General features: G+C 38.7%; 1 long non-coding RNA gene across 13 annotated transcripts; it reads left to right on the top strand.

The window, feature by feature from the left end:
• The first annotated feature begins 26,246 nt into the window (after positions 1-26,246).
• On the top strand, positions 26,247-66,433 carry LOC107821597 (uncharacterized). Of its 13 annotated transcripts, XR_012704950.1 has the most exons (8): positions 27,462-28,495; positions 32,697-39,413; positions 41,504-41,602; positions 43,852-59,327; positions 60,031-60,806; positions 61,229-61,340; positions 62,412-62,493; positions 62,574-63,045. It is a non-coding gene; the product is annotated as an uncharacterized LOC107821597 (long non-coding RNA). The 13 variants fall into 13 exon arrangements; XR_012704956.1 differs by having other exon boundaries at positions 60,682-61,340; XR_012704946.1 differs by having other exon boundaries at positions 60,031-61,340.
• Positions 66,434-72,089: the final 5,656 nt, after the last annotated feature.

The raw sequence follows: 72,089 nt of genomic DNA, 5'->3' as shown, positions 1-72,089 counted from the left end.
CAGTCTTCTCGGCGTCTTCTTCATCCATCAATACCTGATGATACCCAGCATAACAATCTACGAAAGACTGGATCTCATGTTTGGCGCAATTATCAACAAGGATGTGGATGTTGGGCAACGGGAAATTATCTTTGGGACTCGCTCTATTCAAATCTTGGTAATCTACACATACCCGAGTCTTCCCATCTTTTTCGGCACTGGAACTATATTTGCTAACCATGTGGTATACTGGACTACCCGAATCACTCCCGTTTTCAGCTGCTTGGTGATCTCCTCTTTAATTTTGTCACTGACCTCAGTTTTGAACTTTCTTTGCTTTTGTTGAACTGGAGGACAATCAGGGTGAATTGGCAATTTATGAACCACTAGATCAACACCTAGTCCTGGCATGTCATCGTATGACCAAGCAAACACATCTTTAAATTCAAAAAAGAGTTGAATTATCGCGTCTCGCATTTTCTCGTCCGTGTGAATGCTTATTTTGGTCTCTCAGATTTCTTCAGGAGTCCTTAAATTAACTGGTTCGGTGTTATTCAGATTTGGCTTAGGTTTATTCTCAAAGTGTTCCAATTCTCGGTTTATTTCCCTAAAAGCCTCTTCTTCATCATATTCTGGTTCTGGGTTCATTATTTCACAATTAAATAGCTCGTTGTGATCTGGGCGTGAAGTTCGCAAGCATGTCATATTTAAAGCCGTATTATTATAACTGAAAGAAAAGATAAAGGAAAAATAACAAAAATCAGATAAAAGGAAAAAAATGAGAAAACAATGATGATGATTTTTTTTTCTTTTTCTCAGAATTTGGAAGACAACAATGTTTACAACTCAGGAATTCAAAACAACAATTGAAGGAAAGAAAACATCCAAGTTATATCCTGGAGATAACTCGTGATGCAGGAAAGGTGGCAGGACAGGTCTACCCGGACTTCTGCCTAGTCGGGAATGGCGTGGCCTCCCAGTTTCGAAGTTTGGCGTTTGGACCCATATATAGCATCTCGGCGGTGCTGGTGCCTTCTCCTGGTTGAACCATGTGAGCCTCGTAGAGCATTTCTCTCATTGCCCCACATATCTCCTCGATTTCCTCAACCGTGAAAACCTCATCGTCTTCTTCTTCAGTGTATCTTGGTCCGACGAAAGTTTCATATAAATCCGGCAGTGGCCGAGGCAGTTTCCACCCCCATTCTTCCTCTTCTTTGCCCATTCCTCATCTTCTGGAGTGGGTTGAAAACCTATCCCAAAAAGTTTCTTGGCGGAAGGCAAGGTGATGGGTTCCGTTATTCCTTGCAATGTTCATCCGAGCCCTTTCCCTGGCCTGAATCCGTGCCGGATCATCTCTTTAGCCACCATAATCGAGGCGTTAGACAGGAAAGGTTGGGGGCAAGGTCTTCCCTCTTCATGCTGCTCTGCTAACACAATTTCGAAAGCCTGATAGACCGTGTGCTCGCTCCCTTCCCTTGGTTCAAGATATGGGATGGATGAGTCCCGATAAATAGACTGCTCATCTTCTCCGTGGACCACAATTTCCCGGTCTTCGTACTCAAACTTCACCATTTGGTGAAGAGTGGAAGGCACAGCTCCTGCCGCATGAATCCAAGGTCTGCCGAGGAGAAAATTGTAGGACGTATCCATGTCAAGCACTTGGAAAGTTATTTCAAACTCCACTGGCCCTATGGTAAACACCAAGTCTATTTCCCCAAGGGTGTCTCTCTTGATGCCGTCAAAAGCCCTTACGCAGACATTATTGGGGCGGATTCTTCCGGTCCTAATTTCCATTCTCTGTAGCGTGGAGAGCGGACAAATGTCAACACCTGAACCTCCATCTAACATTACCCGCTTGACATAGTAGTCTTCGTATTTAACTATCAGATGCAAGGCTTTGTTGTGAGCCGCTCCCTCTGGGGGTAGGTCGTTCTTGCTAAAAGAGACCTGGTTAACGGCGAAGAACCTCTCCGTCATCCGTTCCAGTTGTTCAACTGAGGTTTCAACCAGTACGTATGCTTCATTTAGGGTCTTGAGTAAGATCTTTTGGTGCTCGTCCGACCTTATCAGTAGTGATAGCATGGACACTTGCTCGGGGCAGTTGCGTAGTTGATCCACCACTTCGTAGTCTGGCATTTTCATTTGTTGGAAGAAAACTTCCGCTTCTTCAATGCTTACAGGCTTCTTCGGTGGGAAGCGTCTCCGTGTGGCATTGTTTAGCTCTTGAGTGTTCGAATAATTTCCAATGAGAGTATTTTCCGGAAGTTCTCCCGTGACTTCTTTACTTTTGTACGTAACCAACGTTCTTTGATAGTTCCACGGCACTGTGGACGGGTTGGTCATCGGCTTCTGTGGCACGCGTCCGATAACCACTGGCTCATTCAGCCGAGGTGGTTGAATCGTTCCCCGGACCACATAGGCCCCTTTTGGTACGTACATTGGTTTTGCCCTTTTGACTTCGAAACTCTGTGGTTTCTCTGCTCGACCTCGTGGGACGTAAAGAATTTCATTCCTTACGGGCACCATCGTTACCGTCTTTTTCTCCACCTTCTCTTTGGTGTCGCTCTTGACAGTACTGACCTTTTTTTCCCCTTTCTCTAGCTTCGGGGCTGTCTCAGGCTTTCTCCCTGCGTCGACGATGGCGATTATAGCTTTCAAAGCAGGGTCGAATTTTTGTCTTCGCAAATCATTCCAATCAGCGGCCCGTTATTGTGAGCTGGCAATGGATTATTAGTCACGTTTGGGACCTCCTCGTCCCTTAGCACTATTTTCCCCTGCTCTATTAAATTCTCGACCACTCTTCTCAGAGCCCAGCAGTCGTTTGTATCGTGCCCTTCTGCTCCTGAATGATAGGCGCACCTGACACCGGCTTTGTAAGAAGGTGATGCCAGATTGTGCCTTGTCTGAGGGACCGGCTGCAGGAAACCCAATTGGACTAGCTTCGGGAACAAAGTAGAGTATGGTTCACCGATGGGTGTGAAAGTCCGCCTTCTAGGTGGTTCCTGAGGGCGAAAGTTATTTTGAGGAGGCTGTGGGTTGTAGTGGTTGCGGTATGGAGGTTGATTTCTAAGAGGTGGAGCTTGGCCTCGATTGGGTTGCTGCGGAGGATGGACATAAGGCTGGGTGTTCATGACCATGTAGGGTTGAGGAGCATATGCCACATTTTGGTGGGGGTAGTAGTGTTGTGGGGTCCTTTCTGGAAAGTGGGGCCTGGGATTACGATATTCCCTTGCTTCTGAGGCTGCCATGGCCGTTTCTTCCTTTTTCTTCCCTCTTGTCATTCCTCCGGACCCGCTGTGGAAGGCTTGGGAGGTTGCTCTTATGGCTGCCTGACTCAAAATTCTACCCGTTTTCAGACCGTTCTCCACCATCTCCCCGATTTTGATTGCTTCCGCAAAAGGCTTTCCCATGGCTGACATCATGTTTTGGAAATAATCGGACTCTTGAGCTTGGAGAAAAGTAGTGACCATTTCTATCTCGTCCATGGGAGGCTTCACCCTCGACGTCTGCTCGCGCCACTTAATAGCATATTCTCTGAAGCTTTCTGAAGGTTTCTTCTTCAAGTTTGAAAGAGAGTTTCGATCTGGTGCAATGTCGATGTTATACTGGAATTGTCTCACAAAATCTCTAGCGAGATCATCCCATATATGCCATTGGGATATGTCCTGGTCCATATACCATTCCGAGGCTATTCCTACCAGACTCTCCCCGAAATATGCCATTAGCAACTCCTCTTTTCCGCCAGCTCCCCGCAATTGGTTGCAATATTTCTTGAGATGAGCAATGGGGTCACCGTGCCCGTCGTACTTCTCAAACTTTGGGGTCTTGAAACCCACTGGTAGGTGCACGTGAGGGAACATGCATAGATCGGTATAGGAGATGCTCTTCTGTCCACTCAAACCTTGCATGTTCTTCAAACTTTACTCAAGGCTTCTCATTCTTTTGGCCATCTCATCTTGTTCAACAATTTTGGGGTTCTGATCCCGCCCAGGTGCGAACTCGCACTGAGGCTGTGGAGGATGAGTGCTGGTGACGAATCGAGTTGGCTCCATTGACAAAGATGGTTCTTGGAATGTAAACGAGGATGAGTCAAAATTTGGCTTGTATGTAGCAGGTTGTGCCGTGATCGGGCAGGGTGGTGCAGTAAAGATATTTGTGTTTACATCCGTTGTTGACACTCGGGGATAAGAATCAGAGGGCGATTCAGCAGAGAAGGCCGAAATGGCTGGATACCCGAATGGGGTAGCAGGATAGCTTATGGGGACATTAGAAGTCTCGCTTGTCCTGGAGAACAACTCAGGGAATCCAGGGACGACACTTGGCGGCCCTTTTCCATTATTCCAGTCATCCAGCATTTCTAACATGCGGAGCCGTAGGATTCTATTCTCCTCCGTGGTTGCGGACTCGGGCGTGAGGACGGCCGAGATCGAACTCTCCTCGGAAATAGGAATTGTCGGCAAAGGAATTTCTGAAGACATTTCTATGCTTCCTTTCGACCTTGTGAAGTAAGTGTGAGCACCGCCTCCTGACTTAAAATAGGTAATTGAACACTCCCTTTCGACCTCGTGAAGTATGAGTGTGAGGCCAGACTTTCACCAAACCAACCGCCTTTTCCAAAACCTGGGAGGAACTCAACGACAAATGAACGGTTAGTTCGAAACAAATAACAGATAGGCAATCTCACGTTGGGGCATGATGCACCTATACAGTTAAGTGAATTCCTACATGTTTGCGACGAAAGCATGCGTCATTCCGGCTTCCTTTTAGGCTTCCTTTTTATTTTATTTTTTTTTGTTATGTTTTTTTTTTCTTCTCTTTTTGTTACTGTTTTCAATTTTTGTAGTTAAAATGTGACCGGATCCGATGAGGATTGCCTACGTATCACGATGCCACGTGAATCATATCATTACGTAGTTCAAAAATAGATGAATGTAAAAGAAACGCACATTTTATTACTGAAACGATCTATTACAAGCAACACTTTCGAAAAGGAAAAACAAAACTTGAGAATAAACATAGACTCAAACAGACTAATGCACCCTGATGCGAGAAGACGGACAGAAGATGCTAAGATACAAACTCGACCTATGAATACATTAAGGCTTCGAAAATTGGTGTCTGCGGGGCATCGTTCGGCCTTGCCGCGGTCCTAGGTGTGAGATCCCTTTCAAGTTGTTCCAACTCATGCATGGTCTGCTTGACATAACCCATCACTGCCGAGAGAACGGTAACGCTGGTCATGTTCTCACACCGTAGACATCGTCTGATGATGGCATGGGCAATGGTGCTGATCCTATCTCTGGTTTGTTTCTTCTCTATGAGTAGGCGTTTTATCTGATCACTGCACGTTTTTACAACCTGAGAATCTTGTATATGCTGATTCTTCAATTGCCGCACTTCTGCCTTCATTTGGGCCAACAGGTCGTAACAGTATCTGCTCTCAGATTGGAAATCCTCGGCCCGCTCAACTGCTTTATCCTCAAGTGTAGCCATTTCTCTCTTCATTTTAGCAACAGTTTTCTCGTGGTCGCGTTTCAATTGGTTCAAGTATCGCCGATGCTTATCTGCTTTTGTACCCCACTGTTCTTTGAGCTCTGCCATGACATTTTCAGACTCTTCTAAACCATCTCGCCATTCCCTGACTTCGCTTTTCAGCCCTTTTATCAATTGCTCGTCTGATCGACTCCTTAGCTGTTCATCAAAAGCCGACCTCAATTTCTAAATTTGGGACATAAGTTCTTCATTTTCTTGAGCCAATCTATTCTTTTCACATTGATCCACAGCGATTTGCATACTATTATTGAATTTCAGACTGGCAACCTGTTGCTTCAAATCACCGATTTCTGCCCGATACCCCTTTTCTTTTGCTAACCAGTTCCATTGCTCTTGGGATGACTCAACGAAATTTTTGAGATGAGGCCTTTTTGCCGGTCTGTCGCAGGATATGTCACCTCTAAACCAAGCGTGATACCCCGGGGCAACTTCCCCTTTTGCCGTATCCATCACACAAGTGTTTGTTGTCAGATGTTGGCACTCACTCCAGATTTGGCGAACTTCTTCTTCGGGGAAACGACCGTCCGGACTGATTTCAATCACTTGGGTACTCAGATCTTCATCTTTCGGCACCACTTGATACCTCCCAAGTTGCCTCAAAACCCGATACGGTGCATAGGGTTGGATGTTTTTAAGTCCCATTAACAGAAAGTGGGGCCTGGTCGCCGGCATGTATATGATTTCCTCAACGGGCAACCATCCGAGCGTCCACTGGATTTGGTTGGCAGTGAGAGTTCGGAAATATGAGGTCCATGCTGTGACTCCCTCGGGTAGACTGAACCCTTTGATTCTTGTGTAGAATTCTCCAATACAAGTTTTCTCAGGCGAACCGTAACCCAAGAGCGAGGAGCGGTGGCATAAATGATCGGTCATCCACATTTGCAATAGTAGGTTACATCCTTCGAAAAAGTCGCCCCTGGCTCGGCAAGCAGTGAGAGCCCGGAAAATGTCAGCCATAATCATAGGCGCCAGAGTACTTTTATCTTGGGTGAGCAAAGTACTGACGACCCCGGTTAGTTTTAGATCGATGTTTCCGTCTTTCCTTGGGAACACTATAAGACCCAAAAAGGCTGTCATAAAAGCTACCAGCCTGTGTTCGTCCCACTTTTGTCGGTTGCCTCTACTACATAGTTTGAAATCCGGCTTATTGAACCCGCTCACGTGGCCGTATCTAGCATATATGAGGTGGAGACTGCAGAAACCTTTGGCAAGATCTGAATGGTGAAATGTTCGGGGTATTTTTAGGAAATCCAGAAACTGGTGTACCGTGACGGCCCTAGGTGCAATCAAGTATTTGAACCTTAACGGATCTTCATCACCTCCGATGTATCCCGCTATTTCTTCCAATGTCGGGGTGAGCTCAAAGTCTGAGAAATGAAATACATTGTGTGTTGAATCCCAGCAAGTGACCAATGATCTGATAATATCACCCCGAGGCTGAACGTCTAGTAAATCCGGGAGGTCTTTCATATATATCCTTACTTTGTCTTGCCCCTCCTTGCCTCAGTCGTTCCACCATAATCGTAACTTAAAAGGGATCTTGGTCATTATTGAAAAGGGTTCGTTTTGTATCGTGCTCATCCTGCACATTTATTAGGGTGACTATGCTAATGAAAAGACTTTTATTAGACTCGAAATAAAACTATCTAGATTTTTTTCAAGATTTTTTTTATTATTTTTTTTATTTTATTTTATTTTTTCAAAACGACGAAATCGATTTTCCAATGCAGCCTTTTAGCACTTCGAGAATGAAGATTTTAAAGCTGCGAGGATCAACCGAAAGATGATGACCGAAGATGGCCGTTTATGCAATGTCAGCCTTCTGGCGTCCCGCTTGGGAACATTCGGCTGTTTTTTACAAAAAACGACATTACCCGACTCTTTTATAAAAGTGGCGACATTTTGTCATTTTTTTTTGGTTGTTTTTCTTTGTTTTTTTTTTTTGCAAAATGGGAGGTTGGACCCGATGAGAGTTGCCTACGTATCTCACACCCTGTGAGAATCAAACCGGCGTAGTTCGGTCGGATCAAAAATAGGGAAACAAACAAAATCTTTTAAGAAAAAGAGGAATAACTATTTTTCTGGAATTTTATATTTTTTTTATTTTTTTTTTTTGAAAAGAGACTAAGGGAATATTTAGAAATTTTAAACTTCTTTTTCACTCTTTTTTTTTGAAAATCTTTTAAAAAGATACTACAAATGAAACAATAAATTTTGAATTTTGAATTTTCTCCTCTTTTTTTTTTTTACTTATATATAAATTTTTGATTTTGAAAGTGATTAAAAGGAATAAATCGAACTAAAAGACAAACTTTGTTTTCATTTTCTTTTTTCTTTTTTTTTTTAAGAAAATTCCGGCGAGGTTTCAACATTACTTGGACATTGGTTTTATTTTTGCAAAAATAAGTAATTATCTCCCTACGATGCTATTTTTTTTTCTGAAACTTTTGGAAACCAGTCAGCATGCAGATCCGAAGCAAATAGATGCGCAAAACAAACGGGATGCAGCAGGATGGTCTTTTCATTTCAGGTTGTCTGTCCTAAACGGACCCAACCCCTTGTGTTGAGTCCCCTAGGTCAAATGCAACATGATGCAAATAAACGTTCCTACTAGGGATCCGGCATGAGGTTTCGTTATACTAGGTTTATAACCTGGGTATATGTTCTAGACTGTGTACCCGAGCGGACAACTCGAGTCGAGGAGGGGGCAACTTACCGGAAACCAAAAGGCCATCCGGCTTCGTAACTTGTCCGGCCTCTTTCTTATTTCAGGTATTGACACTAACAGAATAGGGAGTCTCAACCAGTAAGCACATCCCCGGAGGTGAAGAGAGAAGGGTTCGGCACAGTTTATGTATATTTCAGGTAATATCAAAGCGGTAAAAGACAACATTTAGCACGTTATGTCAAAACATGTAATAAATATCAGATAATAAAGCCAAATATAACAATCATTCTAAGCTCGAATTCTTGAACCCTGAACCAGTGGTTCTGGGTTATTTCCCCAACATAATCGCCAGAGCTGTCACACCTCCTTTTTGCGCGCCCTGCCCCGAAGGGTTAAATGGGCGAGGGGAGTTTTTCCAATTTAAGTGGCAATATTCGAAATGGGATTATTTATTTAATTCAGAGCCGCCACTTGGGAAAGGTTTGGCTTTTGGTGTCCCAAGTCACCGGTTTATCTTGAATCCCGAATCGAGGAAAATATTCGACTTTTCCAAATGAAGTCTGCGAACCAGAAATTCTAAGTAAGGAATTCTGTTGACCCGAGGGAAGGTGTTAGGCACCCTTGAATCCCGTGGTTCTAGCACGGTCGCTTAAATTGTTATAATGGCTAAATATCTGATTTAAATACATGTTGTGACTTATGTGCTTTTATTGAATTTAAAACCGCTTTTATATTATCGTTTATTTTTTTATAGAATTGCAACGTCGTGAAAATGCATCTCGAACCACGTCACAATCAATGCACCCGTAGTTGTTAACACACTTCGACTTCGTTGAGATTTGGATTTGGGTCACATCAATGTGCACCCGAGTTTAAGAATGTAATTTGATTAATTCGCGCCTAAAGAGTCTAACGCGTTATTATCTTTGGGGGAAGACCGTGCAATTCACTAAACAGTCCCTCCCAAATTCTAAGTACTTATTATGATCAATTATTGAGGGCCCCGCAATGTGCATCTTTATTTGACGAGGCTCGTCTCATTATTTTTAAAAGAGATATCCTAAAGTGACTACATTTCTATTATGTTTGTCTCTAAAATAGAAGAAAGAAGATACGTGCTAATTCAATTGCATGCTTTTGGCCAACTCCGGATTCCTGTTAATCATCTGATTAGTTGTTTACGAGATGAAGAATGCTATACTTCATGGAACATGCTTTTAATTTGATAAAAATCACATACAAGCTGATGAAACGCTACACTTACTCCAAACATTTCTTGAGTTGAATTTAACTAAACTTATTTAGGCTAGATTAAGGGAATTAACTACTAGAAATTGTTACTGATGGGATTCGAACGTGATCCTACATACTGCCTAACGGGACCCAATAAAAGGACTTAAAATAAAACAGAACTGCGTCGTATTTAATAAGGTCGAAGCATTCTACCCTATGCATACAATTATAGCTCAAGAGGAATCTAGTCAATCACTATGTCAACTAATCATGCATTCTATGGATTGCACAATTACATCCTTCGTACCAACGAACAACTATAAACCATAACAAAAAAAACTAAAACTTAGTTAAGTATCAATTAACTATCCTTTCATGCTATTGAATTACAAACTAGCCAGTTATACGAGCCCATCAATATACCATGAGTATTACAACAAGTATTTAAACTTCTTCAACATCTTTCATTTCAATGCTTTCAACTGTTACAGTTACACCAATATGGGACTCGAAATGTGTACCTGGGATGCTGAAAATGTAAAGGAGAAGAGGAAGAAGATAGGGAAAGTCAGCAGCAGCAGGAACAAAATAGCAGCAACAAACAAAGCAACGCGGTAGAACAGGTTCCAGTGCAAGAATGCAACTATAGCCGATGGAAAAGTAGCAAAATGACAGCAGCACACAGTGGAGTAGAATCGAACTCCAGATAGACCAAATCCAGGACAAACCAATGAAACCAAACAACCAGTAAACTAAATTGGGGCTTAGAAAAATCAGTATTGATTAAACAGGTCGAAACAAGTGAAATCAAGACAACAATGAGAAGAACAGTTTCTGATTTTGTCTGTGTGTTTTCTATCTCTCCCCTTATATGTCTGTGTGTGTTCTCTTTGTGTATGTGTATTTCTGTATTTCTGTGTTATGCCTCTCTCAATGTGTATCTGATATCTCGCTTGTTTTTTTTCTCTCCTTTTTTTTCAGTCTTTCTCTTTTCTAATTTTCAGTCCCCCCCTTTTGATTTTCAGTCCTTTAACTAAATGGAAGCTCCTCTCTATTTATAGCCTAGCATCAGGCCATTTACAGCCTGTTAAACAAATCAGAACCCCCTCTTTTCTGCTGTTTTTTTTCCACTCAACTTTTAACAGTAGAAACCCTCCCGTGAGATTCCCTGACAGCCCTTTTATCACCTTATTAAATTAAAACAAGGGTATGGGCAGCCTGAAGATGGTGTGACAGCATATGCTGTCAAGTTATTTTAATTTCTAAAAAGGCCCTAATGCACATGTTGTCCACAAGTGAACATGCCATCAATTCAGACTGCAGCTAACAAACCAATCCTTAAATTTCTGATTCAAATAAATCAACTATAAGTAGCTATACTCAATTCCTAATTTGACTCAAACAAAGTTTCAGTAGGAAATAAATCAAATAGTTACCATTCAAACAGCTGAAACTATTCGACGACACGTATCGAATCGACTATACTAATTATAACATATACAATCAACAGCCAAGGATCGGAATCGAACAGTATTGAACAAGGGGTTCAGATTGCACTGTCAAAACAAAAATGACCCTGGGAACTAATTACTCAACCAATTTCAATTTCAGTCGATTGTACAGTTTACACATATACACATTATCAGTAAATGAAGAAAAACTTGACCAAATACAGAGGTCCGGCAAGGTGGACAGAAACAGTCGACAAACAATTCAAAAATAAAATCAACTAAACATTTGGGGCAATAAACAGACATTTAACTACAACAAAACACATGAACTGATAAAAAAAGGAAGCAAAAATACCTTAAAATCTTGAAAAATCAGCAAACCCTAGCTCGGATTTGAATCGACCTTTCTTGGGGTTGAACATACTTTAATCGAAGTGTTCTAAACTGAGAATACTTCGATTAAGGTCCATTAGACCCTAATCATTTGGTTCAAACAGACACAGATCAGACATCAGGACTCCTAGGGTTCCAAAAGGCAGATTTGGGATTTATGTTTCCCTGGTTAAATTCGGACCAAACCAAGCATGGTTTGGTCACGAGGGAGGTCAGGGGAGTGCCTGGTATGAACCTGGGGCGGTTTGGTGTAGATCGAGTTTTCGCTCGAATCTTCAAATGAAGATTCGAGAACCTAGGGGTTGATTCGAGGCAAAATGATAACAGATCCATGTTCAGGGCGGTGAGGCGGTCCTATGGTGTTAAGGTGGTGGTCACCGGCGTCCTTGCCGCCGTGTTTTTGGTGAGGGGAAAGGGGGGCGGCTCTAGGGTTCTGAGGGTTTGGGTCCGTGAAGGAGACGACTCGAGGGGGGGTGTTTGGATGGGGCGTGGGGTAAGGTTTTAGGTTTATATAGTTAGTGAGTGGATAGATCCTGGCCGTTGGATGAGGTGAGATGAAGGGCCAGGATCTTTCAGCTGGTGGGGAACGGTGTCGTTTCACATGCCAGGGGTTGGGTTGGTCCGGGGTTGAACGGGTCGGGTTTGTATGTGGGTATGGGGGATGTGATCTTGGCCGTTGATCGTCCTGAGATCAACGGTCCAGATTAAAAGCGGCTCAACTTGATCGGGCAAACAGGGATGCTGGGTTGGGTTGTTTTGGTTTGGGCCTGTTTGTTTTAATTTAGACTGGCCCAATCCGAAAATCCTTCCCCCTTTTTTTTTTCTTTTTAATCTCTTAAATTAAATTGCCAAATAATACTATAAAAACATTAAACAACAATTATCACACAATTAACATTTAATTACACTAACATCACTTAATGACAAAATAGAATGAAAGATGCATTTTTGTGATTTTCCTTTTAATAACCGGATTACGGTTCACACGACATATATTTATTATATTTTTGTTTGATAAAAAAAATAAAAATGGACAAGATCACAAATAACTACCAAAAATGCCACGTAGATTCCAAAAATTGTACAGCAGGACCATTCGCTATTATTTTTATTTCTTTTGGTGTGATTGTCGCGTAAAACAAAAATCACGTGCTCACAGTAGTCGACACAGACTCTGATCTTCCCATCCTTCTTTGGCACTGGCACGCTATTGGCTAACCATGTCGGGTATTCTACTACCCTGAGAACCTTAGTTGACTTGCTTAGTGACTTTTTCCTTGATTTTCAAACTCATATCAGGCTTGAACTTTCTAAGCTTTTGCTTTACCGGCGGACATGTCGGATAGGTTGGCAGTTTGTGAGCCACAATAGACGTACTTAGACCAGTCATGTCATCATACAACCAGGCGAATATGTCCTCGTATTCCCTTAGAAATTCTGTGTATTCCTTCTTTTTTGACGGCGATAAGTGAACACTGATTCGCATTTCTTTGACGTTCTCTGCATCTCCCAGGTTAACAATTTCTGTCTCGTCTAGGTTGGACTTAGGTCTATTTTCAAAGTTCTCAACTTCTTTGACAACCTCCTCTGGTATGTCATCTTCCTCTAAATCAATGTCCATTTGTTGCATTATCTCATTGCATGTTACAGTCATTGGTTCATCAAGATAAGTAATAGTAATGATGTATAAGTAAAGTAATGAGAGAAAAATAATAATGAGTGTTTATTTATAAGAAAAGTCAAAATGCTTTGATAAATTTCATAATCATTTTGAACATTAGAGATCTTATTGCGGGAATCAAAATGCGAAAGAAAAATCATTTAGTAAATAAAACAGTGCATGATGCTTGTTTTAGCCTTGCTACCCCGAGGCTCGTCGGGCTCTGGTTGTCCTGATGGTCCAGTTATTGAGGCGTGCCCTTCTACTTACGGCCTGTATGGAAGGGCCTTCCTCCTCTTCCTCCTCGAGAACAACATAACAATCCATGTCATTGTCTTCTAGGAACAACCGCGACCAGTGCTTCTTCTTCGTTTGACATATAAATAATGTCGACCAATTGGAAGGTCTGCTCCAGATGTGGTATTGGCTGCTCCAGTGGATAGTAAGGACCACGCCATAGTGGTGACCATTTGTTGAATTCTTCCCAATTGTACTCATATCCTAGACCGAAAGTAGTGCCATGGTTTTTCAGCTTTATGGGCTTAGCGATTCCTTGGAGGTTCTTGCCGAGCCCCTTGCCAGGTTCGTACCCACTCCAATTCTGTATACTCTCAATCTTGTTATCCCACCACTTGTCTTTGTCAACAACATTTACCCGTTTAATGTGATGGTAAGTCTCTTCGCCTAGCTTCCTTTTCCCTTCGATTGCCGGAATGGTCTGGCGACTGTATATATGGTTGCTCCGGTCACTGTGAATGATCACCTCTTGATGATTCCATTCAAATTTTACTGTCTGATGCAGTGTGATGCTACGGCCCCAGCGACATGGATCCATGGCCGATCCAACATCATATTGTAAGATGTTGGCACGTCTATCACCTGGAAATCAACGTCGAACCATGTTGGCCCCATTTGCAAGCATAGACTAATCTACCCAATGGTGGACCTTTGAGAACCATCGAAAGCTTTCACATTGATGGCTCCATCCTTTATCTCGTGCAGTCCCTTGCCCAACTTCTTGGGTGTTACCAGTAGACAAATGTTGAGACTGGAACCCCCATCGATCAGGATCCTGGTGATGAAGTAGTCCTCGTTTTGCACAGTGATGTGCAGTGCTTTGTTATGTCCCAACCCTTCAGGTGGTAGCTCGTCCTCATGAAAAGTGATCTTATGTCTCTCCAACACTTGTCCTACCATGTTAGCTATTTCTCTACTAGTGATGTTGCTTGGTATGTATGCCTCACTTAGTATCTTTAGCAGAGCATTTTTGTGTGCCTCAGAGTTTTGTAGTAAAGCAAGAATAGAGATTTGCGCCGGCGTTTTGTTCAACTGGTCGATGACTGAGTATTCCTTGGCTTGTATCTTTCTCCAAAGATCGTCTGAAACTGTCTCAATAATGGGTGGTCGGTTGGAGGCTTGCTTTCTTGACTCAGCTAGGTGTTTCGGGGTATAAACCCTACTAGTTCTTATCATACCCTGTGCGGCAACAGTCTTTTCGAACCTGACCTTGCCTTTTTTCCTTGCCTAGGCTGTATAGTCTCAGGGTACAACCTTTGTATAGAATGGTGTCATGGTCGACATCACTACTGGGATCGACATGGCTATCCTTACTCCGAACGGAGCATGTGCCTTGGGCAGCAAGACTGCAACTTCAAATGGTGTGGGTGCATTTGCTGGAGACACGAATTCAACCTCAATTGGTATTGGTGTCTTTATGGATGATGTTGCTTCAAATTCAAGCGGCATATACATATTTACCTCAGGGTCCCCAGATGGCTGAATTTGGACTATGATCGGATTAAGAGTAACTATTGGCTTCTTTGGGTCATCTCCTTCCGCGATCAACCCGATTGATCCCTCGGGATCCCAATCATCCTCTATTTTAATCATGTGAATGCCTCCACCCTTATGGTCTGACGGGGGTTATTGCGGTCAATCTGAGGGGGTTCTTTTACCACAATAATCTTGTTATCGATCAAAGACTGGATCTTATCTTTCAAAGAACGGCATTCATCGATGGTGTGCCCTTTATGCTGGAGTGGTAGGCACAGAATTTGTTTGGGTTAACCCACTGGGAAGTGTTCTCAGGGGTTGCAGCAGGGATAGGGGTAACATAACCAGCAGCTTTGAGTCTCTCATACAACTGGTTAATAGGTTCAGCAATGGCTGTATATTATTTTGGGGGTCTACGATCAAAATTTGGTGAAGGTTTAGGGAACTTTTGGCGTGTAGGAGGTGATTGATAGTGGGATGGTTGAGTATTGTAGGTTTGGTAGACATGTGCAGGTTGGGAATATCTAGGCGAAGTGGGCTGGTATGTGGGAGGCGGAGGTGATTGATAAGTGGGTGGTGGAGCTTGGTATGCGGGTGATGGTGCTTGGTAGTTCGGAGTTCGTTGATATGTGAGTGGAGGTATTGGGTAAGTTTGGTATTTGACAGGAGATTTGGTTCTCTTTGCAACCATTACGGCCCCCACGTCCCTTTTCTTGGATACACCACCAGACTATAAGGCCTTATTTGTAGCTTACAAGGCCTCGAAGTTTGTAACCATACCGCTTTTGATGCCCTCTTCAATCCTTTCACCCAGATTGATAATATCGAAAAATTTGTGGCTCTCAATCATCATTAATCTTTCATAATACTGCGGGTCCTAAGCCCGACCAAAGAATTTGTTTATGTATTCCTCTTCTAAGGCAGGTCTGACCTTAGCAGCTTCAGACCTCCAGCGAGTAGCATACTCGCGAAATATTTCTGTGGGCTTCTTCTTTAGATTCTAAGTATAGAACACATCCGGAGGATTCTCTGTGTTAAACCTGAACTTGTCCATAAAGTTAGATGCCATGCCTACCCAGTTTGACCACTTCTCTGGATCTTGGATAATGTACCAAGACAAAGCATCTCCCTTCAAACTCCTCATGAAAAGCTTCATGCGAATTCGCTCGTCTTTCCCTACTCCAACCAGCTTGTCACAGTATATTCTCAAATGGACCCTTGGATCCCCTGTACCATCAAACATTTCAAACTTCGGAGGTTTGTACCCTTCGGGCAGTTCGACGTCGGGCTGTATGAAAAGATCTTCATAGTTCAGCCCTTCAATTCCATTGCTTCCTTCGACACCTTGAATCCAGCTAGTCAATTTCTTAAGTTCTTCGGCCAGGTTCCTGATGAGCAAGTCCTTATCATCAGACTCGGGTGTACTTGAGATGGGTTGGGTGGAGTGTGGCATGGTCTTCACGTATATAGGGGTATTATGGTGGGTGTGAAAGTGGTCATTTGTGGAGTTTTGGAGTTCTGGGATGAGTAACGGGGTGTTGTTTAAGGTATGGCATGTGTTGCAGTGATGGTGAGGAGCTGGATAGTTCTGTTGCTTTGGGATATTCTGTGGAGGTACAAGGTTCTGAGCATTTGGGAAATTGATATCTGGAGTGGTGAGGGAAAATGATAGACTTGTCAGATTCCGAACCTGATCAAGTTCTTCTTGGAATTTCAACAGTTTTTGTTCAAGTTGGGATGCATTTTCCTTAGGAACCTGAGTACCATGGCCATTGGTGGCCTCTACCCATTCAGTTGAATTCTCCTTTCTGACGTTGTTCAAATCTTCCATTTTGCCTTTGTTCTTGTTTTTGACAGGACTAAGAGGAGGAGTGGGTGGAGGGCCCTTGGATCTCGTGGAATAGAATGATGTTGCCAGAGTGCACGAACTAACCTTTGGGGAGGGGAATAATAAAACAAAAGCAAAAATAGAAACAAAAGGTAATCAAGTTAGTGAGGAGTATAAAAAGTATTGCGATATTTAAACATATAGTGCGGGAATATAAATCGAGTCCTAATTTGGGAACCTCTTTGTGCCCGAGGTAGTCATAGAGACAAATTGACTTGGAGAACTTAGAATGTTAAATGCCTCATTTTATTGATAAAAATAGACGAATCCCAAATCGACACTAAATAAGCAAGAAATAAAAGTCACTAATGACCATTGGCCTTATTACATTTATAAAGTGAAAAAGATGAACTCCTATCTACTTGGTCCCAGAAGAACCTTCCTCAGGTTGAATGCTCTCGTTGATCAGATCCTCCATTTCGCATAGGTTCACTAGTAAAAATGCCTTTTGTTAGGTATTCTCCTTCGTTTCCCTCAGCATTTTAGCAGTCGGTGACTCTTTCCCTCACTTTTCCTTCCAATTCCAGCAAAGTGTATTTCAGATATTTCAACTTTTCACTAGCTTTGGCGGCCTTCTCTTTCCACTCATTGATTTGGTCATTTGATGGAAGACTCCTCCACCAGTCTAGCAAGAGTAAGGGTATGCTAACCATACCAAAGTTGGGAACCTCATTCTTCATTTTCTGCAAAACAAAAGGGTTAAGACCCTACCCCTACCAGACTCGACTATTTAACATCAACAATTAGCATGAAGCATTTAGTTCTCCAAATAAGTGCACAGAACGTGGTGGTGTCCATTTAGGTTCAGGGAAACCCAGTGGGCTTTGGACAAGGTTATCTTAAAGGATCATTATTTGGACAACATAACTGATCCGACTAGGTTTGACCATGATGCATGCACAATTTGAACAGAGTAATGGTTTCTATGAGTTTTAGACTGGTACCCTTGAGCGGACAACTCAAGGGGGAAGGCACGGAACTGTCGACTGCACTGCTGATCGACTGGTTTTACCGCAAATATGCCTTTCCAGATTTAGGGGGTAATGATATAGGAAGGGCGCAACCACTCATTATAAGCGTTGCTATGGTATTTGTTTGGCACGAGTGGAGTATGATGTTGAGCATGATTATGCAATAATTAAAACATGTTGTCACGTATTTGCACGTTAAGAAAGCGGTAAATACAACAGTTTCATAATTTAAAGCAACAATAAAGGAAAGAAACAAGAAGACATGTCAGTTTTGCAGTTGAAAAGTATATTAAATGCTTAAAGGAATTAAACAAGTAATTGTACATAAAGAGGTACAAATTCACAAGAACGATCTGAAGTGGTAAAAGCTTAAGATCCCCAGTAGAGTCGCTATGCTATCGCGCCCCCTTTTTCTGGGCGAAATCAGGTTTTTGACATTTGGTATGGGACAACTCGTTCCTTTTGGGAACTAGGTTTGCATTTGAAAAGTCTCCACCTAATGATTTAAGGTGAATTAGGACACCTATGGGTTCAATTCTAAGTTATTTGAACAACCAGAGATAGGGTAAGGCTTGAAATTATCCTAAGGGGAAGGTGTTAGGCACCCCTCAGGATCTACTAGTGTGGTTCCCGACCAGACAGTTGATTGTGAATTTGTGCAATTTAGCAAATAGACAAGTATGAGCTCAAATATTAGGTGATTTAAATTTAAACACATAAGAGAAAGAGCAATTAAAAGAAGAGTTTTTGAAAAGAAGTTTGCAAATAAAGGGAAAGGGGTCCTAGGTTTATATTTAATATGGATCACATCAATGCAATGCTCGGTATGACACTCCTCAAAAGAGGTGATACATGTGGTATTAGCACATCGGTTATCATATCCATATCTACCCTTCCTGCCCCGTTGAGGTATTAAAGCGCAGATTGGTCTCGATCATTATTGCATGTTATTACCCGTCCCATTCCTATCAGTCCCGGAGAAGTTTAGGACTACTATTCCTAAAGAGGAGGGATATTAGGTTGATTTTGGTTTCAAAAGGTAAAAATCTAAGGCGACATACAAAACATATAATACTGCATGTTGGGGGAAGCATGTAAACAGATAAAGGCTCATGCATACCTCCTCAAACAGAACACATATATAGCATGGCTTGGACATACTTTTAAGGTCTGATTAAAATACTAAAGACGAGGGGAGTTAATTATTAAAGTAGATTAGTTTATTACATAAGTCAGATAAGAAGTCCGAATCAGACCTGCTTGCAGGTTGTAGCAATTAACAAAAACGAAATTAATTTTTTATTGTTATCATCACCTAAGGCTTGCCTAAGCGTTTGGGTGAAATGATATCTATTACTGATTCAGAAAGTGAAAAAATAGTAACAGTTTTAAAACGAACGATTGAGATCATATACACATGCTTTCTAAACCTCGTTAGATAAAGAAGGAAGGTTGTTTAAAATTTGTTCAGAATAGACTGAATTTAAAATTGATTGCAGATCCTATAGGCAGGATGTCTAATATTGCTCATTTTATTTCTATAGACATGATTTCTGAAAGGGGTATTGATTCTTAACCTTATGAACACGATATCTGATTTTAACCATTTAGATCCTAGGAACATGGTATCTAAATGTCACCATAATATACAGAATTTAAGCAAGTCCTATAGGCATACTCTCTAGATGCAGAACATGCAAAAATTTAATGAAAGCAGGTCTTATAGGCATGGTATCTAGTGTGCAGAATTACAAATGCATAATTTAAACAAACGGATCCTATAGGCATGATTTCTAAAATGCAGAACTCAAAACATGTAGAATTTAAACAGCAGATCCTATAGGCATGATTTGTACCCTTAAGCATGCATAATTACCCAACCCTTTTCACTAGCCAAACCCCAATGTTTATTACAAATTATTACAGACTGGATAATGAATTACATCAGAAAAGTACAAAAGAAACGTTACAACCAGAAGAAGCCTGATTCTTGACTTCCTCTTTGAGTTATGGAATAAACCACCTCAAATGCCATTGATTCAAAGCCTTTCTCAGACCTGGGTGTGTCAGAGTTCCCTAAGGGTCTCAAAGGACCCCGGGCAGTGCTTACACCCAGGTTCATGGAACCAGATTGGGATGAGTGCAGTGTGGAATTGCCAGCCCTTATGTGTCCAAGTTCAGAGGGAGCTCATGGGTCCCAAGGCAAGGCTCACACAAGAGAGGCAGAACCTAAGTCTAAGAAGATAGTGAAAGTGCAGGAATAGAGTCTTAAAACTGAGGGGATAAAGGAGAGGGGTAGAGGGTGATAGGGAGATAGTAATTAGTAACACACAGAGTTAATAACTCCATACAAAGGGGGGTCATCGTTGGAAATATATTTCAAGGAGCCTATGTACTTAGGCATGGATCAGCTTTGGTCATGCACAACAATAGAACGTGATGACATGCCTATAAACTAATCGGAACACACAACATCTAGAGGAGACATGGAGGTTATGATCCCAGGGGGATCAGGTTTGGGTCATGCACAGCAATGTCCAATGTTGTCATGCCCCAAACCAACCACAAGTATTGAACATATTGGGGTGGGGATTTAGGATTCACAAGTCATGATAAGTAATGGCCAGAAGCATTAACTCAAAACAGGAAGGGGCAGATAACAACATGTTTAATAATGGAACTTGGTTAAATACAAATAGGAGACAAACAGGGATGGAAGAGACAGTAAAGAAACATGTTGTTATTGGTGCAAAAGCTTAATTAAAATATACCAATAAGATGCAAATGCAGAGAAAAATAAGCAAGCTTCCCATAGCCTAGCCTTGGCTTTCAACCGGCTAGGTAAGGCAGTAATACAAGTAGAACAGAGAAAAGAGAGAGATTTTAGTGGAGTGTGTGTTTAAACTCAAGTGTTTTATGCCTTGTGTTCGTGTGTTTGAAAGAACAGAAGGTGGGTATTTATAGTTTTGAAAGCATGTAAGAAATAAGGCAACAAATACACATATGGAAGTAATCAGCAATCTGAATCAATCAACCAAGTGATTCCCCTTTAATTGAGGAATCACTTTTTTAACGGGGCTAAAAGGTTTAAAAGAAGGAAAGAAAATTAGTTTGTAGGCCGACCGGTTATTACCATAAAAGGAAGTAGTAAAACATTGAGTACACAATAGAGTCCAAGTACAGAGATACACTTGTTTTGGGGAAAAGATTCAGCAAGGTAATAAGTACGTAAAAGGATCAATCAAATTAACAGGCAGGTAAATTTAGAGTTCACAAAAAGAGAAGTTTTGAAATCAGTCCCAAAATTGAGAATCAATCAAAGAAGGGGCCTCTGCATATAAATAGAAGTGCACAAACAATGGACATGTGAGGCCAAACTATTGGCAAAAGAAACAACATGCAGTAGTAGCACAAACTTAGTAGACAGTAAACATTCGAAGCATGATAGTCACGTAGGTCAAGTTTTATTGAATCAGTAGTGTAGAGAAAAGAAAAAAAGGATAGAGTATCAGAAGCATGCAAAGGGTCAAGTGCAAAAACCCTTCTGAAAAGCATAGTCGAGTTTCAAAGATAGTAAGAACTCAGAATCAAAGGAATCACATAAAGAAAAGATATGCTGAAACAAAGGAACTTCAAATCAAGTCAGGTATTCCAACAAGAAATTTCAAACCCAAAGACATAGGTTTTTCCTTAATAACATTCAAGCTTAGAAGATGATAAACAAATAAATCGCACAAGCAGTTTCAGAAACTCGAATAGACCCCAAAAGAAATTAGGGTTTTCAACATCGATCAAATTTAAAGATGATGAACAAATTCATCAGACAATATTTAGCAAATAGTCTTAGAAACTCGAATGAACCCAAAAAAATTAGAGTTTTTATCATCCATCGAGTCTAGAAATGATAAACAAGTAAATCAAACAAACACTTAACAAATAGTCTCAGAAACCCCAAAAGAAATTAGTGTTTTTATCATGCTAACCTCAGAAAAGATTTTGAAAAGAAGAACTTGAAGGAAAACCCTAATCGGAAAAAGATGAAGAGTCTTTTTTTCTGAAAGAAAAATTAAAGAAGCTTCGAGAAGGCATTTAAAAACTCATAGCAAGCATAGATCTAAAGTGAACCTGAAGAAGTCGAGAAGCTCTTAGAGATTAGGGTTTCAGAAGAACCCCAAGTGACGAGAAAGGCCTTGAAAGCCATCGATCTAAACAGGAGAGTCAGGGATCTGACTCGAATGGCCATGGCTGGATGGAGAAAGGTCAGAGACGACCGGAGAACAGTCATCGAGCAAAGACTGGACCAAGCCCCTTCATAATCAGGTCATGAGACCACAGAAACGAGCACATAGAAGTCATGAGAGGCTGATACAGGTCTTAGATGATCCTGGAGAGCCATGGATTAGGGTAGACTAAGGTGGCGGCGGCTAGGGTTTGATGTTGTTGTAGAGAGGATTGAGAGAGGATGGGGATTCAGAGGCGGCGTATTGTGAGAAATGGATTAGGGTGAAGGGGTCGTTTGGGTTAAAAAGGGAAGGGAGTAATGGGAGCCGTTGATCTACACGATCAACAGCTGGGATTAGGTGGGAGTCCGGGTGGATCATTTAAACGGGTAAAGGGTCGGATTTGAAGGGAATTGGGTCGGGATAAAATTGGGTTCCAATTGGGGTTCAAATTAGGCTATAATTGAAAGGTAATTGGGCTAGTTTTTAAATAGCCAATTTTCCTCATTTATTTTATAAAAATAGCAAATTAAATTTGAAAATAAATTAAAAGTACTAAAATGATTTATAACATATAATTATCAAATTAAAAATACTGGACTTAATTTTTATAGATATAAACACAATTAAATCTAAAAGAGGCTAATAACAATTATATGCAATTTTGCTTTAAAAATACTAAATAAATTTTTAAAAATGTACAAAAATTTATTTTAGCTATATTTTGGAATAAATATGAGAATCCAATAAATGAATTACCAAAATGATAATTTTGGAAATATTATTGGGTTTTTATGAATAAAATAGGGGAATAAATTGGTTTAAAAATCTTTAAAAATTAAGAGAGAAAAAAACAATTGGACATACTTATATATGCATACATATGCTATTTTGAAAGTATTTTGCATATTAAAAATATACAGGGAAAAATTGGGTATCAACAATGCGAACAGTGTGAACCTGAGGGGATCGCAAATGCCAGCCAAGATCTCGCAAATGCAAAAGCCAAACCCCCCAGCCATGCTCGCAAATGCAATGTTTCCTTCGCAAATGCGAGGCTCGCATTTGCGAGCCAGACCTCGCAATTGCGAAGTCTGCAGCAGCCACCAGAAGCACAAAGACTTAAGTTATGATACTAAGTCCAAAAACCTTTCGTAGCCTATCCGAAACTCACTTGAGCCCCCTGGGGCACCAAACTTAACATGTAAATAAGTTCAAAAATATCCTACCAACTCGCTCGCGCAATCAAATCGCTAAAATAATACCTAAACTACGAATCGGACACCAAATCAAATGAAATTTTCAATGAAACATAAGAATTTCTATTTTAACAGCCGGACGTCTGAATCACATCAAACCAGCTTCGTTTTTTTACCAAATTTTGCATATAAGTCATGAATATAGTGATGAAATATAAAAGCTCCAAAACCAAAATCCGGACCCGGTAGCAACAAAGTCAAACTTAGGTCAAAATTTTAAATTCTTTAAACCTTTAAACTTCAAATTTTGACAAAAGCGATAACTCGAGTTAGGGACCTCTGAATTCGATTCTGGGCATACGCCCAAGTCCCAAATCATGATACGGATCTATCAAGACCGTCAAAATATGGATCTGCATCCGTTTGCTCAAAACATTGACCGAAATCAACTAAGATGAACTTTTAAGGCACATATTCACATTTTATCAAATTTTCACATAAAAGCCTCTCAAAAAAAATACGGATCGTGCATGCAAATTGAGAAAGGCTTAAAGAAGCTATTGGAGGCTTCAAAATACAGAATTAAAATTTAAACTCTATATGACCTATCGGGTCATCACATAGCACCCCTAGTAATCGAAGTAAAAGAATAACAATAGGGATTCACATAGAGATTATGTCCTATTACATTCTAAAAAGAAAGTTAAACCCAACAAGGTGACAGCCTCCAAGGCAACATAAGATAATAGGTATAGACAACTTAACCTATCTAGAGGCTGGAGAAAAAGAAGGTTAGCCAGAGAACTTTATCAGTTAGAAAGTTTAAGGGTCCAATTTAAGGACTCTAATGATAATAGACTTGTAGCGCATAGGGTATCAATGTTGCCCTTATGGCAGGGCATAGTAGAGCAACAATATGAAGATTCGGAGTTAATATTATCGAAAGAGAAATTTTTGTGGCAAAGAGAGATAATGTTTGAGTTTAGGGAAATAGAGTTTTCCGATACCAGGTCGATTGTGTGTCCTAGATATAGATGATCTATGGGAAAAGCTGAGAGTGGAAGTGAATTATCCCCTCCCCCCATTATATTCATCATGATTTGAAAAGGATATACCATGGTACCAGAGACATGTATTGTTGTGCTAGTGCGACAAGAACATTGTCGAATTTTGGCACAATAAACCTAATGGTCAGGAGGTATAAATAGAGTATCAAGTCCTAGAGGGCTGATAAAGAGGATAGAGTTCCCGGTGTGGAAATGAAAGAGTAGTTCAAGGATAAAGTGCAGTATGGGTTTACACCATTCTTATTAGAAATATTACTCTAGATGGTTGATGGTCGAAAAATTTACAAGATTAACCCATTTCTTATCAAGATGGAACATTCGCACAGTCGAGAATTATACAAGTGATGAATTGAGAAGACAATATGTTTCGGGACATTCTAAAAACTATTACCTCAGATAGAAGAGTTTAGTTACAATGAACTTCTAAAGATTCTTCTAGAAATGTTTGGGTACGCAGATCGGTCTTAGCACAACTTTCCATCCGCAAACAGATGGTCAGGCCGAGCACACTATTCTGTCACTCGAGTACATGTTGCGAGATTATGTTCTAGACTTTAAAGGAAATTAAGAAGATCATCTGCCGATCATTGATTTTGCTTATAATAATAACTAACATTCCAGTATCCAGATGACACCATATGAAGCTCTATACAGGCAGAAGTACAAGTCTCTTATCGGTCGATTCGATATTGGCGAGACAAAATTAGTTGGCCCTGATTTTGTGCAACAAGACGTAGAGAAGGTGAAAGCGATTCAAGATCATTTGTTGACCGTTCAGAGCCGACAAAAGTCCTACTCTAATAACCGATATCGAGACTTAAAGTTTGCTGTGGGAAGCTAGTATTCTTGTAAGTGTCATCTATGAAAGGAGTGATAAGGTCAGGCAAGAGAGGAAAAGTTAGACCCTACTATATCAGACCATATCAGATTATCCAAAAAATCGGCCAAGTATCTTATAAGCTTGAGGTGTCCCCAGAATTGGAAGCAATTCATCTAGTGTTTCTTGTATCCATACTTCGTAAGTGCTTGGGTGACCCCTCCCACATTACCCCATTGAGGATGTCCAGGTCACAGAAGACCTATCCTATGAGGAAATTTCAGTAGTTATCCTAGATCGCCAAGTTCGTAAGTTACAAACCAAAGAGGTGGATTCAGTTAAGGTACTTTAGAGGAACAACAATGTAGAGGAAATTACATGGGAAGCTGAAGAGGATATGAAATCCACATATCCTCATTTGTTTTAGACTGCAAGTTTATATCGACACTTGCATGATACAGTTTCATTACTCTTAAATTACTTATCGAGCTTAATTCACATATCTTCTTTAGGTGATAACGCTGACACAAATATGGAAGGCACAACATAGAGTACAATGGATGATAGTTGAGGCGAGTCATGGCTAACCCTTTTTTTATTTGTTTTACATAAATAGACAGTCATGTGAGGCCAATTGAATGTTATTATGCTATTTTCTAGCCCCGTCTGGCATTGTTTGTATATTTGGGCTGCTTACCAATTTTCAGATAGCCCTATTTACAAAGAAAACTTTTCCAAAAAAAAAATTTAAAAATCGTGGGAGTTAGATTATTATTCAATATTCGAGGATGAATGTTCCTAAGGGGGATTATGTTAACCCACATACTTTTGACGTCAATTGCATTGTTAATTAAATAAAGTAAGTCTGGAGCGTTTAAGATCTCTCCAAAAGTTTAAGAGAGGTTTATTGAGATGATAAGTAAGTTTCATAAGAATTCAGAGTTGTACGAATTAAAAAAATACTTTTCGACGAAGTTCGCCAAAGGGAAGTGGATTGTCATAGCCGTACTTTTGGGGAAAGAATAAGAGTGCTTAACATGACAATAAGGTCTTTTTATAATTTATTTAAATCATATAATAATTGTATGTTAAGTTTTGAAGTCAAGTAAGTTGTAAAATAAAAATTTTGTAAAAGTTGTCGCAAGATACATTTATAATCTTACTGAAATTTTGATCTAATGTCACTGAGCTTTTCTATCATATTGAATTATAGGGTGATCCACCCGCCAATTTGAAGCTCTAAGAGTCTAGTTTTAACGCATTAAACTGTTTGTCGATACGATATTTGAATAGAGAGATATTCGCAGTTTTGTGAGACTACACAAGTAGCTCCCTATGATACCCACTCTGGAAGGTGAAAATATTTAGATATATACCAAATGCCCACAACCCATTTTCATTCGTATTTTTTTACTATTTCCAGACCCAAAACACTCCCAAACACTCTCTATGAGTTCTCATATGATCCAAGGCCAAAATCAAAGGCTACCAAGTGAATCCAACCCCAAGAATCTCGTGGTGCTAGCTAAGAGTAGCTCTAGTGCGTTGTGGTGACGTTGAAGGTTGGTCTAAGTGAGAGTAAACTCATGTTTCGATCTGACCTTGTTGATTGAGGTAAGATATTACTTCCTCCATATTTTCTTGTGCTTGTAAAAGCCATGGCTAAGTTATAAGATTGAAAACCCGTGAGGTAAAGCCCGAAAATCATAGTTATGTTTGGTTATCTAGTATGGGACAGTTTTCAAGATTTTTAAAGGTTTGTTGTGACAGGAAAATTGGTGCAGTAGCTTGTGTAGGTTGTTGTTGCTGCTATGGACATAAGAAAATGTCTTAGAATTATAGTTCGTTAATCGTAAAACCAAGCTTGCGGCTCGTTATGATTGTTGAATTGTTTAAAGAGCTTGTTGAGAATGTTATTGTTGTTGAGCCGCTCGTTTGAATATTGGTAGTTAATGAATAAGGAAAATAAGGAGATAAATTAGAGTTGAAAAGGTTATATTGTTTTTGAGTTTCCATTGTTAAAGACTATGGAAGTTCTATGTACGCAAAGTGTCCGATGAAATGTCTAAATGAAACTAATAGTTTATTGAGTTGCTATTGATCCAAATCATTCGTATGATGTAGATTGCCGTTCATTAAGCGTTCGAGTACTTATTGTTGACATATGATTTTTGTCCCTCCCCAAATTTTTCACATTTTAGCACATAAATATTTAATTTAGCCTTAATGTAGCTATTTCAGCTTATTTTGACTCTTTTACTTTATTTTCGTCACAAAAATGAAAATTACAAAAGATATATATAAATTTTAGTTTATTTATTTCTCATAAACTTTAAAAAATACAAAAAATAGTACTTTATATTTTTATCTTTATATATATATATATATATATATATATATATATATATATATATATATATATATATATATATATAACGGAAATTGTAAAAAATAGTTTAATTAATGTGTTGTAGCTTTTTTTTTTTAAAAAAAAACTTGGAAAAATATAAAAATAGTTTCGTTTTAATTGTCAGTTTTATTTTTATAGTTATTTTGCTTATGTAGGATTAATTAAATAAATTCATGTTTTCATTCTCGGTTCCGGGCAAAGAATAATATTCGGGTTCAAACGACCCATTTTTAGGCCTAATTTTCGAACCTAGCCTCCGAGCCCACCACACGTAGGGGACACAGACAAAACACAAGAACATGGGCACATGGACAAAGTAACATGGGAAGGCTTTTAAAATTGGACCACTTAGATTTAAGAGAAAAAAAAAAAAGCATATAAAAACACCCTACATTTACATATACACTGATGAGCACATGAAAGGGGGGACTTAGACATTTTTTTTTTGAAAAAAGAAAGGGAAGACCACTACTGTTGGTCTTCTTCTCCATTTTTGGAGAAGAAGAAAAAAACCACCACGACCATAACTCCACCGCCTTCACGTCTCAAAACCACCACTGCCCGTCAACGGAAAAATCGTCCAGCGACCACCCTTCCACCTCCAGCAACCACCATCACCCCAGCTTCCTCTCCGTCTCACGACCACCATCAACAGCCCACCATCCCTCACGAACCAGAAGCAACGTCGTCAACCAAACAGTCCGTCGACCACCCTATCCTCCAGTCAGCGAGCTCCAGCTCCACCAAAACAGCCATCGCTGCTGCGCCATCACCTTCCTCGTCGTCCACCCAGACCACCCTCATCGTCGCCATAGACTCCCTCCGTTCGTCGCTACATCCGTCAACCGGACGAGCTCAACCTCACTATCGAGCAACCAGATTGTCCCCGTCATCCTTCTTCCAGTCGACAACCAATCAACCAGCCTCACGACCACCGGAGCCCTGTCGAGCAGCAGCTGTTGCTGCTGCTGTTGCTTCACGTTCTTCTCCTTCAAACACCATAACACCAGCCCCCAGGTCTCTAACCAATCAGCCCAGTTGTCGCTGTTTCTTCACTGTCGTCGCGCAGTCCGTCTGAGGTCGTCGTTTGAGTTGTGCTCGTGGTTTCCGGTCTAAGATCTTTGAGCTTGACATCGAGGTTCCAAGGTTCCGTCGTTGGAGAGGTTTCCGATAGTTGTCGGTCCAGTTTGGTTGTTGTTCTTGCTTCAAACAGGTGCATACACATTTCTAAACTTGTGATATTTGCTTAAATGGAATGAAAATGGCATGGATTTCCTATGAACTGTTTGTGTGTCGTCTTTGTTGAATTGCTTTTGATTTTACCATGGATATTATTACCTATTAGAATTGTTGTTCCATATTTGTTTAACCTCGGATGACTTCATTGTTATTTTGTTTATTTCGTTTTTCCTTTGAATTTTGTCTTATAAGATATGTTCCACAAAATGGGTACATGAAAGAAATAAGTTGCTGGATTTAGATTACAGCTTAACTATTAGTCTTCATGATTTAATTGTTAGTCTAATCTATAATTATTGCTTTACAATAGTCACAAAGTTTATATAAAAGAATAACGAACACCTAGTATACTTTTAGGCGCGCCTTTAATTTATTATCGTGATTACGGGTACGGTTCTCGTGACGTAGTTGTGATGCTTAATTTCTAAATTCGAGGGTGCATTTCATGTGACCCGGCTTCAATTTCGAACAAGGTTAAATAAAGCGTGTCGTGAACCACAGGTGCTATGGTTTGAGATGTTTTAAATAACCTTGAATTTTTTCGAAATGTTAAAAGCTATTAAAATAATAACACCCTTTTTGCTTTAACTTTTGTTTTAACTTTAACTTTTGCTTTAGCTTTAACTTTTGCTTTTGCTTTAACTTTTGCTTTTGTTTTCCCTTTAAGCTTTAACTTTTGCTTTTGGCTTTAGCTTTAGTTTAAACATATGTACAACATGTGCCTATTGTTATTTGAAGTATTTTTAAGTTTGTTGTCAGACGAGCCTCACCAAAAAAGTGCACAAACTGCGGGGCTCTCATAAATGTATATATTAAAAATACTTAGAATACGGGATGAGCCGTCTAGCGAACTTCACGGCTTTCCCCAAAGATAATAATGCGTTAGACTCTTTAAGCGCGATTTTAATTAAATTACATTCTTAAATTCGGGTGCGCATTTATGTGACCCAAATCCAAATCTCAACGGAGTCGGAATGTATTAACAACCACGAGTGCATTGATTTCGATGTGGTTCGAGATGCATTTTCACGACGTTGCAATTCTATTAAAAATAATAATAAAAGCGGTTTAAACTTAATAAAAGCACACAAGTTATAACATGTATTAAAATCAGATATTTAGCCATTATAACAATTTAAGCGACCGTGCTAGAACCACGGGATCCGTGGGTGCCTAATACCTTCCCTCGGGTCAACGGAATTCCTTACTTAGAATTTCTGGTTCGCAGACTTCATTTGGAAAGTCGAATATTTTCCTCGAATTGGGATTCAAGATAAACCGGTGACTTGGGACACCAAAAGCCAAACCTTTCCCAAGCGGTGACTCTGAATTAAATAAATAATCTCATTTCGAATATTGTCACTTAAATTGGAAAAACTCTCTCACGCATTTACCCTTCGGGGTAGGCGCGCAAAAAGGAGGTGTGACAGCTCTGGCGACTCTGCTGGGGAAGAGAACCCAGAATCTCTGGTTCAGGGTTCAGAATTCGAGCTTAGATGAATTGTTATATTTGGCTTTATCTGTTATCTGATTTTTAGTTGTTGAGCCTAATGTGCTAAATGTTGCTCTTACCGCTTTGATATTATCTAAACTGTATATAAACTTGTCGAAACCCTCCTCTCTCATCATCGGCTGGACAAGTTACAAAGCCGGACGATCTCGCGGGTCCCCGGTACGTAGCCTCCTCCTCGACTCGAGTTGTCCGCTCGGGTACACAGTCTAGAACAAATGCCCAGGTTACGAACCTAGAATAACTCAGCTTCATGCCGGATCCCTAGTAGGAATGTTTGTTTGCATCACGTGCATTTGACTTTGGAGGCCCAACACAGGGGTTGGGTCTGTCTAGGACAGATGTGCCAAAATGAAAAGATCATCCTGATGCATCCTACTTGTTTTCTGTGCATTTATTTGTTTCGGGCTTACATGCTGACCGGCTTTGGAGAATTTGGAAAATTAAAAAAAAGGAGAGAAATAGAGTACGGAGGTTTGATTATCTGTTTTAGAAAAAAATCAACGTCCAAATAATGTCGAAACTCTGCCGAATTTTTTAGAAAAAAAAAAAGAAAAAAAGAGTTTTGAAAAATGGTTTTGTTTGCAATGGAAAAAGAGTCTTGTTTTTCAAAAGAAGTTTGTTTTATCTGACCGAACTACGCAGGTCTGATTCTCACCGGATGTGAGATACGTAGGCAAACCTCATCGGTTCCGACCCCAATTTTCAAAAAATAATCCAAAAATATTTTCTTCCAGTCCCTTCTTTGAAAATATTTCCTTAAAAATTTTAAAAACAAAAAAAGAGAGTAGTTTTTAAACTAAAAAAAAACGGTTTCCTTCTTTCTAATATCTTTTATACAGAAAAAGAAAAATCAATAAAAATCAAAATCTAAAATACGGGTTTCCTTGATTCTGAAGTATTTTTCCAAAAAATCCAAAAAAATATCAGAAACAAAAATCCAGAAAAAATTGCTCTTTAGCTGTCTTTATTTTGTAAATATCCATAAAAACTTTGAAAATATGAGTCCAAAAATATTTTCGCTTTTCTTTAGAAGTGCTTTTGTAAATAAATAAAAAACTCAAAAATCCAAAATATTTTCTTAAAAGTGTCTTTTTCGAAAATTAAGAGGTGACAGCTAAAATCCAAAGAAAATATTTTCTTTCTTATTTATAAAAAGAGAGAACAAATGAAAATTCAAACAAAAATATTTTCTTTTTTACTTCTAAAATTCTCAAAGTTCCAATCAAAAGAAAAGGAATTTTTAGAAGTCTTTCTTTGAAAAAATAAAAATAGAGTCAAATTCAAAAATCCAAAAAATATCATTTTCTTCTTTTAAAGCATTTTTTTAGAAAAATCCAAAAGAAACGAAAATCCAAAAAAAAACCTTTATTCTTTTAAAGCATTTTTTTTTTAAAAAAAATTATTCCAAAAAAAAAGATTTAGTTTACTTAATCTATTCACGATCTCCCGAACTACGCAAGATCTGATTCATGCAGGGTCATGATACGTAGACAATCCCCATCGGATTCGATCATAGCCATAAAATAGTTGAGTAAAAAATGGGGAAAAAAAAGAGAGAAAATTTTTTTAAAAAAAAAATAAGTGCCAAAAACAAAACAAAAAAGAGCGGCAAAAACAAGATCAAGAGTGGTTAAAGAGAGGCAGGAATAAAAGAAAAGAGGTACATAGTGAAAAGGGCTAGTTTAAGGCCGGGATGAAACATGCAACCCGTTCAAACACATGGTAGAAGCGTTTAACTGTTTAGGTGCATTGCATCCCAACGTGCGATTTCCTATATGTTAAATGCCTCAAAACTAACAAGGTTGTGTGTGTGAGTAAATTAGCTAGGTTCTGTTCAGGTGATTGGTTTTGTTGGTATGCGTTAATGAATGCACAGCCTTACACGCGACCACAATATTATCCACAAAACTGAGCTCCACTTCCCAGAAATGTCCATCCTTACCAAGCTCCATATAATCCTCAATCAGATGTTCCCCGGTACAATCCTCGCCCAAGAGAGCCTTTCAGAAAGAATCAGTTCACCCCTATTGGTGAATCGTATTCAAGCTTGTTCCAAAAGCTGATTAGGCTAGATCTATTGCAGCCAGTGGACCAAATTCGGCTGAACCCCGAGTCCCCACCGCACTGAGCTGACACTATATGTGAATACCACTCTGGAGCAGTGAGGCACAGTACAAAGGACTGTTGGACCCTTAAAAGGGCAGTTGAAGATTCGATTGAAGCTGAAAGAATCATTTTTCGGGATGAAGAAGCTCCTGATGTGATGAACAATCTGTTGCCCGCCCACAACAACAGGCCAATAGTCGGAATGATTTGTGAAGATGAGGAATTTGATCCGGCACTGAAGGCCATTACAACCATTGCCGAGATAGAAGAAAAGCCATAAAATGGTTGCCAAACATGAAAGTTCCCCATCAGACGGGAGTCTCGGTAGTCAGTCTTGCTATCCTTTCTGCATCCAGATTATCTCAGGGTGTGATCCAGATGTTTTACTTTATTGTCTTACTTTCTTGTATAAACCCTTCTATCTTCAAAAAATTCAAAAAAAATTTAATCAAAATCAAGAAAAAAATGAAATTAATATTTCACTGTCTAGGAATGTCTCTTCTCTTAATCTTGTCATTTTTCTTTCTTATTCTCTTTTCAATTCTCTTAAATGCAGATTTCAATAACACGACATGCTTACAGACTTCATGCCCGGATCTTGAAAGCTGTCAGACCTCGAAATAATGAATCAAGGATTAGATCGCAATGAAGACACGTTTAAGAAAATAAAACAAAGAGTTGGAAAAGCTGAAAGAAAATTGGGTCCAGATTGGAAAGGTACATACATTGCAACAAGAGTACTGCCAAAAGAGTGCGTTGTACTTGGGACACATCGAAGGAAATGCCCTTGAAATAACTGTCAATGCAAATGAAGTCAAAAGGTACTATGTTGGATCCTACATATAGTTCTAATATTTTCCGATTGAGATGACGAAGGCTTTCATTCTCGCTACCAAAACACTATCAACCCTTTGCAAACCCATTTGAGCTGGTTACTCTTCTTTGATTACCCTCTTTGAAACCTGAAAGTATTATTGAAAAATAAAATGAAAAAAAAGAAATTGAAATGAAAAAGAAAAAAAAAAGAAAAGAAAGAATTGGAAAAAAGAAGAAAATATATATACAAAAAAAGGAAGAAAAGACAATGAAAATGAAAAAGAAGGAAACGGAAGGGAAGAAGAAAGTGAAAAACAAAGCAAATCAGAAAAAAACAAAAGAAAATCAAAAACAAAATGTTTGTCTGAACTACGTCTGACTTGATTCCGAAAGTATACGTAGGCAGCCTTTCTCTGGGGTTCAGTCACACCAAAATAAAATCCAAGATCCCCCCCCCCCCACCAAAAGTGAAACTGTGGCAAAAGTTATAGTGGTTCGGCGACAGTTCGCCAGAAAGGTTCTAAAGTTGTAATTCCATCCAAGCTCGTTTTTCCCCAAATCCTGTTCAAGTCCTTCCGATCAATCGGTAAGAATGTTCAAGGATTAGAGAATGCAGTTACTTAGATCCTCGCAAGCAAAATAAGAGAAATAAAATGAGAGAGTCTTATTGGTGAAAACCCACACGGGCATCGTAAGACGAAGGTAAGTAAAGAAAAATGAAAATGAGAGAGTCTTGTTAGTGAAAACCCACACGGGCACTACAAGGCGATGGTAAGAAATGAAATGAAAAATGCCAGCTCATGAAAACCCACAAAGGGCGCCCATGATCGAAAATAAGATCCTCACAGCCATCGGCATCAACAGAGTCCTGGCAAGGTTCCTCGGTATTCAAGGCAAAGTTGTGATGAATTTTTTAGAGTCGGACGGTTTACACAGATCAGGCATCCAGTCCAAAAGGCATGTCATGTTCATTGAAGTCCGCATGTACTCCAGATAAGTCCTTCTCTCCTTTCCCCAAAAGGGACACTTCTAGTTTTAAACTCATTCTCCATTCAATTATTTGTTTTTCTTTGAATCCCTTTCGGTTTAACACTCTTTCGAAACTGAGACAAAGAAAGGATGGCAAGACTGATTTACAGGGTTCTCATTTGGTGCGGGCTAATGTGCAAAAGATACCCGGCCTCAGCAGGTGCATCAAGTCGACCTCGATTGGCCATGGCGGCCGATGCTCAGGAATCAAAACTCTTGGAAGGAGAAAATCAAATTAAAGCGCCTATAAAGGCAATTGAAGTTGAAAGGGTTGAGTTTCACATGGCTAATCGCCTCAGCGAAGTTGAAGAAACCAAGGTACCCCCAAATGCTCTAAAATTGAAGTTGGAAGAAAGAAGACAGAAAAGAGAGGCCTACAAAGGCAAAATAAAGTTGGAAAGGTTAATTCCCACGCGACTAGCCATTGCAGTTAGGTTTGAGGATCAAAAATTCCCTGATGCTCCAAAAAAAAAAAAAAAAAAGAAAGGCCCACAGATGCAAAGTAAAGTCGAAAAGGTTGAGTTCCACCGACCAACCATCATGGCAAGTCTGGAAAAACCATAAGTTCTCAGGGCCTGAAATGAAATCGGTCCCCAGGAAACAAGCAGTTGCAATTGAGTTCTTCATCAAAGAAGTCGGGCCGGGATCAAAACAGTGAAGGCCACAAAATTAACCACCGTTTCATACTAACAATTGTTCTTTATTTGAAAACAGGAAACAGGTGCAATCCAAAAGCGACCTTGCAAGAAGCAGGTGCAACCAAAAGGGAAAAGAAAAGCGCAAGTGCAAGAAACAGCTTTGCAGCAAAGAATCAATCCTAAAAGGGAAGTTTCCTCCAAATTCTTTCCTGCATTTTTACTAAACAAAAAAAAACAAATGAAAAAAAATGAAAAGAGAAATAAGAAGAAAATTCCAAAAAAAAAGGGTTTAGTTCAGAATCCCCGATATCAACATTTTTTGCCAACATTAGGGCTCCAATCCCTAAGTTGAGATTTTTAGACATAGGGCCTCCATTCCCTAGTCGCCTTTTTGCTGACATTAGGGCTCCAATCCCTAAGTTGAGATTTTTAGACATAGGGCCTCCATTCCCAAGTCGCCTTTTTGTCAACATTAGGGCTCCAATCCCTGAGTTGAGATTTTTAGACATAGGGCCTCCATACCCTAGTCGCCTTTGACAATATTAGGGTTCCAATCCCTAAGTTGAAATGTTAGACATGGAAGCCCCAAAATCAATCTTTCGCCTTTTTGCCGACATTAGGGCTCCAATCCCTAAGTTGAGATTTTAGACATAGGGCCTCCATTCCCTAGTCGCCTTTACCAATATTAGGGCTCCAATCCCTAAGTTGAGATTTTAGACATAGGGCCTCCATTCCCTAGTCGCCTTTACCAATATTAGGGCTCCAATCCCTAAGTTGAGATTTTAGACATAGGGCCTCCATTCCCTAGTCGCCTTTACCAATATTAGGGCTCCAATCCCTAAGTTGAGATTTTAGACATAGGGCCTCCATTCCCTAGTCACCTTTGACAACATTAGGGCTCCAATCCCTAAGTTGAAAATTTAGACATAGGGCCTCCATTCCCTAGTCGCCTTTGACAACATTAGGGCACCAATCCCTAAGTTGAAATTTTAGACATAGGGCCTCCATTCCCTAGTCACCTTTGCCAACATTAGGGCTCTAATCCCTGAGTTGAGATTTTAGACATAGGGCCTCCATTCCCTAGTCACCTTTGCCAACATTAGGGCTCCAATCCCTGAGTTGAGATTTTAGACATAGGGCCTCCATTCCCTAGTCACCTTTGCCAACATTAGGGCTCCAATCCCTGAGTTGAGATTTTAGACATAGGGACTCCATTCGCTAGTCGTCTTTAGCCGACCTTAGGGCTCCAATCCCTGAGTTGAGCGATTTTTCCTTTAGCCGACATTAGGGCTCCAATCCCTGAGTTGAGCAATTTTCGTTTAGCCGACATTAGGGCTCCAATCCCTGAGTTGAGCGATTTTTCCTTTAGCCGACATTAGGGCTCCAATCCCTGAGTTGAGCGATTTTCCTTTAGCCGACATTAGGGCTCCAATCCCTGAGTTGAGCGATTTTTCTTTTAGCCAACATTAGGGCTCCAATCCCTGAGTTGAGCAAATTTTCTTTTAGCCGACATTAGGGCTCCAATCCCTGAGTTGAGCAATTTTTTTTAGCCGACATTAGGGCTCCAATCCCTGAGTTGAGCGATTTTCTTTTAGCCGACATTAGGGCTCCAATCCCTGAGTTGAGCAATTTTCCTTTAGCCAACATTAGGTCTTCAAACCCTGAGTTGAGCAATTTTCCTTTAGCCGACATTAGGGCTCCAATCCCTGAATTGAGCAATTTTTCTTTAGCCGACATTAGGGCTCCAATCCCTGAGTTGAATAATTTTACTTTAGCTGACATTAGGGCTCCAATCTCTGAGTTGAGCAATTTTCTTTTAGCCGACATTAGGGCTCCAATCCTTGAGTTGAGCAAGTTTCCTTTAGCCGACATTAGGGCTCCAATCCCTGAGTTGAGCAATTTTTCGTTTAGCCGACATTAGGGCTCCAATCCCTGAGTTGAGCAAGTTTCTTTTAGCCGACATTAGGGCTCCAATCCCTGAGTTGAGCGATTTTCTTTTAGCCGACATTAGGGCTCCAATCCCTGAGTTGAGCAATTTTCCTTTAGCCAACATTAGGGCTCCAATCCCTGAGTTGAGCAATTTTTCGTTTAGCCGACATTAGGGCTCCAATCCCTGAGTTGAGCAAGTTTCTTTTAGCCGACATTAGGGCTCCAATCCCTGAGTTGAGCGATTTTCTTTTAGCCGACATTAGGGCTCCAATCCCTGAGTTGAGCAATTTTCTTTTAGCCGACATTAGGGCTCCAATCCTTGAGTTGAGCAAGTTTCCTTTAGCCGACATTAGGGCTCCAATCCCTGAGTTGAGCAATTTTTCGTTTAGCCGACATTAGGGCTCCAATCCCTGAGTTGAGCAATTTTTCGTTTAGCCGACATTAGGGCTCCAATCCCTGAGTTGAGCAAGTTTCTTTTAGCCGACATTAGGGCTCCAATACCTGAGTTGAGCGATTTTCCTTCAGCCGACATTAGGGCTTCAATCCCTGAGTTGAGCAATTCTCCTTCAGCCGACATTAGGGCTCCAATCCCTGAGTTGAGCAATTTTCTTTTAGCCGACATTAGGGCTCCAATCCCTGAGTTGAGCGATTTTCGTTTAGCCGACATTAGGGCTCCAATCCCTGAGCTGCGCCTTTTAGACTTGAGATTTCCAATCCCCTCATCAATTCTGTAGATTTTTATGGCAATTAACTCACAAAATTTTCCTAGTGAAAACTGGGGCAGAAAATTTCGTTTGTTTGTTTGTTTTGATGTTTGAGCAGGTGGCCTTCGAAACACAAGGTACAAGATGACTGATGGAATGAGTCTCAATCAAGAATAAAGAAAAGAAGAAAAAGAACAAAAAAGAAGTGAATTCATAATATTGAAGTGGAGAAAGATGCGGACTGCTCAAGATACGTTTGAAGTTACAAGTTTTCGCATGTCCCGCCTTGATCCAAAGCTGAGGAAAGAATCAACACCTATAGCTAACAAGCATCAAGATTTAGATCGGAGTCTGCAGCAAGACCTAGCCAAGACTCAAGATCAAGCTTCAAGAGATTTATACATAAGAATCTTGTAACTCGTAGCTGATAGGCTTAGTTAGTCTTTTTAATTTTGATTTTTATGTAATAAACAGGACATCGGACCGGAACTTCGACGGAACCTCGCGCGGCTCTCAACCTCCGCACTCCATCGCCCCATTCACTTCTGAACTACACGTGACCTGATTCCTTTATAGCCAAGGATATGTAGGCAACTCAGATACCAGAGCTCGGTCACATTCTCCTTTCTTCTTTCTTTTGGTCTCCTTAAATAAGGGTCGGGTCAAAAACCTGTCTAGTCATTCTTTGTCTGAAAACTCTTCGCGTTTCCAGTCAAAGAGGGGCAACTGTTGACATGTGATTTTTGTCCCTCCCCAAATTTTTCACATTTTAGCACATAAATATTTAATTTAGCCTTAATGTAGCTATTTCAGCTTATTTTGACTTTTTTTACTTTATTTTCGTCACAAAAATGAAAATTACAAAAAATATATATAAATTTTAGTTTATTTATTTCTCATAAACTTTAAAAAATACAAAAAATAGTACTTTATATTTTTATCTTTATATATATATATATATATATAACGAAAATTGTAAAAAATAGTTTAATTAATGTGCTGTAGCTTTTTTTTTTAAAAAAAAAACTTGGAAAAATATAAAAATAGTTTCATTTTAATTGTCAGTCTTATGTTTATAGTTATTTTGCTTATGTAGGATTAATTAAATAAATTCATGTTTTCGTTCTCGGTTCCGGGCAAAGAATAATATTCGGGTTCAAACGACCCATTTTTAGGCCTAATTTTCGAACCTAGCCTCCGAGCCCACCACACGTGGGGGACACAGACAAAACACAAGAACATGGGCACATGGACAAAGTAACGTGGGAAGGCTTTTAAAATTGGACCACTTAGATTTAAGAGAAAAAAAAAAGAAAAAGCATATAAAAACACCCTACATTTACATATACACGGATGAGCACATGAAAGGGGGGACTTAGACATTTTTTTTTTGAAAAAAGAAAGGGAAGACCACTACTGTTGGTCTTCTTCTCCATTTTTGAAGAAGAAGAAAAAACCACCACGACCATAACTCCACCTCCTTCACGTCTCAAAACCACCACTGCCCGTCACCGAAAAAATCGTCCAACGACCACCCTTCCACCTCCAGCAACCACCATCGCCCTAGCTTCCTCTCCGTCTCACGACCACCATCAACAGCCCACCATCCCTCACGAACCAGAAGCAACATCGTCAACCAAACAGTCCGTCGACCACCCTATCCTCCAGCCAGCGAGCTCCAGCTCCACCAAAACAGCCATCGCTGCTGCGCCATCACCTTCCTCGTCGTCCACCCAGACCACCCTCATCGTCGCCATAGACTCCCTCCGTTCGTCGCTACATCCGTCAACCGGACGAGCTCAACCTCACTATCGAGCAACCAGATCGTCCCCGTCATCCTTCTTCTAGTCGACAACCAATCAACCAGCCCCACGACCACCGGAGCCCCGTCGAGCAGCAGCTGTTGCTGCTGCTATTGCTTCACGTTCTTCTCCTTCGAACACCATAACACCAGCCCCCAGGTCTCTAACCAATCAGCCCAGTTGTCGATGTTTCTTCACTGTCGTCGCGCAGTTCGTCTGAGGTCGTCGTTTGAGTTGTGCTCGTGGTTTCCGGTCTAAGATCTTTGAGCTTGACATCGAGGTTTCAAGGTTCCGTCGTTGGAGAGGTTTCCGATAGTTGTCGGTCCAGTTTGGTTGTTGTTCTTGCTTCAAACAGGTGCATACACATTTCTAACTTGTGATATTTGCTTAAATGGAATGAAAATGGCATGGATTTCCTATGAACTGTTTGTGTGCCGTCTTTGTTGAATTGCTTTTGATTTTACCATGGATATTATTACCTATTAGAATTGTTGTTCCATATTTGTTTAACCTCGGATGACTTCATTGTTATTTTGTTTATTTCGTTTTTCCTTTGAATTTTGTCTTATAAGATATGTTCAACAAAATGGGTACATGAAAGAAATAAGTTGCTGGATTTAGATTATAGCTTAACTATTAGTCTTCATGATTTAATTGTTAGTTTAATCTATAATGATTGCTTTACAATAGTCACAAAGTTTATATAAAAGAATAACGAACACCTAGTATACTTTTAGGCGCGCCTTTAATTTATTATCGTGATTACGGGTACGGTTCCCGTGACGTAGTTGTGATGCTTAATTTCTAAATTCGAGGGTGCATTTCATGTGACCCGGCTTCAATTTCGAACAAGGTTAAATAAAGCGTGTCGTGAACCACAGGTGCTATGGTTTGAGATGTTTTAAATAACCTTGAATTTTTTCGAAATATTAAAAGCTATTAAAATAATAACACCCTTTTTGCTTTAACTTTTGTTTTAACTTTAACTTTTGCTTTAGCTTTAACTTTTGCTTTTGCTTTAACTTTTGCTTTTGTTTTCCCTTTAAGCTTTAACTTTTGCTTTTGGCTTTAGCTTTAGTTTAAACATATGTACAACATGTGCCTATTGTTATTTGAAGTATTTTTAAGTTTGTTGTCAAACGAGCTTCGCCAAAAAAGTGCACAAACCGCGGGGCTCTCATAAATGTATATATTAAAAATACTTAGAATACGGGATGAGCCGTCTAGCGAACTTCACGGCTTTCCCCAAAGATAATAACGCATTAGACTCTTTAAGCGCGATTTTAATTAAATTACATTCTTAAATTCGGATGCGCATTTCTGTGACCCAAATCCAAATCTCAACGGAGTCGGAATGTATTAACAACCACGGGTGCATTGATTGCGACATGGTTCGAGATGCATTTTCACGACGTTGCGATTCTATTAAAAAATAATAATAAAAGCGGTTTAAACTTAATAAAAGCTCACAAGTTATAACATGTATTAAAATCAGATATTTAGCCATTATAATAATTTAAGCGACCGTGCTAGAACCACGAGATCTGTGGGTGCCTAATACCTTCCCTCAGGTCAACGGAATTCCTTACTTAGAATTTCTGGTTCGCAGACTTCATTTGGAAAGTCGAATATTTTCCTCGAATTGGGATTCAAGATAAACCGGTGACTTGGGACACCAAAAGCCAAACCTTTCCCAAGCGGCAACTCTGAATTAAATAAATAATCTCATTTCGAATATTGTCACTTAAATTGGAAAAACTCCCTCACGCATTTACCCTTCGGGGTAGGCGCGCAAAAAGGAGGGAGGTGTGACACTTATGAGATATCGACACAAGTTATGTAAGGCTATTTTTTTCTTGGCATGACTTGATGTAAATATTCCCTTTGAAATAATCTTCGTATCGTAGGATTGAATAGTCTTAAGTCTTCCTGACAAAAGATTGATCATGTTCTTATGTATTTCCTTCCGATGGCATTCTTCCGGATTCATGATATATGTATATATATATATTCTATCAAGTCGTGCTATACTCAGTCGGGTACGATACCTATTATGCAACTACTAATCAGTTGGGTATTATTGAGTCCTCTTTGAGGACGAGTACATTATAATATGACGTGAGACATTACCGAGTCCTATTAAGATCGGGTATGACCGAGTCCTCTTTGAGGCCGGGTACGATATGTTATAACATAAATTGCCCGAGAGAGTGACTTGATACTATATTATATGGACATGTTGAGTGTCTTGATTTTTACAGACATGCATATATATCTATGGTTGTGATAGTGTATGCTCTCAAAGGCTTGTTATGAGTTTCAAGTTGACTTTTGTACTCTTCCTTCGTATTTTATCTTCTATTTATGTGATTTACCTGCATTACATATTCAGTACGTAATTCGTACTAACAACCCCTTGTTGGGCGTTATGTTTCATGCCTGCAGATACAAATAGTGATTCAAGCCATACTTCACAATATGTGACTCAACTTAGGTGAAGGTTGTCACGCTCCTTTCTTTCAGAGTTGTTCAGTGAGCTGGCAGGTATGATTGTTTCATATATGTACATAGTTGGGTATGGCGGGGCCCTGTACCGATCTTATGACGTTTATGTACTTCTTAGAGGCTTGTAGATAGAGGTTATGCGTATTGATGGTCATGGCGGCCTTTTTGGCCCATTTACGCATACTAGCATGGTTATGGATGCACATTATATTGGTGCTCGGTGAGGTAGGCTCGAGTTCCCGTCATGCCCCTCTGGTTTGGGGTGTGACAAACTCCCCGTCAAAACTATGAACTATACAATTCTTCAAATTGCCAACTTACAACAAATAGAGCCAAAATCTTCTAGAAGTATCCAAATTTGAATTCGAACATACATCTAAGTCTAAAATCACCATACAAACCTATTGGAATCATCAAATCACCAATTCGAGGTTATTTGCTTAAAAGTCAAACTTAGTCAACTCTTCCAAATTGAGAGTCACTCTATCAAATCCATCCCGAACCACTCAAAAATCAAAATCAACCATGCACGCAGGTTATAATATACTGTATGAACTCACTTGAAGTCTCAAATCATAGACGAGATGCTAGAACTCATCGGTCGGGTCGTTATACTCTTCGTGATTAAACCCTGCATAAATATTACATACCTACTATTTGCTAAACTATTTCCTGCATAACTAATCCTATATAGCAAAACCCTTGCATAACTCTAACTAGGAATCAAACGACCCCTAAGTGTATAATGTATAATTAATGTATATTCAGAATTATATGTTTATTACACAATTTATTCGCACGAGTGTACACTACTACACAATATTCTCATCGAGGGCAGAGGAATGTGTACCAAAGCGGTGTCATCCAACATCGCTTCGTTGGAAATTTTAATTACTTATTTAAATAATATGCAATAAAACCAATTATATCCATAATTTAATATAACAAATTAGTCCGAAGGCTCCTTTGGTTCAGTGGTCAAGCGCTTTGTTGCCTCAGTGGAGGTTACAAGATTGAATCTCAACCTTAGTCTTATTTGTTTTGTAAATCTTTTAGCTGAGTTTTAAAAAAAATTAGTGTTCATAAAGAATTGAACTCTTGATCTTGTCATGAGAAAAAGTTAATTAAAGCAACTATCCAAACTTCCTTCTTGTTTTTTTACAGAAATTTATAACTACAAATTTATCAAGGAGAAAAGTTACTTCAATGTCATAAAGTTGAATCAAACCTCTGAAAATCTACTCTTCGTCCAAGCGATTTGTAATTTTGGACGTGTTGGCTTGTTATTGTTGCTTTGCATCTCTCCCGCTCATCATTTGTCCCATTTTTTTTAATTTTTTTTTTACTTTTTAAATATCCATATATCTTACCAAATATACATATACCCCTTATCCCCATCCATTATGATGGTCATTGCGAGTCTTTTTTCCTTAACATATGTTTTTCGTTTTGTCTTGATGGTGATGGATGATGGATGATGGTAGGTTATGGGGATCTTTTGTGAGGAAAAATAGTGAGAAAGACAACAAATGAATGGTTGGTAGTTTTTTTTTTTTTTATTTGGTTATTGTTGATTGAAATTAGAGTATCTGAAACAAAGGAGGTGGTGAAATAAGATTTTTTTTTTTTTTTTTGGAGGTTTTGTCTTGTTTAGTGAGGGAAAAAAAAGAAGGATAGGAGGGGCTAATAGTGATCGGCAATATCTAGGGGTGGCATGTGGCCGGTCTGGGCCCTAAACGGGCCAAGTAGACGGGTCTCGTGGACCGCGGTCCCGGGCTGATCCCTAAATAAACGGGCTTAGCGGTCCCAAACTAAACGATCTTTTTGTAGGAATCGGCCGGGGACCGAGCCCACGAACTCATGGTCCAGGGATAAACGGGGCGTGCCCGCGGGCTAAGTGGGCCCAACGGCTAAATATTGATTTAAAAAAAAATAATTAATAGAAATTAGAGACAAAAAGATGTTAAAAAAATATCTAAGACAATGCCTTGTAAATTTATTATAGAATTGTGACCTAAATTTTTTAATTCAAATTTAAGGACGAAAATATTGTAAAGAGATATTCAAAGCAATGCCTTGTAATTTTATTTTAGCATTAAAAAAATATGGCAATATCTTTCTTAGTCTTCCTCCCCCCTATGGAATGAGCACAACAAGGTGCTAATACCACCATTGAGAAGAAAAAGAAACTAATCAAGATGTGTCAAAATACAAGTTACATAATACATACTAATTTTTGATCATATAAGTTACATGGTATCTCTTACAAATTTCATAAATCCTTCAAGGTCCAGAGAGATTTCCGTTGGTGGTGGCGGGAAAGTAGCTTGGTCATTGCCGCTTCCATTGTCGGGCGAAGCAGCATCCTCCACAAGTTCAGCTAGCATTTCTTCATAAGTTTTGTCTTCCTCTGGTTGTGATTCAACAAGTCTGAAATTTCTTCTTTCCGAACGGATCCAATCTCTGAAAAGTACTGATTTTTCCAAGCTTTCCCTTATAGACGCTCTATAATCACTGATTTGAAGTCTTGCTTGACTGAAAGCACTCTCCGATGCCACAGTTGAAGCTTGAATAGTTAAAATGTCTCGGGCCATCCTTGAAAGAACGAGAAAGTGTTTTTCTTTGTCCTTCCACCATTGTAAAAGATTAAAGGAGCCGTCAGGATTTACTTCCTCAATTTGCTGTGACAAATAAATTTCAAGGTCATTTATTTATGAAAATTCGTTACTACTAGAACCAAAAGAACCCCTAAACTCCTCCCAAGCACTAAGTGCTCTTACTCCCGCAATTCTTTTAGGAGATTGGGAATCAGAAGAAGAAGGAGTTGGAACATTTGGTCTAGCATTATTTAATGCAACTTGATAAGCATTATAAATAGTTTGAGCATTTATTCTAATTGAGGCTATTGCTTCCGGAAGTTTAGGCAACTCATCATCTTCAAGTGCTAAACCATTATAAAACAGTTTCATACCAAAATTGAGGACCTCCTAATTTCATACAAGGATTTAACAAAGCAGCAACACCATAAATAGGGGAATAGGGAAAAAATATTTTTTAAACTTTTTTCTCATAGAATCAATAGAAAGTTTATAAATTTCCCTAACCTTTAAAAAATAAGCAAACAAATTTGCATGTTCTACAATATGAAGTAAACAGTTAGAAATAACAGCAACAACAACAACCTAGTGAAATTTCACTAGTGGGGTCTGGGGAGGGTACTGTGTACGCTGACCTTACCCTTACACCAAAAAGGTAGAGAGACTGTTTTCGAAAGACCCTCCGCTCAAGAGGACAAAAAACAAAAGAAGACAATATCGGTATCACCATACAAATGATCGGAAAAATACGAACAACATGAAATCCAGAAGAAAGATGCAAAGCAAAAGCAATAGCGAGTAAATATGTCTGGCACTGAAAAGCGAAATAGTAAGACACGACATTGCCACTAGCTATATTAGACAAAAACCCTACCAGACTAGACTCACAACGTTACGAAGTAAGGCAAGAATCAACTACCTCCTAACCTACAACCCTAATACTCGATCTTCACATCTTCCTATCAAGTGCCATGTCCTAAAAAATCTAAAGTCTCGCCATGTCCTGCCTGATCACCTCTCCCCAATACTTCTTAGGCCGCCCGCTACCTCTTCTCGTTCCCTCCACAACCAGCTGCTCACAACTCCTTACCGGGGCATCTAGGCTTCTCCTCTGTACATGCCCGAACCATTTGAGTCTCGCTTCCCGCATATTGTCATCAATGGGAGCCACACACACCTTCTCCCGAATATCATCATTCCTAATCTTATCCATCCTAGTGTGCCCGCACATCCACCTTAACATCCTCATTTATACTACTTTCATCTTCTAGATATGTGAGTTCTTAACAAGCCAACACTTAGCCCCGCACATCATGGCCGGTCTAACTACCGTTTTATAAAACTTACCTTTGAGTATTAGTGGCACTCTCTTGTCACACAGGACTCCAGATGCTAACCTCTACTTCATCCATCCTACCCTAATACGATGTGTGACATTCTCGTCGACCCCCCCCCCAGATAAACGACCCAAGGTACTTGAAGATGCCTCTACTTGGGATGACCTATGAGTCAAGCTTCACATTCACTCCCTCTTCCCCCGGCTCAACACTGAACTTACACACCAGATATTTCGTCTTCGTCCTGCTTAGCTTGAACCCTTAGACTCAATAGCTTGTCTCCAAACCTCCAGCCTCTCGTTAATACTGGCTCACGATTCATTAATCATAACTATGTCATCGGCGAATAGCATGCACCATGGCACCTCCCCTTGAATATGGTGTGTTAACGCGTCCATCACTAGGGCGAATAAGAATGAACTTAGCGTAGATCCTTGGTGTAACCCCATATCAACCGGAAAGTGCTCAGAGTCACCTCCTACTATCCTTACCCGAGTTTTAGCCCCATCATACATGTCCTTAATCGCCATAATGTAGGGAACTGACACACCTTTTGCCTCCAAGCATTTCCAGAGAACTTCTCTAGGAACCTTGTCATACGCTTTCTCTAGGTTAATAAACACCATGTGCAGGTCCTTCTTCCTATCTTTGTACTATTCCACTAACCGCCTAACACGGTGTATAGCTTCTATAGTAGAACGACACGACATGAACCTGAATTGGTTGTCGGATACAGACACTGACATCCTCACCCTCGCTTCAACCATTCTCTCCCATACTTTCATGGTATGACTCAATAATTTGATACCCCTATAATTGTTACAACTCTGGATATCACCTTTGTTCTTATAAAATGGAACCACCATACTCCACCTCCACTCATTCGGCATCCTCTTCGCCTTAAAAATAACACTGAAGAACCCAGTCAACCACTTCAAACCTGCTTTCCCTACATATTTCCAAAATTCCACCGGAATCTCATTAGACCCGGTCACTCTGCCCCTACCCATCTTACTCATAGCTCCCACGACCTCCTCAACATTGATACCCCTGCAGTACCCAAAGTCACGGTCTCTCGAAATGCTCCAATTCACCTAGCACAATAACCCGATCCCCTTCTTAATTCAGAAGTTTATGAAATTAAGTCTGTCATCTCTTCTTAATCTGGAATCTTCCATCAATACTCTACCATCGTCATCCTTGATGCATCTCACTTGGTCCAAATCCCGAGCCTTCCTCTCTCTCAACTTGGCCAGCCGGAATAACTTCTTCTCCCCACCTTTCCCCCTAGTTCCTCGTGCATACGACCATAAGCCGCAGTCTTAACCTCCATGACCGCCAGCTTAGCTTCCTTCCTAGCTAACTTATACCTCTCCATGCACGCTCACCTCTCCTCCTCACCTATGCTCCCCACTAACTTCAGGTACTCCGCCTTCTTCGCTTCCACTTTACCTTGGACCACTTCATTCCACCACCAGTCTCCTTTGTGCCCGCCGGAGACGCCTGTCGAGACCCCTAACACCTCTCTCGTAGCCTCCTTTATACAGTCTGTTATCATTGACCACATAGTGCTCGCGTCACCACTACTCCTCCAAGCTCCCATAGCCGATAACCTCCCCTCCAACTCTTGGACTTTATCCTTAGTTAAGGCTCCCCACCTAATTCTTGGTCTTCCTCGAGCAGACCTTTTCCTCCTCTTTAGCATAATACCAACGTCCATCACCAAGAGCCTATGCTGCGTCACGAGTATCTCACCTGGAATCACCTTACAATCCTTGCACAACCCTCTGTCACACCTCTTGAGGAGGAGATAGTCAATCTGAGTCTTCGCCACGCATTTTGAAAAGTAACCAAATGCTCCTCCCTCTTCGAAAAGGTAGAGTTAGCAATTACTAACCCAAAAGCCTTACTGAAGTCCAACAACGAGGTACCTCTTCTGTTCCTCTCCCCAAAACCGAAGCCTCCATGCACCTCGCCATAACCACCTGCGGTCGACCCAATATGACCATTGAAATCCCCTCTTATGAATAGCTTCTCAGCAGGCTGAATCTGGTGCACAATCTCATCTAACCCCTCCCAGAAACACCGTTTAACCTTCTCAACTAGGCCTGCATGCGGCACATAGGAGCTAACGACGTTTAGAGTGCACTCTCTAACCCACCAACTTAATAATCAACAATCTATCATTCACTCGTCTAACCTCAACCACAAACTCTTTAAGTCCCTATCCACCAAGATACCCACTCCATTCTTACCCTTCTGGACTCTTGAGTACCAAAGTTTATACCTGTCCGCGTCCCTTGCCCTCGACCCTACCCACCTTGTCTCTTGGACATACGCTATATTGACCCTCCTCTTATGTAGGATCTTGCCAAATATATAGACTTACCCATCAATGTACCTACGTTCCATGACCCAATTCTTAACCAATGGACACCCTTGTTCCCTTTACCCCCTTGCCTCCCGACCTGCCCCTAACCCCTGCCTTACCTCCTGCCCTACCCCCCGCTCCCCCCAAGGACATGACCTCACTCGACCATCCTAGACCACAACCACTATACTTGTAGCAGACTAAGGGGAATAACTAACACATACAAGGCAACAGATCAAATTAGAAGAAGACAAGTTACAACTATAAGCACACTAATACGGTGAATAAACTAATATGGACCAAGACGACAACAATTTAACTAAGTATAAATTAAAGACTCAGGATCAGCAAGATATGTGAAACTAAATACCTTAGACAGTGCTAATAGGACCGAGAGAAGATACAAAGGATCTAAACAATACAGGTGATCAAACAATTAAATAATCTACGCAAATAAACTACGGCTATAGCACAATACTAGCATAGAACACACTACGACCAATGAAACAAATTTAAACAAAGTGTTTCTAAGACAAAGTGTAATGAGACAGAAATGTAGAACCTAGTACCGTCGACGGAGATAGTGGGGCCGGTGGTGGTCGTTGAAAAGCTGGTCGGAGTTGTTAGCTAATGAATCATCTAGCTTGAAGACGGGTCTGGTTTGCGTGTGACCGCGGCACCGTAAACAGGCATGAAATCTGACTTTGGTTGTTCTCACTCGCTGGTGACTGGTTCATATCTCACCGGAGTCTGTTGTCTTGTTCACTGTGGAGTGAAAGAACGCACCCCCATGTGCACACAGGTCTGGTCAAGTGAAACGAGGGTGGAAAGAGGATGACCGACAGAGTGTATAAGAAGAGAGACGTCGTCGACGTCTTACCGGCAGTGAGAGGGGGAAAAGACAAGACAGAAAATAGAAGAGGCAAGGTTAGAGAGATGGGGGAAGAGAGGGAGAATGATGAGGAGGAGAGAGGAGAGAGGGGACTTTCCTAGGCAGAGGGTGGTCGCCGACGACTGGATTGGTCGCTGGTTTTGTTGCCATTTTGTTATCGTTACGGGAAGGGTCGCTGAATTGGTTGCTGGTTTTGTTACCGTTTATCACCTCTAAGAAGGAAAAATAAAAAGAAAAGATTCTATGCGCGTCTACAAAACAAAGAGTGAAAAATCACTTCATAGGGTGAAATTACAATGGATCCGCGAACTGGTTCAGAACTCCACTCCTTCACATGGATTAGAGTAAATAAATAGAAATAATGGGATAATATTGCCCAAAAAATTCATTTATAGCAATATGAAATTTTTCTAAAAAATCAACAAGTATTTTAACATTATCCCAATCCCCATTCGTAAGGTGCTCATCATCATCATTTACATGTCCATAATGTTGAGTTTATAGGGTTTCTATATTCATATGCAATAACCAAACTTTCATACATGTAATTCCATCTAGTTGGACAATGTTTAGGAATCTTTCTTTCTCTTAGGCCACATTCATCGCATCTTTTAAAATATTCTCTAAATCTACTTTTACGGTTTGAATGAAAAAGCCAGTTAAGAGCCATTTTAACTTTTTCAATTTGAAAATTTAAAATTCTTATACCATCACCCACAATTAAATGGTAAATATGAAAAATACATCTAACATAAAAAATATTACTAAATGCAGGATTTAGTGTAGTGGTAAGCAAATCTATAGCATTTGTGTTATTAATAGCATTATCCATTGAAACCGACATTATTTTATCACTAATGCAAAAATATCTGCAAATATCCGTAACTGTGTTAGCAATAAACTGTCTTGTGTGATTTGAAGTAATTATGCGCCTTTGCATTATTTAATCCTCATCAATTCAATGATTGATAACTATAAGGTAATCACAGTCGTTGCCACTTCTACCAATATCAATTGTAATAGCAACACGACAATTTATATGAGTAAATAAAGAGTGCAAATATTGTTCATATTTATGCTTATACTTATAAATATTGTTCTTTACGGTTGTGCGAGGAAAACTTTTATAAGTAGGATTAAAAAAAATTCTAATATAATGCACAAACGAATGGTCAGAAGGAAAACTATAGGGTAAGCACATAACAGTTACCATTTTTTCCAATTCTTCCCGATCTTTTTTGGGATCATAATAAATACCACTGGTAATGGTGTTAATTCCCGATTGAAATTTATTTGAACCGGTACTAGGTCAGCCTGACTAGGACTAGGTACACTTTTTTCATCAGCCAAAGCTTTCAGACGTTCATATCTAACTCTATCTTTAGGGTATTTTTTTATGTGTCTAGTCAAAGTTCCCCCCTCCCCCCAACCTCCCGCGATCCAAAATATTTAAAAGCTAACTCCATACCACAAGTTTTACACTTAGCCTTATTCTGTGGAACTAGTTGAGTAAAAATGGACAAACAAGAGATGTTTCCTACCGTATGGTAGGTTGTCTAGAAAAAGGAGGGGCAGTAACAAGAGTATCAGATGGGTCATCATTTGGATTAGCAGCGTTATCACTAGTTGGAGTAACATCAGGAGCAGGACTAGTGGGTGTATCATCATCCGGTTGAGTTTCATCAAAATCAATTTCCTCGTCATCATTTTCATCAATAATATTATAATTATTAGAATAAAGAACATTCATTAATTTATAGTCTAATTGTTCACCGGGTGAAATATTATGGCAAAATTGGCTATCGGTAAATTGTAATAAACTATTATCGGTATCAAGAATAGCAGGTGTAGGATGAATATGTGATTTGATTTGATTCCAGGAGCCGAGGGCAGGGGAGGAGGAACAACAGTACCACTAGATTCGCCACTCTTGGATTTTTCCTTATTCGTATTTTTACAAAAAATATTTTTAAGGAAGACATCTTAATTAACCAAGTAATAGCAAATAAATAAAATAAACAAAAACTATAATATTAAGACTTAAGAGTTGGAACGAGTTTACCGAATTGACGAGCAACTTGTTGAAAATTGATTATCGTTGAAGACTTCAATTCACCAACTTCATACTTTTTTCACAAATTGTAACAACCTCAATATTTTTGTACTATTTGTTGGAATAAAGAAAGCAATAGTAACAAGTATAGAAGAAAATTAGAGAGAAATTGTGATAGATTGATATTGATTTTGTAAGAAAAATTAAAGAATGATGGTGTATTAATAGTTAAAAATAGGAAAAAAATGTAATTATAAAAAATTTGGGATTAAAACAAAGTTGGGGGAAAGGGGATTAAATGGCAATTTTTTAATGCCCAATGACTGTTTTTTTAAATAGCCAAACGGCTACTTTTTTTAAAAAAAATTACCGTTTGGCTCGCCAAGGGATCGATCCAGTCCCGGTCCTTTGGCGGGCCAAGCAGTCCCGATTCTAACGGTTCAAGGGCAAAAATCAGCCTATGAGACCGGCCCAAGCCCACCTTTAACGGTCCTATCGGTCCTGACCCATTTATCCCATTTGGTCCGCGGTCTAGGGCCAGTTCCGTCCCTGGCCCAGACCGGCCCTTTTGCCAACCTTAGCAATATCTAAAGGTTGGGTTTGGGGTTTCATCCTCTAGCAGATATCATTTTTTCGGACTAGAATTAATAGCCCATGTACTGGGTTAGGCGTTTATATGATGGTAGTGTCGCGCATCTACAAATATAAGAATTTTTTTTAATATATAAATTTGAACACACACCTAAATCTTAAGATATTATTTTTAAATCTTATACTGGATGATTAAAACTATTTATTTTCTCAAACAAATGTTGAGAAAATAATCTTTATTAAGAATTTAATAAATATAACATTCAAATAAAATAACTTAGATATTATATCCATAAAGTACTAGGTTGTAAGGTGGTGGCTAGTAGAGACTGACTTGTGGTATTTGGCGGTGATAATGGATTATGGTGGTTGTTATACTGTGGAGTGATGGTGGTGATAGTAGATGTACAGGGTAAAATTGGAGTATATTAAATAATCGAATGACAACATGACACGTGAAATCGAAGACATGTAGAAAATAAATTGCGTAGTAACCAGTACCGGAAACAACAACTGCAATTGACTTCGGGCTGACCCCCAAAAGAATATGATCAAGTGAGCAGAATCAAATGCTTGCCATCGGATAACATTCAATGAAGAATAATCCCTGGCATTAATTAGTCAGCCGTTGAGAATATTTGCATTCATAGCCTGCCATTATATATTCATCAATGACCCTCTTTATTGTCATTTAAGAAGGGCTTGATCATAGGATCTTGTTTCCCCAGGTATAGCTATAAATAGTAGACTCAACAGCTATTGTAATATACGAAAATCTTGGCAAAACTTATGCTATATTCCATTCTCAGGCTAAATAAAATACTTTACTTGCTCTTTATAATATTCTCATTTCTATCCCCGGAGGCATTGTTTTCGGAGCCAAGCTTATCATTTCTTTTGATTTTAACTAATTTGATCCAAAAATAATAAATAAACTATATTAAAAATAAGACTTAGCGGTTAAAATAAATAAATAATTGAGTTTACTTTTTTTCACCAATAAATAATTTCCCCTCAACTTTGAGTTTAGTTCATTAGAACAGAAATACGAATACGAAAACTTGGGGCGGTGAGGTTTCCCTGCAATTGTCAGGTGACAGTGAATGAGTTGCCCATCTAGTGAATCCAACCTCTGTCTGCTGTGTCTCTTGATCGGCAGTGGCCGCAATTGGAATGTGAAGGGCTCGAGTATGGTGTAAGTTGAACTTGTAACGGGCTTTCATTTACGTGTATTACATCATTGTGTAGTAATTACACGATCTAATAAGGCAGAATGCATAACTGGACCCTTAAATTTGGTATTTTTTGTCATATGAACAATTAAATATAGAGTTGTTCCCATCAGCCCCTTCAACTAAATCGCATTTGTGCCAATTAGACACTTTGTAGACCATCTGAGAAAAACTATTATAAAAATTAAATGAGTGTGTTACAGTTGTCTCTAACACCTTAAAATATTCCACGTTATAGAATTAACCTCCAAAACAAATTGAAACTCATTTTCAGAAAATGGAAAACCTGACCATCGGCTCTGGTGACTTAGTGCCCTAAAAAGCTCATTGAAAATTTCCTCCGTTCAACTTCATCTCACTTCTTCTTGTTTCGATTTCACTGAAATATCACGCTATTCTCTCTATTCTTCGTCTAAGTTGGTGTAGCTTACGAGTGCCGTGTAAAGAGAACAAGCATGCCAAATGAGAATAGTCAAATTCATGTACACTAAACTTTCTTTTAAAAAATAAAATTAAGAAGAAAAATGATGGGTTCACAGGAGGAAGAAGAGAAATAGAATGTAAGGTAAAAGTTAGCTTTAATTGGAATAATATATTAGAATATAATAATAATCAACAACCTTTTTCTCATGTTCACGCACCCTTTCTCACGCACTCAATCATGTCACTACGAAGTATCTAATTGACACAGATGTGATTTAGTTGAAGGGCCTAATGGAAACAACTCTATGTTTAGGTGTCCAAGTGATAAAAAAAGCCAAGTTTAAGGGCCAGTTATGTATTCTGCCATCTAATAACTACACGACATAAGCTGCTTGTTGGTTAATATAAAGTCATCACAGTGTAATGTCAACGTGATTATACAAATAGTAATTACAAAATTAGATATTTCTAGTTTTGAAAATAAATAGTCTCTTTATTCCACTTTATGTGACATAATTACTGTTTTGAGAATTAAAGGAATTTTCTTTTACCATAATCTGTTTTAAATACTTTTAACTGTTTTTGAATTGTTAACTTATAATATATTTTATATAGTTTTTAAATATATAATATTTCTTCCCCAAAAAACTCAAAGACCCTAAATTTAAATTTACACCAGAAAGTAAGTAGTTTGACCCTCACGAATTATGTCACATAAAGTAGAACGGAAAGAGTATTAAATATCAAAATAAGATACGAGTTTGTAAAGCTACCGTATCTTGGAATATAGGTAGACTTTACCAAAAATATGGTACAATAAATTAAAAGTATCTATGTAGGTATACCAATTAATTAGGATAAAGTTATAGTCACATTAAAGTGTCAATTTAGTTGAATATTTTTTAGGAATCTTTTGATTTTATCAGTGATTTATATATTAGTAAAAAATATTAACTTTTTTAATTAATTTTTATTTTATTTTATAATCTTAAATAAAGATAAACTTAAATAGAGTAATATGAAACTAGTGAACTCATATAGCCGGGTAAAACTTGATTATCTTGTTAAAAAAAGCCTATTTGCAACAGAAAATTTTAAATTTTTAAAAAAATATATAATTTGTTTTGGGAAAGTCACGTTTTCGTTCTCTTGGAGCGTGTACATGTAATTTGCCCCTTCAATTGACAAACAAGTCAAATGATTTAATTAGTTAGGATTACATTGAATCTAATGTTAATGTGGCTTTTCAATTCAAATCACTCATTAACTCATCAATAATTGCATTCTTATCTCTCTCTTTCCCATTCCCTAAACAAGTCATTAACATTTAATTACGCAAACTCCTTAAATTAAATATTACGCACATCACTTTCTCTCTGTGCATTTTGTTTGCGATCTCCCTCCGGTATCCACGCCCTCTTATGTTATCTTTTCAGCTGGATTCTCTCTTCAACTCTCTTCCTCCACTTCTCACTTAATTTTTCATTTTCCTCCACAATTTTCTTTTCCAATTAATCCAAATACCAAATCAATCTCAAGTCAACACAAATTCACTCTTCCATTCCAATTGACTCGATTTTTCTTCTGTGTTAGGAGCGTCGAAGGGCTGAATCTCATCGAATTGGGTATTCAAATGGTTGATTGCCGAAGTTTGATTGAGTTTTGTAGGGCATATGAGCAGCATAAAAACATTATCAAATTCAATTCCCACATCAACAAAAAAAACTCATATAATAATCAGAAAAATTCATTTTGCTGTGATCACTCACCTTTTGCTGTATCACTTGATGCATTTATATTACTCTTAGTACTCGGATCACTAGGGTTTCTATTAATCCCTTATTTCAAATTAATTTTCACCCAAATTTCCCCGATTATAGTTGAAGTTTTGATCGAGTTGATCAACAATTCTCCTGTAGCGTATTTCGTCGGATTGTTCGTGGCGTTGATCGGAGTAATAATTTTAATTGTAATTTGGGAAATTATTGATTTGAGATCGAGGAAGTGTGAGAATCCGAATTGCCAGGGTTTAAGGAGAGCAGTTGAATTTGATATACAGTTAGAATCTGAGGACTGCATAAAGTGTTTGCCATCGGATCGGGATTTGAATTCGAGCTCGTTTTATGATTATGGAGTGAAGCCGTTGGAGTTAGGGGAAGAACGAAAAGAGTTGGAGGCAGAGTTGAAGAGGATGGCGCCGCGTAATGGACGGACTGTGCTTATTTTCAGAGCTCCGTGTGGATGTCCTGCAGGTAGATTGGAAGTTTGGGGGAATAAGAAAATTCGTAGAATTAAGAATAAATGAATTTTTTTTGTAGTTTGTTGAAATTCTATGAATTATATGAATAAAGTAGGAGATACTGAATAGTTTGGACATTTTCTATTGACTCTTATGGAATAAGTAATGATCATTGGTGATTATGCTCTAGCAATAATATCTGTGATTATGGATCCGATTGCGTCTTGCATTCTGGGATAAAATTATCTAATGTTCTTCAATTAGCACTTTTACTATAAATTATGAAGTTAGCTTTCGTCAAAATTGTACGTCCTCAGATTTGTTATCATGCCAGTTTTTCTTGTTTGTAATTATCTTACAATCTTATTCAGTTGCATAGATTGCCAAGTCTAACAAAATGGCCAGGTTTTCTGATGCTTGTTGCCTCTCCTCCCCCTTTACTTTTGGTAATGCTTTATTCTGCTCCCATCTACTTGGTCAAGGGATAGATGAGTATAAAGAAGGAAGGAGAATTTTTTTCCTTCTTTCTGTTATATAATCAAAACTAGTGTTGAGTAAGAACATAAATGTTGTTGAGTTTTTTTGGAATTCATTGCCCAGGACCGGTTTTATCTTTGTTTTTTTGTCCTCTCCTATGCAGTTCTGTGTGTTTCAATTCTGAAGTCTTGAACCTCACTGGACTGATTGTGCTCCTTATTGTTTGGTTGTCATCCTATTGGTCTTTTAATAAAATGCCGAAGTTCTCTGAAAATATATACCTGCAAATTACTCTGAGAAAGAATATAAGTACCTGTAAATTTCTGATTGGTGAAATAAAAAATATCTATATAATCAATATGGTTGTTTCATGTTTGTTGATTTGAAAACCGTGGAGCTGATAGCAAGCCTTTTCTAAATAATTTCATCATGTCTTTGCATGTGATGATGTATAGCATGAAGACAAGACATTTTCCGGCATCATCAATTCTTCTATCCTTTTGGTGTCAAAGTAACACGAGAGACACGAAATGGTAGTAAGATGACTGCAGTTCCAAATAATGACTATTAGAATGATAAAAAGAGAAAAAAAGGTTTAAAAAAGAGATTGTCATTGCACGATTGCTCCTTCCTTATGTCCTTTCTTACTTTTCTGCTCCCTTTGCAATTTTTACTTAAGGAGTCTGTTTTCAACCTCCATTTGTCTTTATTATACATCTTGCTAACTTCTGTATGTCGAGCAGAGATATTATCATGGGGTATTAGGTCCGATAGAGATGTGGACAGAAGCTTGCCTGATAGTTTAGGGATTGCTAATTTCCTCAGTTTGCCCAATTTATTTATCCTATGAAATTGGTGATGAGGAACATATGTTTGCATGTATCCGAGGATTGATATGTTTTGTTCCATTAGAGACTTTCTGATGTCTAGAATTCTTTTAAGTCACCCGATAAACCGATCTTTTCTTTCTCTGACTTGCTTCTTTTTAGTAATGTTATGTTTATCTCTTACTGCATTCAGATTCTTTAATTGGTACCAAAACCACGTAAGCAGGTAATAGAAAATTTCAGGATGAAAGAAGGTTTCCTAGTTTCGTTCACAATGAGCTAGCCTTGGCAATGCAATAGATGGACTTTGATGAAAATAAAGTAAACGTGCTACATATGAGGACTGCTAGGTATATCTTGTGCAGAATCTGGCTAGTCTGCGACCATTTTTTTGTTGAATTACATTCTAAATGGGTCTGCGACCTTTTTTTGGTTGAATTACATTCTAAATAGTTTGTAGCATTTGCAATGGATGATAGAAGGGAATAAACGTATCATTCTTCCTTCTCAAACAATTGTTAGTTTTAAAGCTCTTGGAATTAGAAGATGGAGTTCTTTGTGGCACTCATATACCTAGTGTCCTAGTCATTTGACTGGATATCCAAATGGTAATTTTAGGAGGATTTCTTGAGGTGTATCTTTTTTACTGACCAAAAAAAAAGATCCAGGTTTCCATTGACTCCCTTCTTCTTGTGCGTGAGAAGGAGATGAGGTCATTTACAATATGTTGACTAACAGGCACATAATCAGATAAACTTAGTTGCAACTGTTTCAACTGCAGGAACTTGGTCTTAGCTTGTTTATGTAGTAGTACTCTGTTTTATTGGGGAAAGCTATAGTTGGCCCAAAGGTTGGAGGGAGTGGGATTTGATATCAAGACCTCTAGGTTTACTTTGATTATCAAGCCAACATCATGGGGTCTAGGAGAGTTTTGCAGTGCAGGAGTTTGAAAGTCAACACATTCGAAAACTTTCCTTGGTTTTGAAAGCTCTACCTATGGGCAAGGAGGCACGAGATGTCTTTTATTCAAAATTTCTTAGTTAATTTTGGCATTATGCCAGGGAAGACCCAGTGAGAGGGGTAGTGGTGGACTTGTAGTTCCTTAAAGAAATTACCTTTGAGTTGTCTTCACTGTTATGAACTTTGGGATCTCTCTACCCTTTTCCCTTTAGTGTCCTCACACACACGCACATACACCAGGTATGAAAAGCATACCTCTACGATCAAAGTTAAGAAAGACACTGGATTGGTATGGTTTATATTAGGTGCTTAAAAACGAGATTAAACTTTCACAGGTATTTGTTCCAAAATTTCTCTTCAACTTCCCTGTTTCATACTCCAGGGATGGTTGGTGCAAGTTATGGTGTTTAGACATCTCCAAAGATGACGAACTTTTTCCTGCTCCCTTATTATAGGCATGGTCTTGCTTCTGCAAAATGTGGAGATTGAGTAGAACCTTGAGACTAGTAGCTATATGAAAAGAATAATTGAATATAATTTTTTGCTATGAATACGGGGAACATGTCTTAAGACTTATGATAATGCACGTATGGTGATATGCTGTTCCTTTTAAAAGCATGCTTCCTAATAGCTTCTGAGAAAGTACATTGATCGAACATTACAACTAAGAGGTGAATTATATCGAGTTTGCATGATCAAATTCCTATCCTGCCACTGACAAAGGCGTGCATTTAAGTGGAAAAGGGCAGAGGAGCAGACCCATTATTTATCGAGTTTCGAACCGTGCACCATTGGCTTCGGGATTATCAAAAACAAAAAACAAAGATCGCCAACCCCCCCCCCCCCCCAAAAAAAAAAAAAAAAAAAATCTGGGTGTTCTTCAATTGTTGTGTGGTGGGGAGCTGCTCTTCACAAGGTGTAAACTGGAATTCCCAAATACTGATGCTCTCAACATTTTATCTAATTCTTTGAGTAATGTGTGTAAAAGCTGTTTGGTAAGAAGCTTGCTCCATGATTAGTAGTATATTTGTGGTTTGCTTCACGATGTCCGGTTAGAAATTGACTTTGCGTGACCAACTCAGTGTGGAGAATTTTTCCTTCAGCACCAAGCAGTAAACACATTTTTTGTTTTTGAAGGCTTTCTTTCTGTACCTAATGATTCTAGGATACCTCCCCTCCTCCCCCCCCCCCCCCGATAAGCCATGTTATGCTGAATAGTGATAGTTTCTGAAAGAAATTGTTTGTTGTTTTGACTTGATCTCCAAGCAAACTAGAGCTTTGTTAGCCTTGTGGTTAGACAAAAATTGGTCGTCTAACCTCGAAGGTTCAGACCTTACCAAAAAAAAAAAAAAAATGCAAGCTGTGGAAAAGATTAAGCTTGAAGTCTATCTTTCTCCCTAAAATGAAATGAAGAATCGCATGCTACTATGAACTCATTTTTTGGTTAGTAGCATCTCCAGAAGTTTCATAAATCCACCATCTGTAGATGCCAATACATAGCTTTAGTTGATCTAGTTTCTGCTTGTTTATTGCTTAATTGACATGGAATATATACTTTTTTCCTTTTTGTTTATATAAGATAAAGAGTCGTCTTGCAAGAGATTGTGCTAATAAATCATCAAGACGACAAGTAAACTTTCTGACTTGTAGGTTGAAGGGACACATAAAAGAAAGTTGAATCTCGTCTTCAATAAAACAACCATCATTTTGTTCAAGTCAAATTAAGACACCAAGGTGCTTCGATGTGCAGAAACCAATCTCTCAGGTGTTTACCTACAGCTTTGGTCAACTTCTGAAAAATTATTCTATACAATTCGTTGCAATGCTTCGGAAAGTAGTACTTTATGATCATCTATGATTCTCTTATTTTTATATATATTTACTGAATGATTATTTGTTTTTTGAGCTGGTTATGATCACTTAAGTGTGCACATGATCTCCACCAGAAAGATTTAGCCTCCTGAAATTGACTAGCAAAAAAGTCATTGTCAGAAATGACCAATACATAAACACAGACGCACTACCAATACTTGGACCGGTTATGCCCAAAACTATCTTCTTGTAGTTTTTGCTTCCTCATTGTTTTTGCTTTACATTAACAAGGCACAGACCAATAGTTTGGACCTATCCTGGAATTGTAGCTTTTACTTGCTATAAAATCTTGAGCTGATAAAGTGTCCTGTCTAATGCATAAATTGTTCCTTTTGTTGATTCTAGTGTCCTCGGCATCCTGAAATGACCCTGAGATAATGTAACTCGATATTATTTGTCTCCCGTCTCCATAGATTATATTTTTGGTATGTGACTAAAGGATTTCCCATCCGCGTAGATGAAGAAGCATAGAGGGAGTCTTCCTATGAGAAACCATCAACTCTTTGAAGCAATCAGTCCTTGTTTCTCATATTTGAAATCAAAATACATTCCTCCATTTTCCAAACTTCAGTATCCTATTTCCTTCCTTTTCACAGGTGACAAACTAGGGGAATGATCTAGTGCAACATGAAAGACTTGAGTTAGTAGATATAAGGCTTACTTTACTGAATGGAGACTCGTATCGAGATAATGAGCATTAAACTGCAGGATTCCTAAGAGAAGCTCCAATTTCAAGACACCTCAAATTTGTATGGTACTAGCATCTGTCGCATATCGCTCCATCTGCATATGGATTTTTTGTCCCCCTGTGTTTGATCTTCAATTGTTTAAATAACTTTCCTTGAGCATAGTGAACTGTAGATAAAATGCATGGTGTGTCATATGATTGAAAGAAACAACATAGTGAAGTGTGCAGGAGAAGTCTAAGACTGTTTACTGTAGTCATACTTATCTACTTGAGCAATGATGTGGAAAGTATGTTCATTCTTTTATTTTTTTCTCATCTAAGACTGTTTTCGGAGAAATAATCATCTTTTGGGTGACACTGTGAAAAGTTGCCATTCTTTCATTTTGTCGAGCAAATTATCTTCCTTAGATTTCCTTATTGTTAATGCTGTGTCGGTGCTTGATTTTTGTCTAAGCAATTTGAGAAATATTTTACAAGGGCAGAACTATAAAAAAATTGTGTTTATACTTAATAAACACTATCCAAAATGAAGCATGTTATAATATCTAATGCTCTGTAGTGAACTACCATAAAGTTGAGGCAACTGAAAGGAAGGCTGACCCAGTTATCAGTCAACAAGTGAAACTGGCATAACCAGCTTACAACTAGCACTTGGTTGTTCTTATGATGGAACTGGTTGTTCAGGTTTGATCTTCTTTCGTGCATCAAACCTTTGCATGTCTTGTGTGTCTACATGTTGTAAACTGCCCTTCAAACTCATGTAATTCTGGACTTGGAGTTAGAGGTCCAATCTGAAATAAGCTATGCATTAATCTCACCTTTTGGAGCATCTGAGTTTTGTATATCCTGTAATTTGCTGTGTTCTTTTGCATGGTTCACAGTGACCAACCACTTTTGTCTCATTCCTTTTAGATGTCTATTATCTGCAGACATAGAAACCTATTCTTCCTGTCATTTGCTTTGTTAATATACATACCTTTTCATAAGTGACACAAAAGTGTATCGTCATGTAGTAACAATTGACTCTTTTAAGAAAAAATACATTGATTTATTACGGCTAAAAGTTTAGATGCTAATTCCTCTTGGGCTTCTATTCCTTTGCAAAGAATTGTATCATGTGGAAGGTTCAGAGTTAAGTTCAGATGCTACATTTCATTTGGGCTTCCATTCCTCTGTGAACAAGAGTTTTACGCTTCCATTCCGACTTTGTTCGTTCAGGTATAGATTGCATCATTGTCTTTTATTTTTTCATTGCTTCAAATGCTGAAATTCACTTGGACTTCCATTCCTCTGCATAGAATTGTATCAAGTGTTTTAGACATACATTTTTGTTCAGGTTATACTTTTGAACATATTCTCTCTTATTTATTTTTTTAGTTCCGATGCTAAGTTTCTCTTTGGGCTTCCATTTCTGCAAAGAAGAATTCGGGTTTAGACTTCATTCCATCTTTGTTCAAGCTATGCTTTCATTATTTTCTTTTATTTTTTCCGTTGCCTGTCTTTGTTTTGGTGTTTTTATCTATGAATCAGGATTGACTTTTGAAGTTACTAGTTGTCTCTCGCTTTTGTTTATTTTTATTGTTTGAGTGGGTGTTGTGAGGCTAGGACTCTTAGGGGTCGTTTGGTTGAGAAATAAGTTATCCCATGATTAATTATCCGGTATTAGTTGTCCTGGGATTAGTTATTCCACCCTCTCATAGGGATAAAAAAACACTGCAATCCCGAGATAACTGATCCGGGGATTAGTTATACCACAATTTTATTCCAATCAAACATGGAATAAACTCATCTCAAATTTAATCCTGAGATTAATATACCTAATCTCTCATACCAAACGAGCCCTTAGAGTCTGTATTTTTCAAGGGCATCCTTGCTTAATCGTGTTTTCTACCTGGAGAAGCTGCAAGAAACAAAGAAAAAAAGAAAGATGAAAAGGCGTTCATTTAGTTAGTGCAAGGCAAACAGATGCAGCAGTTCCCAACTGCATTATGCCTTTCCATCATGACTGCCTTCCAGAAAGCTCCCAATGGTCTACTTCTTTCTGATATCATAGATAAATTAGCTCAGCACTAGTGTCTGAACTTGTTTCTGTTGTATGCAAGACCTATCTACACTTGCTTCTGGTTTATGCAAGATCTATCAGACTTTCATGGACTTGTTCAAGAGGGATTGTGTTTCTCGTGGTGTTCATAGACTTAACTTAATGTTGTTCTTATGAGTGGTGCTGCGAAGCATTTCAGGAAGCACGACACCTTGGCTTTCATCTCATATTAATGATTTTGCACCTAGGTGTATATTCCAACATTCAATGAAGTGTGTGAAACCATGAGAGAATGAAGGTTCAAAATGCAGTAGAGACAATTGACATTAGGTAATTTCTTCACATCTGGCCTAAAACTTAGTAGGTAAAACCTAGTATCTGTGTCGATAAAATAGTTGATGTTGTTGCAGGACACCACCATTATTTGGAAAAAAAAAAAAGAGAGGAAAGAAGCAGGGGGCGTATCTAGGGGGGTTTCATGGGGCACATGAATCCATGCTCCCCGCCCTAAATCATGTATAGTAGTGATATACTTTTTTTCAAAAATATTTAAATATATGTGTGTGCACCCATGCTCAAAGTATTATATGATGCGATGGTTATTGGGTGTACATCTGTAGGTGATGTTGTGAGTTTAAATCTTATGTCAATCTTGTTGTTTTTTCCTTTTTTTTTTTCTAGAAGTAGACTCCCCCGAGAGGTGGACATGTCTGGTGTTATTTTTTAAGTTCTTTTTCTTTTTATTTCTTTTTTTGTTTGGTTTATTCTTTCAAAATTTTCATTGAAATTCCTATTTTTCTTTTGTCGCTGTAAAATCTTATATGATTAAACAAAATGTATATAAATGGGTTCAACTGATCTCAATATTTTCAACATGAAAAATAGACATATATGTAAGAAAATTATTATTTTTTAAAAATAATAATTTTGAACTTATACTTCCAAAACTGCAATGGGTACTCAATCATAAGAACTAAAGGTTGAACCCGTAAAATTTATATTTTGGCTCCACCTCATTTTAATAGTGTACCCATCTGCATTCATCTTGCCAAAATCCTGGATCCGCCTATGGAAAGAAGTAATGGTTCTAATTTTTTAATTTTTCCTCTGGTTAGTGTGTGTGCCTGCAAATCTGGCTATTTGGCCTGGGTTGATAGGGTTTACACCTGGCCGACACAAATTTGAGGCAGTTCAAGTTTATGCACGTACAATTAAACTAGAGCCGCTAGTCCAGTGGCTGGTGCAACCGCATAAGATGAACAAGTCTCAGAATTCGCAAGTTTATGCCCAAAGCTTTTACAACCAAGTACGAGAATTTTGTTACACATTCCTAATGTTTCACTGGAAACAGAATTTCGTGGAAGTACAAGTGTGTTTTTGCTTAATAAGCATTTTCTTCAGTACAACAATAAATCTTTGAGGAATATTAGAAAATGAGTTATTCAAATTATACTCACCTTTATAGATTCTACAGTAAACGAATATTATACATAGTGTTATTCTTTTCAATCTCAAACATAGAGAAGATTTAAAGATGTACAATTCAAGGAGGATGAACGCGCAAGCATAATCCAATGGGGCATTTGCATCTATACCCGCTTTTTGTGTCACGTTTTAATTTGTGTCCGTTTTGCAAAAAAAATTGCAAGCGTACCCGCTTTTTCACATAACTTCAGCATACGGGGCTGAAGTAGCAAAGACAATCACGCAAAACTTCAGCATTCTAGTAGCCGGGCCTGAAGTTCAGTTCTAGAGCTGAAATTTTTGTTTTGTAACTGTCGAGCTTCAGCTCTAGAGCTAAAGTTTTTATTTGTAACTGGCGAACTTCAGCTCTAGAACTGAAGTTTTTGTTTGTAAGCTTCAGCTCTAGAGCTGAAGTTTTTGTTTTGTAACTGTCGAACTTCAGCTCTAGAACTGAAGTTTTTGTTTGTAACTGGCAAGTTTTTGTTTGTAAGCTTCAGCTCTAGAGCTGAAGTTTTTGTTTTGTAACTGTCGAACTTCGCTCTAGAGCTGAAGTTTTTGTTTGTAAGCTGTTTTGTAACTGAGAAACTTCAGCTCTTTTGTCTTTGTAACTGGGGAACTTCAGCTATAGAGCTGAAATTTTTGTTTGTTTATAATTTCATTTGCTACACCATCTTGACCAAACTGAAAGAAAATTAATTAGAGACAGCAGGAGAACACTGCACCACAAACTTGCAAACTGTGTTAGATTCTTTACTTTGCATAGGATCCACGAAACACTGTAAATATCCTCAGAGAAATGAGTAGTTTCATGACTTTTACTGCTGCTACTTACCAGATTAGGTAATTACGAGTAATAATTAATCAAACAAATCACCAAGTCAGTTGTGTGTATATATATATATATGCATGTCACGTGATAGGAAGTGACGAAGAAAGCAAATTGGTTGTTTCAGATGTATAGGTTGGCGTGAAAATTTATAGGACTCACAGGAGAAATAAAAAGAATCAGATAGGGAGAAAAAAGAAAAGATAAAACTTTGAGGAGGAGAAAGAGGGCTGAAGTTGTTTAAAAAGTGGGTATAATTTAAACGTTTAAAAAAAATGAGTATAGGTTAAATGGGGCGACCAAATCGGGCGCCCCATGCAATTTTTACTAATCCAATGCACGTGTGGGCGATTTGCACCACTGATAAGTTTCAGGGTTACTGTTGAAAAAATATCCAGCATTTGCAAAGTATTTAAAATTTAGCCAAATATAAACTTAAAATTTACCAAACATATACTGCTTCTTCTGCTTTTGTTTACCGTACTGTGTTTTTGTTTGTGAAAAATGTGGTGAGTACCGTACTGCTCGACAACAGATGAGCGCTGATACTTTATTTTTTGTAAGACGAAACAACTAGATATCAAGGACAGGTAATTCATAACACAATAAGAAAACAGTCTGGTGCACAACATATCCCGTGTTTATGTAGGGTCCCGGAATAGGGACGCATTTTAAGGGGTGTGATGTAATTTATAACACAATATGGCTTACAATTCTTCCATTTATAAATTATTACATAATATATAATTAACAGTAATTAATATATTATTACATGTTAAATTATACTGATAGTGTAAAAAATTAATTATATTAGTAGGTTATGTAACATAAATACAATTGGTCTGACATTAATTGTATTTCCCAAATTACGTGAAGAATTTCTCAGAACAAGCTACTTTTCAAGGCTTGGCTTTTGGTGCTCAAAATAAGATTGAAAACAGCAGTTAGAAAGGAAAATATAATATTATGCACGAAAAAGATACTATAATGATGATTCTCTCTTTTTCATATTTTTTTTTACTTTTACAAACTTTCCTTTTTCTCCTCTCTACTTAGTTTTTCCTCACTCAAATATGGTAATTCTCAGTAATGTTTCAATCCTCACTCAAATATTGTAATTCTCCGTACTGTTTCCAACTGGCAAAAAGAACAGAAGGAAAAAAGAGAGGAAAGAATCAAAACATCGGTATCTATATAAATAATGGAATAGAGGTGCCTTCTTTGACATAACTCGATCGAGTACGGAGAATTACAATAATGGAATAGAGGTGTCTTCTTTCACGTAAGTTGCGTTACTTTAATTTATATTAATTCCTCTGTTTTTAAGTTCATATATTTCCCATTAACGTATACATGAATTTTTCTTGACTTGTTTTGCTCATTATCTACGTGCAAGAACTAAAGAAAAGAAACAAATTGTTCACGTTGTAGAAGCAACCTAGTGTAGTTTTTTTTCTATCTATATATGGTGTTTTAGTTTGTATAGAAGTTACCATCTGTTAGGCATTAAATTATGTCTAACTCTTTTAATTTTGTATTTGCAGTGGTTTATGTTTGACATATCTATACTATATCAAAAGTAAGAATGTCGTCATTAAAAAGAAGCAAAACTATTAAGAATGACTTGGACAAGTTGCCCGAGAAGGAGTTGAGACAACAAACAGATGCTCTAACGAGGAACATTGAACAACTAGGTGTACAAGAAAGTAGATTTAATACGAGGAGAGGAAGAATTGATGCTGAAAATCATATCAATGGATTACAAGATGATGAGACACGAGAGGATTCGAGGTGAGAGGACATGAACAAAATGGGCAGAGAAGATAGATTGATGGCTCGTTGTAATACATATAGTGTTTTTTTTTCTTTCACTATAGTATTTACTGTTGATATATTTGATGTCTAGCTAGTCATAGATATAGGAATTTGGTACATCTCATTCTTTGTTACCAGGAGTTGAATAAAATCTATTTTTCTCGTCACAGCTTTCTGTAATTTGCTTTTTTTAGATATATTATTAACATATAAAAAACATAGTTTCATTATTCCTTGCCCCGTATTATTTTATCTTGGATATATATATATATATATATATATATATATATATATATATATATATAGAGTCATCGTTACCACAACTTTAATACAATTTCCCTTGAGTTGTCCCATCTTGTGGTATACACCTAGGGGTCGTTTGATTCAAAGAGAAATTATGCAAGGATAGTTATGCATGGAATATGTGGATTAGTTGAATTACAATGCTCCGATTTTTTCTTGTTAGATGTTTGGTTTCTTGTAATAAAAATTAGAATCAAAGGGCAGCATGGGCGAAGCTACATAGTACTAAGGCTGGTCAATTGACCATCCTTTGTCAAAAAATTACATTATGTATATAGGTAAAATATTAGGTTTTAGAGGTATATAACATATATTGAACACTCTTTGTCGACACTGAATGACAGCATGTTTCGCAAAAGCATACCGTGTTCTCATATAGGATTGGGCGAAAGGACCTGTGACGTATACAGAGGCGGTTTCAGGATTTAAATCCTATGAGTTCAACTTTTAAGGTTTTTAGCATTGAACCCATTATATTTTTAAAGTTATGGGTTCATGTCCACTATTTTTGTAATTTTTAATAAATTTTTACATGTAAATTTTACTCCGCATCGAAAGTTATGATTCAATTGAACCCATTAGTTATTTACTACATCCATCTCTGGACATATAGATCACGCGAAAATAACTTTACCCTTCAAGTTAGAAGGGAGTCATGAAGGGGGTGCCATGAAAATCTGCACCTGAGATAAAGTTTATGCAAAAACCATGAGATTTGGATAGTAAAAAGGCTCGATTAAAATATTCAGTGATAAGTACACACAGCAGTTTCAAGTTTAAAAGGTTGCCCTCCTATAAACAGTTGACTCGTAAGAAATTTGCAAATCTATATCTACAATGCAAGTAAATTATGCAAGAAAAGAAATCTTAATCAAGAGAGTTAATCTTTCATTTCTTTAGAGAAGGAAGATTTTTAATTCTAGATGATATTTTTGTCTTTTTCAAATCTTAATCCAATATCATTTAATACATATTTTCTTATTTCACATTCTACTCCTCGTAAAATAATACATAAATTTCTTCTTTGTTTCGTACGGATATTAAGTAGAAGAAAAGGGAAAATACTAAACTATATGTTGTATAAGCTATATTGGATTTTGTACCAAAATTAACTTTTCTTTGAGGACCAATCAAACTATATATAATACTACTACAACAACAACAATCCAGTAAAATTTCACTAATGGGGTCTAAAGAGGGTAGTGTGTATGCAGACTTACCCCTACCCCGAGAGAATAGAGAGGCTATTTCCGAAAGACCCTCGGCTCAAGAAGATGAAAAGAGACAATATCAGTACCACCAATAGACACCTTAGGAAAAATAACATCATTAAAATGAGAAAGTAGATGCAAAGCAAAGCGATAGACAATACATAGACCAGGCACTATGGAAAACGAAAGAGTAGTAAAACGCAACATTTCCACTAACTGACTTCGACAAAAACCTTACCAGACTAGCCTTACAGAGGTACGAATTAAGGAAAGACTCAACTACCTCCTAACCTACAACCCTAATACTCGACCTCCACACCTTCCTATCAATGGCCATGTCCTCGGACATTTGAAGCCGTGCCATGTCTTGCACGATCACCTCTCCCCAATACTTCTTAGGTCGTCCTCTACCTCTTCTCGTGCCCTCCAAAGCCAGTCGTTCACACCTCCTTACTGGAGTATCTAGGCTTCTCTTTTGTACGTGTCCGAACCATCTGAGCCTCGCTTCCCGCATCTTGTCATCAATGGGAGCCACGCCCACCTTCTCCCGAATATCTTCATTCCTAATCTTTTCCATCCTAGTGTGCCCGCACATCCACCTCAACATCCTCATTTCTGCTACTTTCATCTTCTGAATATGTGAGTTCTTGACAGGCTAACACTCAGCCCTATACATCATGGCCAGTCTAACCACCATTTTGTAAAACTTACCTTTGAGTATTGGTGGCACTCTCTTGTCACATAGGACTCCAGATGTCAATCTCCATTTCATCCATCCCACCTCAATACGGTGTATGACATCCTGGTCGATCTCCCCTTCCCTCTGGAAACTATATATATAATAATACAGATTATTTTTGATAGAATAGCTCTATTTAAGGACCAACCAAACGGCCCATATATTTTTCGCGTGTTTATATATGGATGTCTATTACTAGTTGTCAATGGATTGTTCCTCGTGTTGATCACATATATGCATACATGCCTCTTTGCGCCATTAAGACATATCTCAATGACGATTGGTTGAGGGATGCTCTAGCCACTATTGACATATAAAGATCATGGAAGGTCTAACATAAGATTACAAATATAGTTAGGTAGCTCACTAATTGTCCTCAATCATGCCACATTATCATGCAATGGCCATAAGCAAATACCGATTGATGATTTTAACTTATGTGTATTTGATCTTTAAGGTTCTTAATATTTTATTACTAGTATTTTATAGTTATGAGTTCTAGTGTTGTAAATTTTGTGTAAATTTCATAGTACATATGTATCAAAATTACTGATGTCAGATAACAGATGTTGAAGCACTGGATTCGCCCGGTTCCTAGTGTTACAGGGTCAAATTAGCACAATTGAACTGCAAGGCAGTAGCCAAACTCTCAGCCACTCAACCTTACTTTTCCGCACACAGTTTGACACTTAAAATTATTTCAGACTTATAAAACGTAGCAACACACAATAGTATAGATAAAAACCCAACCTTTATTAATTCTCGCAAAATATACAAAGGACACGCAGTTGGAAAGACTCACATATGCTACTTGCCTTTGAACCAATGAAATACAACATAGAAAAGGGACTGCCAATGGCATATTTACAAAGGAGCAGTTACGGGGCAGTTATACAATGTGTCTTGCACATGACCAGCCTAAAAACAAGCATAACTACTTAGTTATATTTTGAATTCAAACTTTCCCACAAAATTGAATACCTCTTCAACATTTTGGCCAATTGCAACATGTGCATTGCACATGGATAACTTCCACAGCACATGCACAACACACTTCTTCAGTCACATAACTTGCACACTTTTTCTACAGTGTTTGCCCACACTTTGCCTTCCTGTTTTGATTTGTCTTTGGACCATGCCTCGCCCATAAGCTCATGACCATGTCTTGTTACAAACTTTGTTGTCCCACTGATCCGCACACATGTCTTAGTCAAGTGTCATGCGCCTTCATTTGCCATAGTCGTTGCCCACAATCAAGGCTGTGTTGCCATCACCCAAGACACCTTGCCTAGCTGACTTGCCTAAGTCCATGCACTAACTTAAACACATTTCCAGCTCCGCACATTGCTTGCCAACACCCGCAGAAACCTATACCAAGGGGCAATATACAAACCCTTGACATAGATTCTGCCCGACATCCGTCATGTCTCAATATTAGGGGCTAACAAACCACCCTCACTAGTTGAACTCGACTCCCTCGTCGAGGCTGATTTCAAGTAGTCCTCAATTTTTTGTTCATACTGCCACAATAAAGCACCCTTTCCCCAAGTCGCATCTGCCTTGGGCTTTCCCTTTCATTGAATCAGAAATTTTGTCTGCCTATTCTTCTTATGTATCCCAAGAACCCGGCGGTCAAGAATCTTCTCAATTTCTTCCTCAAGAGAAGTGCGCACCTAAGGAGGAGCTCTATTTATTTTGTTCCTATCAGGATCTTCAACATAAGACCTTAGATAACTTGCATGGAAAGTCGGATGAATCTTCATTCTTTCAAGCAACTTCAGTCGGTAAGCAACTTCACCAACCTTTTGAGCAACTTCAAAGGGACCATCATACCTTGAAACCAAAGCTGTATGTGTAATCCGACTGTCAATCTTCTTCCAAATCTGCGGAATAAGTTTTAACAACACTTTTTCACCTACTTCGAACTCCAATGGACACCTGTTCCGATCAGCATACTTCTTCATACGTTTTTGTGCCACTTTCAAGCTATCTGTTGCTTCTTCCATCATAGCTTGTCTATCCCAACCATAACGGTATGCAGCTGGACATTTGCCCCTAGTTTTCTATTATGCCATCTTCGTTGGTAGTTTAGGCTGCTTTCCCAAAACAATCTCGAATGGACTTTTCTCCGTTGCTGAAGACTTGTGCAAATTGTAAGAGAATTGTGCATAGTATAACAAATCTGACCAGTTTCGTTGACTAGCAGTCATGAAATGCCTCAAGTATTCTTCCAGCAAATGATTGATTCCTTCAGTTTTGGCCATCAGTTTGGGGTAATCAAGTGTGACATATGTTCATCCAAGGTCCGACTATAGATAACAACGTCGTCTAAGTAGACAACGACAAAGTCATCCAAGTACTCATACAAAACATCATTCATCAGGTTGCAAAAAGTAGCAGGGGCATTTGTCAACCCGAACGGCATAACAAGGAATTCATATAAGCCATACCTCGCAACACATGTAGTTTTAGACTCATCACCTTCAACTATCTGTACCTGCCAATAACCAGACCTTAAGTCAAGCTTCGTGAACCAACAAGCCTTGCTCAATCTGTCCATCAAGTATTGCACCAATGGAACCAGGTATTTATTCTTCACCGTCACCTTGTTCAATGCCCGATAATCAACACACATCTGAAGCGTCCCCTCCTATTTCTTTTGAAATAAAACAGGTGCACTAAATAGAGATTTTGATGGCTGAATCAATCCCGCATCAAGCAACTCATTCAATTGTTTCTACAATTCAGCCAACTCTTTTGGCGCCATACGATAAGGAGGTTGAGCTGGAGGTATTGAACCCGTCAGTAACTCTATCTTGTAATCAATAGCCCTCCGTGGTGGCAAATTTTTAGTCAATTCTGGCGGCATCACATTAGCAAAGTCACTCAATATTTGAGCAACACAGTCCGTCACTTTAACCTTCACACTAGGCTTCACCTCAATCGTAGCTGCAAGGAAAGTATCATCTCCCCTTTTCAAACCTTTTTCGACCATCATGGAAGAACTAATGAAGCCCTCCGTTGAGTCTTTTCTTTTCCATAAGGATGAACAACCTTCACAAAACCAGGAGCCGTTTCATGCATGATCATCACTCTGTCCAAATGAGGCATTGGAACAAAGCGATTTTTCCGCATAAAGTCAATTCCAAGGATCACCTCAAAGTCCTCCAATGAAATCACCATCAAGTTAACTTTCCCTTTCCAGTTCCCAATAGACATAGGAATGTTGTAAGCCATACCCACAATGGCTTGTGCTTTGGCATTCACTGTCTTCATGTAAGAGGGATATTTGCTCACACTCAATCCGTACTTATGCACCAAACTGGACGAGACAAAGGTGTGAGTAGCGCCAGTATCTACCATAGCTATCATACCTTTTTCTCCAATTTTCATTTCGATGTGCATCAGCAAGGAATGAGGGTTCGTCTCATTGCTTGTAGCATTAACCAACGAGATAACATTCAACAATTGCAAAGGATTTACTAAGGCAACAACAACTTCTTGACCTACTCCATCCCAATTATTTTCTGTAGCAAGTAAAGCATTAACCCGTTCGCGATTTGGACAG

Source organism: Nicotiana tabacum, chromosome 22, assembly GCF_000715075.1.
Source record: "Nicotiana tabacum cultivar K326 chromosome 22, ASM71507v2, whole genome shotgun sequence".
NCBI classification, from domain to species: Eukaryota; Viridiplantae; Streptophyta; class Magnoliopsida; order Solanales; family Solanaceae; genus Nicotiana; species Nicotiana tabacum.
This window is presented reverse-complemented; position numbering and strand designations above follow the sequence as displayed.